The following is a 71,378-nucleotide window of genomic DNA, read 5'->3' as shown; positions in this document are numbered from 1 at the left end:
AGCCAGTGTACTCAGGATGAGAAGGCCCTTACCCTTCACTTCCACGGCTCAAAGATAGTAACGTGTCTCACACACACACACACACACACACCCACACACTTTCTGGCCAAGCTTTAGTTAACTCTGTACGTACTTTTTTTCAAATACCTTTGGATTGGCTGCTTTTAAAGTTCTTTAAGAGAACTTTTTTGGAACCATTGAAACCAAAAATCCAACTCTTATGCGCTCTGTAGGTACCCTTTAACTTACCTTTTTCAAATATCTTTGGATTAGCTGCTTTTAAAGTTCTTTAAGAGAACTTTATTGGAGCCATTGAAACCAAAAATCCAACTCTTACGCGTTCTATAGGCACATATAATTGGATTAGCTGCTTTTAAAGTTCTTTAAGAGAACTTCTGGAACTATCGAAACCAAAAATCCAACTCTTACACGTTCTATAGGCACATATAATTGGATTAGCTGCTTTTAAAGTTCTTTAAGAGAACTTCTGGAACTATCGAAACCAAAAATCCAACGGCTTTTTGATCTTTTAAAAGCCACGCGTAATGGCGTGTCTGTCAGAATGGCTGCTTTTATGCTAAACACAGAGGAACACGTATTTTCCTCTGTGCCTAACAAGGGGACCTTTTAAACCCTAAATTCTCAAGGTGCACAGTATTTTCGGAACCCTGGCCAAGGGTTCCCGGACTCTCACCTCTGTGACCGCACGCAAATCCCAAGTTCTTATCGACACGTTTGCAAACAATTATCCTCAAACCTTTCTCTCTGCCTTTAGTAGTACAAAAAGTCGGCCCTCCAGGAAGAAAAAGACACTAGGAGATAAATGGAATCTCCTTACCTTTTGTGCGGCCGCACGCTGTGTGTTTTTCTTCCGGAATGGCGTCCTGACCGGAAAACGGAAGGTGGTACGTCGTCCTTTGGGTCCGGGCGGAAACACCATTTTGTTACTGTTTCACCGTGCTGTGTCTACGGTGAAGCACCCTCGGTGGACCCAGCTCGTTTTACCCAGTCAGGCGACCCCCACTTACTTATTACCTTGAATGTAGGACGCATAAAACAGACAAGTATGCTTTTAGTTATATTTTATCTAGGTAAAGACAGAGAAATAGTTACAGTCACACCAGCGCTGATGGGCCCCTGATCGGCAGGAGGCCTCGAGTGCTCATCACGCAAACATTATAAAGGGATCTCGGGACACACCCATACAAGGGCGGTACACATCCAAACTGTGACATCAGCAGGGAAGCTGCGTCACCTCCAGGGTGGTATCTGATAGATATGTGCCAATCTTTTGGGTCAGTGCCATCTAAGTGTGCCATGCAGTTCTGGGATAAACAGCTCGTTCCACTTGACCTTGTTGATATCCTAACACCCTCCTGGGGACTCCCTCGTTTTGCTGGGGGACTTCAACGCTCACGTGGGCAATGACAGTGGGACCTGGAGGGGCGTGGTTGGGAGGAATGGCCCACCTGATCTGAACTCGAGTGGTGTTTTGTTGTTGGACTTCTGTGCTCGTCATGGATTGTCCATCACAAACACCATGTTCAAGCATAAGGGTGTCCATATGTGCTCTTGGCACCAGGACACCCTAGGTCGCAGTTCAATGATCGACTTTGTTGTCGTTTCATCTGACCTGCGGCCGCATGTCTTGGACACTCGGGTGAAGAGAGGGGCGGAGCTCTCCACCGACCACTACCTGGTGGTGAGTTGGCTCCGATGGCGGGGGAGGAAGCCGGTCCGACCGGGCAGGCCCAAACGTACTGTGAGGGTTTGCTGGGAACGTCTGGCGGAGTCCCCTGTGAGGCGGAGCTTTAACTCCCACCTCCGGGAGAACTTTAAACACGTCCCGAGGGAGGCGGGGGGACATTGAGTCTGAATGGACCATGTTCCACGCCTCTATTGCTGAGGCGGCTAGTCGGAGCTGTGGCCGCAAGGTTGTCGGTGCATGTCGTGGCGGCAACCCTCGAACCCGCTGGTGGACACCAGCGGTGAGGGAAGCCGTCAAGCTGAAGAAGGAGTCCTACCGGGCTTTTTTGGCCTGTGGGACTCCGGAAGCAGCTGATGTGTACCGGCAGTCGAAGCGGCGGGCGGCTCGGCTGGTCGCCGAGGCAAAAACTCGGGCGTGGGAAGAGTTCGGAGAGGCCATGGAGAAAGACTTCCGTACGGCTTCGAAGCGATTCTGGTCCACCATCCGGCGTCTCAGGAGGGGGAAGCAGTGCAGTACCAACACTGTTTACAGTGGGGGTGGTGTGCTGCTGACCTCGACTCGGGACGTCGTGCGTCGGTGGGCGGAATACTTCGAAGACCTCCTTAATCCCACCAACACGTCTTCCATGGAGGAAGCAGAGCCTGAGGACTCTGGGTCGGGTTCTCCCATCTCTGGTGCTGAGGTTGCCGAGGTTGTTAAAAAGCTCCTCGTTGGCAAGGCTCCGGGGGTGGATGAGATTCGCCCTGAGTACCTTAAGGCTCTGGATGTTGTGGGGCTGTGTTGGTTAACGCGGCTCTGCAACATTGCGTGGACATCGGGGGCAGTTCCCCTGGATTGGCAGACTGGGGTGGTGGTCCCCCTATTTAAAAAAGGGGGACCGGAGGGTGTGTTCCAACTACAGAGGAATCACACTCTTAAGCCTCCCTGGTAAGGTCTATTCAGGGGTTCTGGAAAGGAGGGTCCGTCGGATAGTCGAATCTCGGATTCAGGAAGAGCAGTGTGGTTTTCGTCCTGGCCGTGGAACACTGGACCAGCTCTACACCCTCAGCAGGATTCTTGAGGGGGCATGGGAGTTTGCCCAACCAGTCTACATGTGCTTTGTGGATCTGGAGAAGGCATTCGACCGTGTCCCCCGGGGGATCCTGTGGGGGGTACTCCGGGAGTATGGAGTACCGGACCCTTTAATAAGGGCTGTCAGGTCTCTGTACGACCAGTGTCAGAGTCTGGTCCGCATTGCCGGCAGTAAGTCGGACTCGTTTCCGGTGAGAGTTGGACTCCGCCAAGGCTGCCCTTTGTCACCGATTCTGTTCATAACTTTTATGGACAGAATTTCTAGGCGCAGCCAAGGTGTTGAGGGGATCCGCTTTGGTGGCCTTAGGATTGCGTCTCTGCTATTCGCGGATGACGTGGTCCTATTGGCTTCATCAGGGCGTGATCTACAGCTCTCACTGGAGCGGTTCGCAGCCGAGTGCGAAGCGGCCGGGATGAAAATCAGTGCCTCCAAATCCGAGACCATGGTCTTGAACCGGAAAAGGGTAGAGTGCTTTCTCCGGGTTGGGGAGGATGTCCTACCCCTAGTGGAGGAGTTCAAGTATCTTGGGGTCTTGTTCACGAATGAGGGGAAGATGGAGCGGGAGATCGACAGGCGGATTGGTGCAGCGTCTGCTGTGAAGCGGGCGCTGTACCGATCCGTTGTGGTGAAGAGAGAGCTGAGCCAAAAGGCGAAGCTCTCGATTTACCGGTCGATCTACGTTCCTACCCTCATCTATGGTCACGAGCTTTGGGTCGTGACCGAAAGAACGAGATCCCGGATACAAGCGGCTGAAATGAGTTTTCTCCGTAGTGTGTCTGGGCTCTCCCTTAGAGATAGGGTGAGGAGCTCAGTCATCCGGGGAGGACTCAGAGTAGAGCCGCTGCTCCTCCACGTCGAGAGGAGCCAGTTGAGGTGGCTCGGGCATCTGGTCAGGATGCCTCCTGGACGCCTCCCTGGAGAGGTGTTCCGGGCACGTCCCACCGGGAGGAGACCCAGGGGAAGACCCAGGACACGCTGGAGGGACTATGTCTCCCGGCTGGCCTGGGAACGCCTTGGGATTCCTCCTGAGGAGCTGGCCCAAGTGGCTGGGGAGAGGGACGTCTGGGCCTCCCTACTGAAGCTGCTACCCCCGCGACCCGACCCCGGATAAGCGGAAGACAACGGACGGACGGACGGACAGACCAGGTGTACCTACTATGAAGAAAAAGACAGAGAGCAAAAAGTTAAAAGCTGAAATGACAACAGTCATTTCAATGTAATACAATGCAAAACTGGAGAACAGTAGACTGAAGAACAGTAGAAATCAGTAGAGTGAGAAAATTAGACCCTGATGTCCTCCAGCAGCCTAGGCCTATCACAGCACAACTATAGAGATAGCTCAGGGTATGAGACACTCTAACTATGAGCTTTGTCAAAAAGGAAAGTTTTAACATTAGTCTTAAAAATAGATAGGGTGTCTGCCTCACGGACCAAAACTGGGAGTTGGTTCCACAGGAGAGGAGCCTGATAGCTAAAGGATTTGCCTCCCATTCTACTTTTAGAGACTCTAGGAACCACCAGCAGACCTGCAGTCTGAGAGCGAAGTGCTCTGTTAGGAACATACGGGGTAATCAGAGCTCTGATATATGATGGAGCTTGATTATTAAGGGCTTTATACGTTAGAAGGAGAATTTTAAATTCTATTTTTGATTTAACAGGAAGCCAATGAAGGGAAGCTAAAATTGGAGACATATGATCCCTCTTGTTGATTTTCATCAGAACTCTTGCCGCAGCATTTTGAATCAGCTGAAGACTTCGAACTGCATTTTGTGGACTTCCTGATAGTAAAGAATTACAATAGTCCAGCCTTGAAGTAACAAATGCATGGACTAGTTTTTCAGCATCACTCCTGGACAATATGAAAGGTTACTATTCATAAGATTGTATATAAGACACACTAAGTAACCTGATGTGAGATATACTGTCACGTTCACTGATGTTATGTACCTTATGTCATTTATGTTTTAATAAATTATATTAACCTAAAAATAGTCTAGTTTGTCTTCCTATCTTAAGAACAGTCTGATATAAAAAATGTAAACATTTTTTTATATATTAACACAAAATTGCACATTTTAGTTCCAATGAAATGCTTTGTATATAAACTATGAAAATGAAGAAAATTGAGTATGGAGTCTTAAATATATTTATTTACATTTACTAGGAAAAATACACAGTGTGACATGGATACTACAATCCCTGAAGAAATTACATATGCATTTCTAGGTAATGATACAACTCCATCTGAAAGGTTAAATGTGAGTTAAAATAGTTATAATGAAATGCTTTGTACATACACTATGAAAATGAAGAAAATTGAGTCTTAAATGTTTACATTTACAATGAAAAATACACAGTGTGACATGGATACTACAATCCCTGCATTTCTAATCAAATGACACAATTCCATCCGAAAGATTGGATAAAGAACATGCTACTTTTGCAATTTTGTCTAATAATGTCAAGTTATTCTGATCTCTAACTTGCACATAGTCTAGAGGTACAGGCCCACCCACCATATTGTATCGCTGCCTAATGCCCCCTATTACCCGCTCTACATGTATGCGTAAATGAGCTATTTTCCGAGTTTCTATGACCTCACACATAGACAGTTGTTTCTTTCCTTTCATGAAGGCAGGAATCTTTACTTCGGCCTGTAATAAGCCGACCGAATCTTTTATGTCAAAGCCTTATCATTGCATGATAATATTGTTAAAAGGGCTATGACAAGTGATGTTTGTGTCAGACTAAAAACGGAGAAATAATGACCATTCATGATTTGGTTTGACTTCATAGTAGTTGGAATCAAATTCTTCAAAAAGTCAACTGGTTAGAGTATACTTTGGCCGGCAAGAAATCAAAGCATAGATTTTCACTTTAATTTGTTGTATGTCTGGATTTAACTGCTGGCTCCATTCATCCGACTCAGAATTTAGTTAATGAATATGTAATAGCCACATTCTACCATAGGATGGCGTGTCCTGGAATACGAGTACTCTTGTGCCCTGCCAAATCTTCAGATCAGTGATGGAAAGTTTGGCTCAGTTCCCAAGTAGCTAGCTTGATCCCTAAAGCACTCTCAATTTTGCAGTATCTTTTGTAGCCTTAACTGTTATGTTAACTTTACAAAAAATAACTGCTAATCTTTTACCACTCAAATCAGTAGTTCTTGATGATACTTATATATTTTCGTTATTTATGCTTTATTTAAACTGCAGCCAAATGCTGTTTTATTCTATGTTTTTACATTCTGCGAAGCATTGCAATCACCGTGGTGTCTTCAGTTGCAGTAGCAAATTTTCCCTCCATTTTCAGTGAATAGTAAAAGCCTATTTTATAAACTTTTATGCTTTGCATGGCCTACATACTGGTAAAAATAAATTTTTGCCAAATTCTATTGAAACCTTGGAGATCGCTCTTTAGATTTACTTCAAAGCATCGGCTCTTAGAGCCAGCAATAGGTGAAGTCTAAACCGTTGTCGTGGGTGTAGTGTGCTTAGAGACATTAAATGCACTTTGCATTGCAGATGAAGACAGATCTTTGCTGTTTCAACCCTAACTTCAACTTTACTTGGCTTATTGTTATGTGTAAATGACAAGAAACAAATCAGACAAGCCTTGGAAGAAAAATTTGTATTTAAAACACATAATTTTGCAAGTTAATATGCCAAATAACGCATATAATATTCATCAGGCTCCTCTCCTGTGGAACTACATATCAGTTTTGGTCCATGAGGCACCCTGTCTACTTTTAAGACTAGGCTTAAAAATTCCTGTTAGACAAAGCCTTTAGTTGGTGATTGTTTAGGTTATTCTGAGCTATCTCAACAGATATGCTGCTATAGGCTTAGACTGCTGGAGGACAACAACGTCTATTTTTAGTGCTCTGCTGAGTTTTCCTATTGTTCTGCAATTTACTATTTGTGTTTATTTCTACATTTAACTTTTTGTTCTCCCTTTTGGTTTTTCTTCATAGTGGCACTCCTGGTCTAGCACTACATTTGCTGTGACATTATCCAGCAGATGACGATCATCTACTATTACCATCTAAAATAAGACGGATTCCTGTATAAACCTGTGCTTCTGTGCTTTATTGCATTTCTGCTGTATCTTCTCTAACCCCCAGTTGGTTAAAGCAGATGACACTTAAAGGTATTTTGTCTGAACCCAACACAAGTGGTTTTACTGAAATTCCTACGATTTTCTAGTGGGTGTATGGCACATACCTACGTATCACGTAGACTACACCACTTGAGGCAGCTCTTCTAAGCATGACATTATTAGTGCTGCATTGGCTGTGATGAGTATGTGTGTCCTTTACATCTCATTACAAACCTGAAAAAACTAGAGTCATTTAAGTGTGTAACAAATACCTGTTGCTTGAACGGCGCCGGTGCAATTCTCGAAAAGTCGATCTCTTGACGGCCAAAACTTTTCTGGCATTTTGTTTCCAGTACACAGACCCTTCAAATAAGAAATGCAGAGAAAACAGAGTTAGCTAAAGTAAAGAATAATGTAATGCCACTACTTACAACATTAATGCTATGGAATAAGTGGTATGAGTTTGGTGTCTGTGAAAAAGTTATATATTCTAATTACCAGTTGTCCCTTCAGACTCAACAATTTCATTCCCGAGGGTGTCAGTGAGGGTGTAGTCCTCCTCATCTGCCATGGCAACTTTTAATTTTGACAATATGATGGACATAGTTGCCTCTGACTCAGTGAAACGCACCATGACCACACGTGTTGAAACAAGCTTTCCCTCCTTCGCCTCAGACACATGGAGAGCCCTAAAATGCATTAACACGAATAAAAAGAAACCAGCAATATCAGCACAACGTTCAAGTCCATGTAAGACTTTCAATGCACAGCACTTTGTGTTGTGTCTGAAATATAAGAGGAAGAAATGCATTAATGTCCCACAGTTGGGGAATTCAGGCTTTAACATAAAGTTTCTCAGTTTGCTTAAAATCTAATTCTACAAGGATCATCTTCAAAGTTAAGAACTAAGGTAATTTAATTTGTATTAAACACAAACTGTTAACATCTGAACACACCTTTGAAATGACCTTTGTGTGGAAGCTGATCTCGCCACTGTGATCAAGTTTGCCGTGGGTGGCGTGCCACTACGAAAAGAAAATGGGCGAAATGTGCTAGGGGAGGTAGTGTGGTATGGTACTGTTTCCGTAGTCTCCCCTGCTTCGCCATGGACTTCATAGTGCTCATGGTTATGTAGGTCAATGGAGCTAAAACTTCCATTTTCAAGGGGAAAAAATGCAACATTTGCTGCATCTGTAAGGTACAGACTGGATGCGTTGAGCTATGGAGGAAGAATAAAAAATATGGATGTCAGTCCAGACTCATAAATACATATAAAAAAAATAAAAATATATTAATTTGTATCTATCCAAAGCGGTAGTCAAAGGTAATACACAGGGAATTTTTTAAATCTTGATCAATTCACAGTTTAAAATATTCTGCGAATGAGGAGAAACAAAGGTGAATACGAATTTAAAAATCCTGTCTGTAAAAATGTAAAGAATACAGGACCATAAAGTTTTATGTCTAAGTCTCCTGAAGTGTGAATTCTTATCTAAGACTAAGAGAAAAAAAATATTTTTAGAAAACAGTACTACATTTTTAAACACTCTTTACAGACTTCGGATATAGTCGGATTCATTTTGATGTGAAATTCAATACATTTAGAAATTGTAAAGGTATGACACAATGTGCAAATTGATGCAAAGGTGACAGCATGTTATGTTTTTTGTTTTTCTTTTTCTTTTTTAAACACAGGATGATATATAAGCTACTGTTGTGCTCCAGTGATCTCCTTCACCGAGAGAATTCCTAAGTAAACTTCTTAAAACCAAGATTCAATTATTGATCTCCACTCTGAATCCGGTAATATTTTTCAAAACAAAATGAACTTGGTGATCAGCTAACTCAAGTATCCAATACTGTGTCTGCTGTAAGACAACGCTGTGATGCACAGCAGTGATCATCTGAAAGCCCTTCGGTTTGATTGACAGCTTTGATCGTGGGGATGAAATAGCAGAAAATTGTACCAAGCAGAAACTGTGTGCAGGTAACATGTTTTCGTGCTGCTGGGCGATCATAAACAGCAAAGAACTGGTTGTAGGTGAGGCCGGCAGTTCCTTGGCCGCTAGGCAGGGGGCGCTCAAGGGGCACCGCTCGTGATCCCCAAATAGTAGAGTCAAAACAAGTTATTGATGTTTTATTAGCGAGTTTTGCTAAACAAGTAAAGCACTAAAAAGACTCTAAACATACAGCTGGAACAAGACTGATTAGGGAAGGCTTTCCTCCCTAGCAGTGAGCTCCACTGAGACTGAGAGAGTTTTAATATACATGTCGGGTCTGCCGGCCCAAACAGTAAAACTATAACTCGCTGAATATTGAAATAATTTTCAAAAATTAAAAACCGACCTGAAAGATGCGTGAGATTCTCTCAACGCGCATGTCATCAAGTCTCAGCGTGATTCTCTTGTTTCCTCTAAAAACTACAGCCGTCTCCATTTTTACCCCTTATGCTGCTAGTGAAAATGCCGGAGCTGTGGAAGGCTACAGAACTTTTCACAAGTGGCTTCTGATGGCAGTCTTGGCGCAAAACCTTTGGCGGTTTGCTGACGCGCAAACCGGATGCGGGTAAAACGCGCGAAAAACTATCCAGTACAAATTCCAGAAGACTATTTTTTTTTTTTTTTTTTGGAGAGTGGTAGAAAATATCAGCTTGTAGTTGGCACGATGACAGAGTCTAAGTTGTTACCCTACTTCGATATCATTCAAAGCATGATCCAACATGGGCATTCAGATACTGATGCTTCAAATTACCTCAGCTTAGAATGTGGATTGACCAAAGGGGTATCTGTTTCAAACATCAGGCAATTTTGTGGCCAAAATGGAATAACCAGGGATAAGGTGCACGACTTCAAGTTGGAATGCGAAATTGCCAAGGCAATTAATGAGGTAACAAAAAAACATTTTTATGAGTATGGCTGAACATCAATGAAAATGTGTCCAGTGATGATAATAATTTTTTTATTAAACCATTGCAATGCATTTCATGTGCTGTATTGCAGTAATGTACATATTTTCTGATCAGTCCAATTCCTGCCCCGATTAATCCTCTGGGAAGGGTGTACTAGGGTTAACTGACACTTTCATCATAAATGTTGATAGTTTTGCTTTACATTGTGATTACTATTGGTGAGATGCGTTTGTGTGATGCAGAGTTTGACCTTTCCTGTAAAGCTTAGGAGTCCCATGAACCTTACAAGTTTTTTAAGACACTTATTTACTGTCCCCCAAAACATTTCAATTACTGTAACTTATTTTACAAGCAAATTACTTAGTGGATGAATATTCTTTTTCAATTTTAGACAGGACCACAATATGGAAGGAGAATGATGACCGGTTACTTGTCTTCAAAAGGAATTATAGCATCTGAGCTACGAGTTGGTACTATTTTGAAACAAATTAACCAGCCATATCATGCAGCTCGCATTCAGGTAGGTTGTACCACTGCTACTCCAGCAGTCTGAACATAATCATGTGAGACTCTGAAAATTAACCAGCCAGCATTTTTATAACTGATCAGTGGCACCAAGCAAAGAGGGTTTAATCGGTATCCATGTTTGTTTAACTAAAACGCTACACAGTACAAATAATAAACATTAAATTACTGGAGGCCTTATGCTACATAAGCTCCATTTACGCTATTTTTAATCGTGCCGAGACCAGTCCGAGCTCGGTAACTGAGATAACTATCTAGTGTAAATGGAACTCAAACTGAACTGAACCACGCCAGACAAAACCAAACCACGCTAAAGTAGACCGGTTGGTGAGTAGGTCTGGGCACAGTTCTCTGATAACAAAGAGCGCATGAGCAGACTGCGTCATCTCCTTACTCAGCTTACTGTAAGCCCTGTGTAGACTATTGTTTTTCTACTTCCCAAAACCCGTCTCTGTCAAGGAAATTTAACAAATCTTGCCTCCCTCACCTGAGTCTTCGCAAACAACGAAATATAAAAATTATAAATAAACATAACTTCATGAATGTTACGGGCGCCGCCACTTTGATTGAATCTCCTTCAATCCTACAGAGCTGTAGTAGCGTAGATCGTCAGTAGGAGGCGAGGAACCGTGCTACTGTGATGTCTAAATGGTCGTAAGAACCGAGCTCGGCACGGTTAACTTATCTGTGCTCGGACCGTTCTCGGCACAGATCAGTTAAAAAATGGCAGTGTAACAAGGTGTAATAATTGTATTTAAGAAGGACACTGTTGTTCTTAAAATTGTTCTGTCCCCCACCCCACTGTGAAAATGCCATAACTTTGATTGTCTCAAGTTTTTACCAAATTACAGAGATCAAAGAACCTGAATCCAGTACCATATAGTGCCGAGTACATGGGTCACAAACTGCACTTGGATCAAAATGAAAAACTGGTGATGTTCGGCGTGACACCTGTCCTTTCTGTTGACGGGTTCTCCAGCAAAATTGTCAGCCATTACACTATGCCTGTGAAAAACAACCTGACAATATATGAAAAGGTCTACAGGTAACTTTGTGTTCTCTACTTCATAATGCATTTTTAAATCTCGACATTTTTCAACTACAACAATCTCTGAGGGGTATACACAATATAGATAACTGGACTATTATTGTTCTATAAGAGAATAGATAAGTCAGAAAAGTAAGGTTAAACCAATACATTCATATATACACATGTGTGTTAAATATTTGTGTTGCTACCCCTTGTCTTTCAGAGTATGAAATCTATAGTGTGTTGTCTTAATGACTTAAATACATAACACACAAAGACATATACAGTATATAGATCAATTGTATCTTCTACTTAATCAGGTTTATCTTAGACTGAGGGCTAAAGGTAACCCCCACTGTAGCTCATACTTAAGATGTCGATTAAACAGTTGCAGCAAGAGGGTTTGTTGTTGTCACCCTCATAGAAAAATAACTGAAAGTGTATTTTAACAACAATTATGGCACAAACTGACATTGACATACTGTTAAGAAAAAACTAGTGTTTGGACTGTTGTAATGATTTAGGGTTTTGTTTATTTCAGGTTTTTTTTAGGTTTATCTTTAGATTTCAGATAATTCTGCCCATTGTATTAGTAAAGTTATTCTGGTTTCTGTCATGTTAGTTCTTCTAGGTTTATTTTACCACCGGTGAGTCTTGTTTTGTGTTTCCTTTCTGTCTCACTGAGTGTTTTTGATCCATAGCCTGTTTCCAGAGTATATGCATGATCCCTGATAAGTTTGTTTGCTCGATGGTTTTGACTTTGGACATGTTTTTGACTCAGCTTCAAGTTTTTTGCTTGGGATGTGTTTTCACCTTCTAATATACCTGTTTTTGACCTTGGACTGTTTTGGGTTTTTCAAATTTTTAATTTGCCCTTTTCTTCCAGTCTACTTTTCATGCTCTGGTTTTCTGCTGTTTATTCTGAACATTTAATAAATAACCTCCATAACTTTTGTTTGTCTGGTTTGAATTCTGGGTCCACATTTTTGCAGTCCATTGCATCTTTATAATTACAGGGTTACGTCATTTCAGCTGTCCTCTATCCACTGTATAGACTACGGACATATCAGTAATTGTAATAGAAAAATAAAGTAATTAACAGGAGACTTACCACACTTGTGTTGATTTTTTCCAGGAGTGCTGTCCTTCAATATGGAATGTGGGACCAAATCCGAGTAGACCATGGAAAAGAGTTCTACTTGACCCTTTTCATGCAGGAGAAATTAGCAAGCTACAGGACTAACACAGAGAGACAGCCATATCTGCAAACCTCGTCAAAACAGGCGAGTTGCCCTTTTGTCCTTTAAGCAATGTGTAAGCTGATATAGACTACTTTAAAATTTTCAAATCCTTGTCTTTGAACACATGTTTACACCTTTAAACTGGCATAAATGGGGCTTACCATCCTTGGTTGTGATTGGAAACAGCCAGATTGCACTCTGTACATACAAAATGACAATAAAGTTGTCTAAGTCTAAGTCTAAGGACTGAAAACATCATCAAACATACCTCCTACCGCAGCAACCATATGTTTTAACTGCTATAATCAGGGACGTATACAGGTCACACCAAACCAGGAAATACAGACTTTCAGGAAAAAAAGGCTTTCTCGGGAAGGCTATCACTGTGACAAACAGACACAAAAATAGATGAAACAAAAATAAAATGCACATAAGCATATATTAAGTCATTATTCAATAAAAAATGTTGAGATTGACTAGTTCAAAAATTTATATGGAAAATTTACTGTAATATATATACTTATCAATTGCTACAGATATTGATTGCCATGTAATTACTATACCTTGAAAAATAGACGCTTGCTGCTACTAATCTAGATAATTGATCATGTTATTCCTTGTATTCCTTGATCGTAATCGTCATCTTGATCATTATATGTCTATCGTAAAGATGCTTGAATCACTAAAACGCTCACCCTTTAATGTTTTGAATGTTATATGCTAATCTTTAAATGCTTATCATTTTTTACTAGTCTGATTGTAATTCTGAGTCTTGAAAACAACCGATAAGTTTATATAGCACCAAGTTTATATAGACACAAGACATTTTTCTGGTCTGAGCGGGGAAGTAAGTAAATAAAATAGTTCGGCAGCTTTTTGTCTTTTGTATGCTAAATATATGTATGTCGGCCTTTTACTACATATTTGGTCTTCTTGATTAGCTTAAAGTTATGAATTTGTCTCGCAGAAGCATGGCTTCATGCTCAGGCACAACCACTTGTCTAAAGTAGTTTGGGCTCCATACCTTTTTGTAAGAATGCAAAAATAAATATAATATCTCTCTACAAAACTCTCTTGATATTTGTTTTTATTTCTGATTAGGAAATGGTAATAGCTGAAGAAAGTAATTGCAAGAATTAAAGTAAATATGACTTTTGTTTTCTATTTACAGAATCATATTGTTGAAAGGATGTGGCCTGATGTCAATAACAGGGTAAACTACCCCCTGAAAAGTGCTCTTATTGACCTTGTGGACCAGGAGGAACTTGACATGGAAGACAACTTGACAAAATACTGTGTGTCTACACTTACATGTCAGGTTGCAGATATTGGACTCAGCCGGATGGTGCAATCCTGGAATGCACACAGGATCCAAGGTTAGCATAATGGATTGAACACTTCCTTTCAAGCCTCCATGTATAAGTGTGAATTATATACGTAAATATTTAAATTCTTTCTGTCTGATAGGAGGGATTCATATTCCTAATGGTATTTCACAAAAACTTATCACTTGTTGATTTGTCTTTCTATTAAATTATTTTAGGCAAGGGTATTCCAAATCATCTTGCCCTTGGTGGATGCGCAAAGAAACTATCAGCAGATTTTTTTGCCAGAGGCCGGCGAAGCTGCACAAGATTACTACCAGGAAGTGGGGTCATCACTGACACAAGTCTCCCATTTCGGGAGAAATCCTTTCTCCACAATTCAGCAACAAACATCAGCTGAAAATGAATTTTCACAGCAATACCCAGACATTTCTGAACTATTTGACAACGCTGTGAACAACGAACCAATCTGTTTTAAAAACGGAATTAGGGACCTTATTAATATTGTGAGAAGGTATATGTAGGAAGCTCTGTGTGATCTGTTGGAGCTGAAGATTAAGCTCCTCTAAAACATTTATGTTCTACATCTTGCTTGCTTACTTGTTATACAAATGTATTTTTTGTTATCTATTATTATTTATGTTTTTGGAGGTTTGTTGTTTTTGTGTTGTTTTGCCTTGTTGTACAACTTGTGACAGCTTTGCAGTGTTAAAGGTAGTTGTTTGTCACCAGGTTCTGTTCTTATTTTACCTTTATGTCTAGCCTCTTTAAGACCATGCTAAATTTCAAATATGTGACAAAACAATTTTAATTTAAAATATGACATTCAACAGCTTAAGTATTTGTTGTGCACAGGAATGTAATTACTGTGCTCAACTAACTAACTAGTGTGCACAAGAAAGTACTTTTTTTCTCTCCAATGTTCTTTTAGGTGCTCAAAATCTCATTGTAATTTTTTTAAATAAATATGAGGAAAGAAAAGAAGTGGCCTTGTTATATCACACCAAACCTGTATGTATATATATATATATATATATATATATATATATATATATATATATATATATATATATATATATATATATGTAATCAGTACACACCACAAGTTTGAACACACCTGCTCATTTAAAGAGTTTTCTTTATTTTCATGATTATGAGGATTGTAGATTCACACTGGAGGCATCACAACTATGAATTAACACATGTGGAATTATATACTTAAGAATAAAGAAAAAAACATCTGAATATATGTGTTATACTCTAGGTTCTTCAAAGTAGCCACCTTTTGCTCTCATTACTGCTTTGCACACACTCTGCATTCTCTTGATGAGCTTCAAGATGTAGTCACCTGAAATGGTTTTCACTTCACAGGTGTCCCCTGTCAGGTTTAATAAGTGGATTTCTTGCCTTATAAATGGGTTGGGAGTGTGCAAAATAATCGGGGTGTGCAAAACAATCGTCATGACGATGCATCGCGATTCTAATATTCGCAATCCAATGCATCGATTCTTGACGCCAAGAATCGATTATTAATTTAAAAAATGAATAAATAAAATTGCATGAATGGTTGGCGAACATCAGCTAAAAACAAGTGGAATACAACTTCCAGTCCAGTAGATGTCGCTGCGGCTGTGTTGACGCCCGCTGCCTAGTGTCACAAGCATTTCCGGCCGCGGGATACTGCGACGAGTCGTTCATAAACAAAACATGGAGGAGACTGAGAACATTCGCCTGGCTCCATCACATTTCAAATCAGATATATGACATGACGCATGTAATTTGCAAACACTGTTACATCATAATGAAATACTGTGGGAACACAATAAACTTAAAGGCACACATGCAGAGGCGCCATCCAGAAAAACAAGAGCCGCGAGCGCCCCAAGCATTGATTAAACAAACGACGTTCGATCGCAAGCTAGCCCCAACATCTACACGCGCAAACATTTGAATGTTTTCATTTCATTGGTTTAAAGGACCACTGAAGCCATGTAAACGGCACTGATTATCCTTATTTTGTTATTTTAAGTTTTATAAATCCTAAGCACCTTTTGTCAGTGTGTTCACTCCAGTAATAGTAATATTTGTGTCCAGTTCACAGCAATACCTCCAAAAGTCATTTCAATAAATACAGCTATGTATGAATTCAGTTGCTTTCAGTTATGTATCAATTGAAGACACTATCCAGATCATACACAGCCTGTCAGCCACTGGTAATGGCTGTATTTTTTTCTAACAGTGTTCAGTGAAAATATCACAATGCATTACGATGCATCGCAATAATTCAAGTATCGTGATGCATCGTGATAGAATCGCATCGTAGCATGTGAATCGTGATTCGAATCGAATAGTGACTTCTTTGGCAATACCCACCACTAGTTCCAAACCATTTTAAACCAATTTCTAAACTCATTTATATCCAAAGTTATTCTCTCTTAGCTGCTGTCCCATTTGAACCTTAACATATATTCCATTTTCAAGTCTGGTTTTAGACCTATGCATAGCAAAGAATCGGCCAACTGGAGAAAAGTATTCACGCTTTTATTTCCTGCTTTGTTTCATTATTTCATTTCCTTATACTCAGGTACCAGTCAGTCCTCTTTGTCCCGTCTGGAATTGTTCCATAATTCTTACTGGAAACAGAAAGATAACCAATTTCACTTGGCCTCTCTTCAGTGGTTTCCATTGCAATAGCAAATTGAGTTTATAGTTGTTCTGTTTGTTTTCAAGGTACTTAATAGGTTTGCACCCTCATTATCTCTAACATTATGTACAGTATAGTGTTGTCTCTTTAAATACAGATACAGTTTGCAGCGTATTACTTTGTTTATGATGGATGTTGTCTACCCTAGATATCCAACGCAGCTACATTGGATGAACTACATGCATCAATTGACAGACATTCCAGCTTGTTGCAAACTGCCGGTTGCTTTCAGTACCCTGATGGTGTGGATGAGAAAGACAAGATCATAAAGGATTTCATGCAGTGGTACATCATTTACCGCAACCATTTCTTAATACAAAGGTAATGTTTCTGCCTAATGTAACCTAAGTTTAAAATGTTATTTACAATTCAAATGCATTAGAATTGAAATGATTAATGTTAGTACAAAGAAAGAGCTGGTGTTTCTCTAAGGGTTCAGAAAATAACCTCATAGAAAGCATATCATCTGGGTGTATGTCAAAGGGGTGAATATGCAATCTTATTTGATGTAAAATGGGATTGGTAATTAAAAGATTAAAATTGTTGGATTGTCAATTTTGACATTTTACACTGATTGGATTAACAACTTAGACTCGTGTGATTTGTGAGCTGCTTCAATATGCTGTCGTTGGCATCTTAGAGGTAATGATTGATCTAAATGTTTTTTTAGATTCAAAGATGGGCTTTCCACACTAGATGTCAATCATGCTTTGGAGCAGCATGCATCTGTATTTAGGGCGTTCATGTGCTCAAGTGTGGAACAGCTGACATCTACAACATTGGAGGAACTCTTTGAGGTTCAATTCAGTGAAAAAGGCAGCACAAGATGTCAGGAAGAAACCAGAGTAGTAGGATTCTGGAGAGACTATCTTCTGGAGACAGAAGGTTTATTTTTAATTACAACAATTGTTCTCATCTTCATATCCCTTTCAAGGCAGTTCTATTGAAATGATATTTTTTATTTTTTTAGATAAACCAACAGGACTCTTCCACCATGATATCTTGATGTTTGCCACAGGATTAAACACATTGCCTCCCTCTGGAATTCAGCCACGACCCAAACTGATTTTTCAGTCGACTTCTCGCTTCCCAGTCAGCAGAACCTGTGCAAACACAATCGAAATTCCGATTTCCAAGACTTACGACCAGTTTCAAAATGACATGGATTTTGGAATACAAAACGCTCCTGGTTTTGGACTCCAGTAATTATTCATTTGAAAAATGGAATCAGAAAACACTTATGTGAAAGTTGGACTCACATTCCATTACATATCAGCCATGTTCTTGAGTCTGATATAATTTTCCACACAGGACTCCCAAGTCAAGGGATGCAGCACACCACTCTGTCTCTGTAGATCTTCAAAGTGTGCCTGAAGATGGTCATCTCCACATTGACTGTAGGTTGACTCAAAAGCAAACTGGCCCAATTCCTCCTGTGTGACTGGGAACCCACAGTCAATTCCAAACCTGGAAGTAAAATATGCATGTCAGTTCTGGTTTAGCATTTATGTTTTCAGTTTTCCAGCAGACTGTACTTCTAGGCATGTGGGCAGCAAAAGTATTTTGTAGTTCATGAATAAGCAAAAAGTTCCGCAAAAGTTATGTGTACCTGTGGGAAGTGATAGGAGGATCAACAAGCTCTAATGCAGAGATCTTCAACAGGGGGTTGAAAAAATACATTACAGTAATTTGAATCCAACATATCAAAAGCAAAGATAAATTGGTCTATTTTTGAAAAAAAAAAAAAAAGTTAACATTTTGAAGATAGGCTTACTAAACGAAATTTCGTTCTGTATGCACTCTGTGTATACAAAATGACAATAAAGAAAGTCTAAGTCTATCTGAAAGTAACCACTATGGTAGCAATAAAGTTAAGCTTAAAGATTCCCTGTGCCTTCCACATGTAAATTTAACAAATGTATAAATAATATCCATTTATGTATACAATATATGCTAGAGGGGTCCCTACTCAGTCTCTTTTTCAGATAAGGGGTCCCTGGACTAAAAAACATTGAAGGTGACTGCTCTAATAGCATTATTGTACTTTAAATTCTGTTTTGCAAATTTTGGAACAAATCTTTGAAAATAAAGTAACTTTTTGTCAAACAAACAAGATTATTATTATTATTATTATTATTATTATTATTATTATTATTATTATTATTATTATTATTATATAATGACAGATTCATTTTTAGAATCTTTATTTTTAGGGAAAATTATTTGTACTAAAAGCTATTCAATGTGCAACTGAATGTACTTGCTTTTCAGACAGTAACTAGAAGAAAATGTGATTTAAAAAAGGAAGAATCTGTTTTGATTGAAGAAAAAACAACAACAACCTGTGAGGCAGGTTGTACATGACATCTGGTTTACCAGATGGACAGCGAGACTGGTTAACAGGTCTGATGGAATGCGTGTTCCACTTTCCCTGCATTCATCAAGGTCCCTCTGTAGCACACCTAGGAACACGAACCGGATAAGACATGTGTGCTCCCGACTGCCACTGAAGAGATGTCTCTCCCTCAAGTCATTCATGAGGTCAATCCAGAATTGAGACCTGAACACAGACAGAGATGTAGTTTTTTAAGGTGATGCAGATCCATGTTATGGATTTAAAATTTCACATTTCAATGATCATTATAAAACTCTAAACCTGAAGTGCCACAGAAATAGTTGGTAAATGGGGTCTCTTAGTTTTAAGTGGTGAGAAAAAAAGGAAAGTCTAAAGTTATTGTTACGACCCCAAAGGTCTAGGGGTCCAGGGGAGGTAACATAAAAGTGTCTAGAGAAAAGTAGTATAATAAAAAGGTGATTCATTACAAAGAGAATGGGTTTTAACAAACACAAAACAATACAACCCAGTTTAACACAAAATAAAGGTCACATAATCTTAACAGTGCTTAGGGTAAATTAAATTACTACATATTCAACCAAACTAGGAAGCACAACTAATTCAAAATGAGCCCAAAACAATCACAAACACCAAAGGAGGGGGAACAGCTTAACTAAAGCCACTTCCTACTAGCTGTCCCCAAAGAAGGAATGAGTGCTGGAGTCTTTTATACTACTGCAGGTGGGTCTCATCAGCAGTCAGATTGGCATGGTAGTCCTCTGGTCCAATGAGGTTGCAGCTTCTCTGCAGCCTCCTTACAGCCAATCAGGTAGATGTTACATCACAGTGGATTTGCATAACAAGCCTCCTGCACAGCCTCCATAGGCCAGGGGCCGTAACATGATGTATGCGTGAGAAGTGTTTAGGGTAACAACATGCATCACTTAAGATTTACAGAATTTTAAATTTTGTTTTTGTTGAGTCCAGTCACAAGCAATTAGTTTCAGAAGTAATCAGAAATATTTAAATTCAATGACTACATATTATGTTCATTACTAGTGCTGTAAAAACATTCAAAATGTAAAAGGACCACACCTTTGTTTTCGGAAGTATGACCACCAGCTTTCGATCCGTTGCTTTGCGGTTGAGGAGCCATACATATGACTGGCAGCCCCAGCAAAACCAACAATGTGTTTTGATCTTAAGGCACACTGGATTGCCACCATTGTTCCATTTTCTGTACCACAATCTGTGCAAAGCTGCATAGGTATGATACCACATTCTGAGACACCACATTCTGAGACACAATAGTTTTGTGCAATGACCCCAGGATCATTGTATCTTGCTCCACACACCAACCACAGTACTTTGCGGGAGTAGCCATCTATACAGCCACTAATGGCCAAACCATATTGTTTTAATTTCTCATAACCATCAACATGCCAGACATGGTTTGGTCCACGGGAGCTGTAAACTCTTCTCACAAATCTTTGTCTTGCACGAAGTTGAACTCCTGAGGGATCAAGCTCTCTCGTCAATGCCATGACATCATCCCTTCTCACTGTGAGAGAGTACTTCTGGCGCAATGTCTGCCACATGGATCGGTAGCAATAATGCGGGCCTTCACTCTTGAGCTCTTCTTGTATGGCAGCACGGACAGTATTAAGAGGAGAGAAATGTATTTTCCTGGACAATAAAAAACTTTTCAATTTACTCTTTAGAGAGCAAAGGCTCATTTTAACATTATGAATTGTTGCCAGGAAATCCAAAATTGCATCGTAGCTGTAGCCATCATAGAAATACTTTCTAATCAGATCCTCTTCTGTGGGGCTGTCTGACGCTGACCATGACAAACATAAAGGGAGGAAAAGATTAAAAAGTAACATTTTATACAAGGACAGTCTCCATAACATCATCTGGTCTACAGTGAAGATATTCAGATGCAGTCTGCCATCTCCTCGGGACTACAAATCAAAAAACGGGAGTGCAGGAAAATTAGGGCAGATCCCTACCACCCTGGACATCTGTTTTAAGCCCTTTCCTCTGGTAAAAGGTCGAGGTCTACCATCAACCAAAACCTCATGCTATAAGAACTATTTCTTTCCCATGGCAGTGAGACTCATAAACTCTCCTTTGCCCTTAATTGGCACAAAATCTTATTCAGATTTAATATTTAATTCTATGTACCAAGAACTACTACATTATTATGGAAGCTCTTAAAATGTTAAAAGAAATCAAATATAATCATGACCTCTTCATATTTTAAACAAAATATGTATGAGCTATTGTGTGTAGCTACTAATTAGTATTGAAAACAGTGTGGTGTGTTGAACCCTATTGTTTTGCGAACAAAAATACATATAATCAATCTACTTACTGCTGTCTTCAGCTTGGGACAAAAACTGTACATTTTTGCCACATGAGCCACAAAACACTTGAACAGTGCTCTGGTGTTGGCCACAGAAGGGACGAAACATGGAAGTCTGAAATATTGACATTGATATGGTGAATTAAGTTACTCAACTAAATACCAAACAAATATTACATATAGCGATCATGACTAAATAAAGAGAAAGGTTACATCAGAGGAATGTGAAATGTTGTTTAGTGTCTGCTGATCTTATATGTCTGTATATGAATGTTTACCCACTGTTTTGTTTAATTATTTCACCTCTCTCTTTCCTTGTCACCAGCTTCCCCTGAGCTTTATTTCTTCTTGAGCATATCTAATACTCCTTTCTCTTATGCAAAGTTACCTTGCTGATCAATACAGTATTCCATAATTTGTAGATATGATTCAGAGAAGAGGACACGTACGTTAATGCAATCAAAACACTCAGGTGCCCAGTTAAGTAGTTAGTTAAGTTAGCTATGAAAGATCAGGCACACAGTGTTGTCACTGGCAAACTATTGTAGAAGTCAGTCTCAACACAGAAGCAAACTACATAAACCTGTTGCTCTGTTAAAATACTGTAAAAGTGGAGGGCCAAATGTTAAAATGAATACTAACCTTGTTATGTCGTCTCTATCTCCACTTTTGGTCACTCCCGTTTCAAAACAAACCTCCCATGTGCTCTCTCTCTCTCTCTATCCTTCCGTGGGGTCGAAAATCAGCTGTTCCACTTAGTGCTCCCCCTAGAGGCCTAGAGCACTTCCGTTGTGGATTATTTATGCAGCACGTTTTGTATTTGGTTGTGTTGTGTGATTATGCAGCGCGTTTGCTGAATGCCGCACAGGTGTTGTCAAATTGATAAAGTTGGTTTCCTAATTTGCTCGTCTTTTGCCTATTTGCAAAATAGGCAAAAGACCAGCCACTGTATTGTTTCTCCTTTACTGCCAAATCTAAAACCGGGGTAAGACTGGCCTTCAGAGATAAGCAGGACCAGGGGTCCGTTCTTCGTACGTCGCTAACTCAGTTAGCAGGATTTCATTGTTGACGATTTGGCATGATCTTGGATCGTTTGGTTCTTCGAAAGACATCCTGCACTTGTTGTCATAGCAACATGTGCGCCAGCTTAAGCCTGCTCCAGAGCAGGCTTATTTCATGTAAACAAGATTAGATCACGGCTGTATAAGCGGAGGAGATGGGAAAGTCTGCCGTAGCCATGTCCATTTTTACGACTGCAACCTGTTGCGGAAGGTGCAAGAATAATTTTTCGAATAGTTTTTCGAATTAATCACGTATTGCGCAATAGACAGGATCCTTTAGCGCGGCGTGACAGTGTAATTGTATAGAGATTTCTCTTGGTGGCTGTTATAAACAGACACACACATCATTTAACAGTGGCTTTTAAAGAGGAAAAAGTGGTGTTGGAGCCATAAATATAAAATATTTAAGTGATTTGTATGATAGTTTGCTTTTTATTTTTATCATATTCAGTAAGAAGATTTGTTCGGGTCATTTTATTGTGAAGTTTAGTTTTACTTTGAAAGGCTTGCTTCCTGTCGAGCCGTATATTGTATTAGAAAAAACTATGGATGGATTAGACACGGAGCAATACAGTTTTACCGTGTAAACTGTGGATGACTTGGAAAAGGAAAATTTTCATTTTTTTTTATGAATAAAGATTTTTTTTTGTTAAAATTCCCAGTTTGCACGTGTCCTTTACTTCCCGTCTCTAAGGAATCACACTGAAATTTGGATCTCTTGACATAACAAGTGCCTTTTTAAAATAAAGTGTAATAATTAAAGGCTACCATTTTGTAGAATATTCTTGTATTTCACTTTTACTTGTCCCCATGTTCTAGTGGGTCCCGTGGAGGCTCTGATATAAAAGAACAAATAATATCAAATTATTAAAATGCAAAAATTCATGCTGTAGAATGTGATAGAAACATCTACCATGAACAGTATTTACGCATTAATTTGTCTGCTGCTTTTTGCCGGCCCTCTCTCCTGGCTTTAACAGATTTTGAAGTGTTTTAATTAATGACTCAAATTCGGCATAACCTTCCATTAAAAGCTCTTGTTCTGCTTGGGAGAAAAACTGTGGGCGATCTTTGCTGAACAGCCAATAGCAGCGTTGCTGATCATTGTTTCTACTATCGATACATTTCCCCTTTTAAACAAACGCATGAACGCGCAGTTGTCTCAGATAACTCAATCCAGCCATACTAATCGTAAACAACAGGTGTGTTCGAAGAACCCAATTAGCCGGATCATGATTAGCCGGATGAAATCATCTTGGATGTCTCATTTGATCTCGGATGTTTTAAGCAATGTACGAACAACGGACCCCAGGCCAGTATTAATATCTACACTGCATGAAGACACCTGTCCACCCCACACAATCAGTAAGACTCCAAACTTCTAACATGGCTAAGACCGAAGACACCAGAGACTAGATTGTAGTCCTCCATAAGGCTGGAAAAGTAAATGTACAAAATAAATATATAAAGTATAAATATATAAATAATTGTATTTGTTTAATTTATTTCTGCATTTATTTCTATGTGTATTTGTTCCTTTATACATTTTTATGTGGATTTATTTGTATCTATTTATTTTCATATATACTTTTTGTTTTTTCATTTTTTTGTCACTCATAAGAACAAAGCCTACCTACATAGGCTGTTTGATAACCTAGAAAACAAAGAAACCAACAACTAACTGTGGGTCAGAGAGGCCATTGGGAAATGAAAGACGTGTATAGATATGGCAAATCATTAAGTGTTTGAAATGTAACAATGTCTATAACTACAAAAGTTCTATATGAAAAAACATTATTTGTATCAGCCCAGGTAACGGAGATGTTGTGTTAATCCCACTTTTCTTATAAGCCTATGGTATGCTGACATACAGTAAATACATACTAACACACAGAGGTTGTATGTTTAAATTTATTCCTTTCAGGCTCCCATTTAAACAAACTTGTAACACATTGATAGAAAAAAAACTTTAAAAGTTAGGGTAACAAATAACAAATAATAACAATTGACTGATCCAATTTAGCAGAATTAACTTTTCTAACAGGGTTTACACAGCATGTACTGTTCCTATTCAGTACATGCTGAACTCAAACCCACCCCTGATTGCCTCTGTAAGAACATTTTCAAAATCATGGTAGGTGACAAAATGGCGCGTCGGAAATGTAAGTGCAACTGCACAGGGATTCACAGTTGGGTAACACTGCCTGTGTGGTCCGTAGCTCACAGTCGTCGTCAAAGTTAATAATAATTTTGAATGCCTCCTTTTCAGACTCTATCAGTGGTACATGTGCCTGCCCAGTTGCCCACTGTAGGAATGCTCTGACAGACTGTTGTTCCCTTCCCGTTGTACCAGGCTAATCTCCCTGCTCATTTCGAAGATTTTCCTCTTCTGGGTAGTCTTCTAACAAAAATATAAAAGCACAATCAATTTTGCATCTCTCTCTCTCTCTCTCTCTCTCTCTCACACACACACACACACACACACACACACACACACACCTAGTTACTTTCTTCAGGTGGCCTGGAACAAACAGTTGCTCGCAAAGGTCCTCATGGTATTTCAACACCTCATTCAGCCCATAGAGCCTTAGTCCCTCACAGAGCTGGCTTAATATAGGGACAAGTCTCAGCTTTGCATGCAAATTAATGGCTCTATAATGTAGCACCACCTAGAGATAAAGTTTAGTGCAGGGCCTCCCTGTGCGATGCTTGCAGCAAAAATCTCCCCACAAGTCCTTGCAGGTGAAGGATACAAATAAATTTTAAAAAGATCCATGTAAAATGTAAATTTTTGTAATTACTCTCGCAACATAAAAATTTAGCCTTCATAGTACATACTTGAAGTGGTCTTCTTTGTAGTCACAAAGGCTATACTTGGGGTTTTGCCCTTTTCCCCATCTCCATCAAATAAACGCATCTCAATTCCTCTGATCATTTCTGTAAGTGAGACAGCACAGCTTTTATTAAAACCAAGACTGGACATTAAATTTAGTAATTTTTAATTGACAGCTAGAACAGATTCTTTCAAATTCTTTAAAATGCTTGGAATTGAGACAAGTGTCCCAAGGTAACTTCAATAGGCTATATGCAAACCAGTACCCCCAGACGTCCTAAAGGACACCTTAAGCAAAGGCACCCAACATAGGGATACCTGCCCCCCCCCCCACCCCCCGTCCCAATGAGAGCAGAGAAGACCCACAGGATAACCCCCAACTGCCACAGTGCCAAATCCTCCGTGAGCTGCTCCAACAAGCCAATAGCCTCTGACGGCAGCCAGCTACTCCAGAGTGGGGCTGAGGGGGGGCGAGGGTTAGGTTAGGGTTAAATGTCTCGATGGACTTCCCCTAAATCAGTCGTTTTACCGAAAAACTTTGGTGTAGGAAGCCAAAGGCAAGGCACGGGCCGACGCTTGTCACTTCGTAAGCTCAACTCCATTGTCTGCCCAAGTAGGAGTAGGTAGAGAGTGAGAGTGAGTGAGTGAGAGAGAGATAGCACGAGAGAGAGTATATTAACTTTGGAATAATAATAGGTTTAATTTAATTAAATAATGGTATTCCAGTGAGATTTAACTTTGGAAAGATAGTTATATATAGTAACTACTAAAGTTATAGGGATAATTAAATTAGGAAAGGGTTATTTAAAAAAACTGGGTATTGTTGGTTCCAGACGTTTATTCCAGGGAGAAATAGCTTTGGAAAAGTCTTTCTATATTGGTAAACTTTAGTGTTTTAGAATGAATTCCTCTGTTCCAGGGAGAACTAACTTTAGAGAGGAATATTTTGTTAAAATTAGTGTCATTGAATTGATACCTCTGTTCCAGGGAGAATAACTTTGCAGAGGAAATTGGGGACCGTGTGTTTGTGGGTTAAAATTGGGGACCGTGTGTTTGTGGGTTAAAATTAGGCACCGTGTTTTTGTGGGTAGAAATTGGGGACTGTCAGTTTGTGGGTCTGAATTGGGTTAATTTTAGGGCTTGATTTGGGATTAGGTTAAGGTAAAGGCTAGACCTGGAATTAGGTTAAGTTAAGGGCTAGACCTGGAATTAGGTTAAGTTAAGGGCTAGACCTGGAAAACTGTTAAGATTAGGGTCTAAGATAGGATACTTTTTGGTGTTACCAGTGAGTTTAACTTTGGTATATATTGGTCTAGCTGTATCACTTACCTTTTTAGGAAGGTTGCATCACTGGCCATCCTAAGGGATGGTCTGAAGAAGGTTGTATTCTTAATATAAGGTGATACAGTTGCATCACCAAATGTGGTGGGACCCTCTATGCTATTATTCCAGTGAGAATTAACTTTGGAAAGGGTTTTTTGAGAGTGATAGGATACTTATTGGCATTACCAGTGAGTTTAACTTTGGTAATATTGGTCTAGCTGTATCCCAAAAAGGTATAAAGTGACACAGTTGCATCACTTACCATCCTAAGGGGTGGTCTGAAGAAGGTGGTCTTAATACAAGGTGATACAGTGGCATCCCAAATTGTGGTGGAACCCTCTATGCTTTCATTCCAGTGAGAATTAACTTTGGAAAGGGTTTTGTTTTGGTAAATATTGATCAATTGACCTTTATCTAAGTGGCTAAAAACCTCTGTACCAGGGAGAATAACTTTGGAGAGAAGTTTTATTTACCTAAATGTTAGTTTTGCTGGAGAAATGCTATCTTTCCAGGGAGAGGGAACTTTGGAAAAGATTGCCATTTGGTAGATATAAGTGTTGTAGAATAAATCCCTCTAGGGGATGGTTTGTAATTTAATATACAGTGCCCTGTTTAGTTGCATTTTCGGGAGCGATAGGATACCAGTGAGTTTAACTTTGGTATATTTTGGTCCAGCTGGCTCCCTGGAGCCTTTGCTCCAGGGAGAATTAACTTTGGAGAGGCTTACATTATGGTGTATAATAGTATAATAGTGTTATTGAATATATACCTCTGTTCCAGGGAGAAATAACTTGGGAGAGGGTTTAGATTTTGGTTTATAGCAGTGTTATTGAATAAATACCTCTGTTCCAGGGAGAATTAAGTTGGAGGAGGTTTTATTTTGATTTTAAAATCTTTTAACTACCCGTTTTATTTTGATACTCTTGTTGAACTTACCTTTATTATGTTGGGGATTAACTTTTTTTTTTGTTGAAGGTTTTATTTTATAATAAAGAAGAGTTATGGATTGGATCTAAGTCCTGGCTTTTGAATGGTTTTTGCATTCAGACAGCTTCCGAGCCTGCGTAGACTGAAACAGGATAGATTGGGAGACTGTATCCGGTTAACAGAAGTAGTGGATGTTACTGCATCCAGATTACTTCTGAGCCCATATAGGCTAAAACTGGATAGATTTTGGGGTTTAGTTAAGGGTTTCTGTTAAAATTTGGATGGGAATGTAGGTAACTGTGTCCAGAGGACAGAGGTAGTTGGTGTGTTTACACTCAGACAACCCCGAGCCTTTCTAGGCTGAGTCTGGTCAGAGTTAACCAAGTCTTTTGTTAACCGATAGTATTTGTAATTTGGTTTTTATGTGAAGGGTTTAAACTTATTTTGTGGGCGGGAAAATAAAGGATTTTTGTTGAGGGAATTTAATATTGGTAAATCAATTTTAGGTTTGACCGGGTTTATGATTAAGTATATTTGGAAATTCTTTATAGAGGTTTTTTTTGGTATAATCTTAGTTTTTTTTTTAGAAGGACTTGAGAGTTTTTGTTAAAGAATTGTAATGGAATTGTTATATGTTTTAAGAATTGTTTTAGGTTTAATAATTAAGTGTATTTGTTTTGTTAGAGACATTTTTGGTATTAAAGACTAGGGGTTTTTTTGAGAGGAAAATTAAAGAAATCTATTAAGGTATTGTTCTATTAGTAATTTAGGATACATCATCGGTAGTGGACCCCGGGGTCACAGGGTGTTTCGGCCATCATCACTAGATACCCTACCCGAGGAAGGCCCAGCTAGGATTTGATCAGGTCCCAGTGTGTGTCATTTTACCAAATTGGTTTTGTGAGTCTTATGGTTTCTATATAGTATTGGGTTAGGATTTGCTTGGATGTTTATTTGAGATTAGATACCATTTCAGGAGGATCAAAGGTTTCCCAGTAGGGTGATCCAATTAGTATGGTTTGTAGTGATAAGGTTTTAAATTTTTACCTGTTGATTATAGGTTTTTGACTGAAGTTAATTGGGTTTTATCTTTTGAATGGTTTAAATTTGTCCGAGAGGATCAATGTATTCCCAGTAGGGTGATCCGGTAGTTTGGTTTTTAATGCTCAAGCTTTACATTTTTTGATGTAAAGCTTGTTTGATTGAGTTAATGGATTGTATTAGTTTGGTTCCATAGTGGGGGTAGGTTATCTTTTGAGGGGATCAATGTATTCCCAGTAGGGTGATCCAATATTGTAGTTTTTACTCTGTAAAATTTGGGTTTTTAGGTATTAATTATAGATATTTGCAAGATGCATTTAGAGGACCAATTGGTTCCCGGTAGGGTGGTCCAGTGGTATGTTATTAAGTATTAAGGTATTTAGGCATTATTTTTTACAATAAGTTATTTTGTATTGTAAAGTAAGTTAAAGGCTAGAATGGGTGAAGTCGCATTGCATCCTCGGCCTATTCCAAAAGTGGATTAGGGGATGTAGAATTTAGAGGGGTGACAATTTGGGAGGAGTTCAATTGTTTTGAGTGGAAGCCAGTGATTACCCGTGTGTAATGTAGAAGTGGGCTGTGCATGGGTGAGGCTAACCCTCATAGAAAACTGGGCGACGTTTAATGTCCTGATGCCCTGGACTACCACACCCTGCGTGCTGTTCCTAGAGTCGGAACCCAGGGGGGGCCGCATACGTACCGCCTTGCTCAAACAGGTTGGTTGTTGACACCGTAAGGTTGCTCCAACCTGTCCAGGCAAGGTTGAAGAAGGGATTCGTCTGTGGTAAAGCTAACCTGTGAAAGTCTACTCTATGGGAGGCCAGAACCGGCTAGGCCGACCTCATCTCACTCCGCTCCACAGGTAGGGCGACCAGGAGGATTGAGGAACCCCCCCCCCCCCCAGGGTAGGTAGAAACCCACCCTGGGTCATTACGTTTCTCCGTGCTCCAGTATCACCCCCAAGTGTAAACGGAAATGAGACCAGCCAGCCCCAGCGTCCCGTCCTCCGAGAGAGAGTTTTTTGGGGAAAGAGCGACTCCAGTGTCCCATACACCGCACGACCCCAGGAGTGCCATTAAAAAAATAGTCTTTTGTTCCATACACCGCTCAACTAAAAGACTATTTGGACATTAATAAAGGTGGGCGTGAGCTTACCTTAAGAATGTTCTCAGCGCATCGGCGTAGGAAGCGGGGGGGACGGGGGGGACATGTCCCCCCCAATATTGAAGCCAGGTGGATATGTCCCCCCCAAAAAACTGTACCGCAAAATATTGGATTTTGAAATTTTTTTAACTAGCGTGCTTTTATTTTGAAGGCGCAGCATCGCGTTACGTCACTGTACTCCCCCTCCCCTCTCTGAACTGCTGAGTGAGCACTCAGAAGGGAGGGAAACAGCGACACAGAAGTCAGAAACTTGTGAATGAGGTAATGGTCTGTCGGGAATGCTGCTATGACTATTGCTTATTTATAACGTCTTGTTGTCAGTTCACTTTCATATATAGAAACTGAATCTTTTTGGTTTAGTCATCTTAGTCTTGGGATGATCTCTCATCCAATATTTAACTGCTAATTTCCTCTAGACGTTTGCTACGCTAGCCAAAATGTCTTTTTTTTTTTTTTTTTTTATATATATCTCATTTCAGTACAATGCCACCACCAACTAAAAGGCTGAAACAGCAGCAGGACTTACTCAGCTTTTTTAAAAAGAGTAACGTCAGTGTGAGTAACAGTCACACAACACAAGGGCAACACCTGAGTTGCCCTTGTGTTGAAATTAGCCCGGTCTGGGCGTGCGTTTTACGAGGATTTTTTATTTTTTGCGTGGTTTTGCTTAGCCGAAATGGACAGATATTATACCTGCCGCGCTCCTGATCGTTTGTTAAAACCACAGGGAGAGTTAATTTTAATTCTTAGCAGCGGCTAACCAACTAATTAACTTCTGCACCTTTATTTCCTCAAATAAACTGCTGGCTCCTCTTTTTAGACTATAAATAGATTAACACAACATTGACAACTCTGTAGTTTTCTCTGTTCTGTACTGCAAACTGGAATTAACGGCGCCATTTCTACCAAAGGTCTGGACAGACTGGCGACCTGTCTAGGGTGTACCCCGCACCAGCACCTCCCGACCCCACTAAGGGACAAGGGTGTACAGAAAATGGAAGGATAGATGGATTTCTACCAAAGGTTTAGAATGCGTTTTTGAACCAGATGCTTCAAAGCGCCCTGTCCATAGTTCTTCAACACACTGTCAGCTCCCTGTCAGAAAGACTTTAGTTCAGAGTCCATGAGATAATACTCTGAAAGGATTTAATCGATTGATTTTATTTGCCTCTGCGATTAACTCTGCGCGTAAAGTCTGTAATGTGACAAATAAAATGTTTTGTTTGATTTAAAATTGGCCATATTAGGCTCAAGAGCTGTACCTCATTTCTGAAACCATCTCATATGTTTAGGAGCAACAATGCAGGGACAGCACAAAGGAGACAGGAAAAGGAGAGGATAGTGCAACCGGGCTAGAGGCAGGAAGTCAGAGTGAGGGAGAGACAGGAGTGGAGCAACAGGTAAGACAGAGTAACTCATACCAGTAGATACTTCATGAGAGTCCACAAAAAAAGTTGAAAATTTTAATCTTTTGCTTGTAGTAAGTGTAGTTCAGGGGCATTGAGTGACATTGTAACTTTTCCTTCTAGGGAGTTCAGACTAGGGACACACAGCTGAGAGACTCTGAAGTCAGTGGACAGAGAACAGAGCCAAATCAGCCACATCCAAAATTCATAGACCCTCAAGCTCTAGCCAACAGAACTTTACATTTCCAAGGAAAGTGGTACAAGGAATTTCCCTGGCTACATTATGATGCAGTGAAAAAGGGCATTTTGTGTTTTTATTGCATGGCAATTTACCAGGACAAACTCACACCATTTGGTGCAAAATCCGAACCCGCCTTTATCACTTCTGGATTTAAAAATTGGAAAAAAGCATTCGAAAAATTTAAAGCACATGAAAATAGTCACACACATCATCATGCTGTTTCTGTGACTGCACAAGAAAGTCATCCTATAAATGCCCAATTATCCAGTGCTTTGGCAACTCAGCAAGGTGACAATAGGCACTGTCTGGAGAAAATTGTGAGCTCCATAAAATATTTGGCACGGCAGGGACAAGCTTTGAGAGGGCATGACGATGATGACAGCAATTTGTATCAACTGTTGAAAAATCTGGCAGAAGATGATGCCCTTTTGGCTAAGTGGTTGCTGAGGTCTCAGAAAGAATACCTAAGTCCACAGATACAGAATGAAATCTTGTGTTCTATGAGCAATAGTATTGTCAGTGAAATAGCAGATACAATCAGAAACCTACCAATTTTTGAGTTTGCAATTATTATGGATGGAACACAGGACATTTCTGGGAAAGAACAAGAAAGCATTTGTCTGCGATACATTGACAGTGACATGAAGCCCCATGAAGAGTTTATTGGCTTGTACTCAGTTTCTGAAACAACAGGAAAAAGCCTTGCTGCTGTTGTTAAAGATGTGCTGCTCAGATTAAACTTACCAATGCATGGTTTACGAGGTCAAACTTATGATGGAGCAGCCAATATGTCTGGGAAGCATGCAGGTGCACAGGCACTGATAAAGCAAGAGCAGCCACTAGCACTTTTTGTTCATTGTGGAGCACACTGCACTAATTTAATTGCACAGAAAGCTTGCTTAGCCTCAGTTCTGATCAGAGACGCATTGGATTGGGTGAACCAGCTTGGAGTTCTTTTCTCTCAGTCAGGGAAGTTTAAGGCAATCCATGCAGCAACAGCACATACAGAGAATCCATCGTGCACTGCAATAAAACCCCTCTGCCCCACAAGATGGGCAGTACGGAGCAAAGCAATCAGAGATGTTTTGTCACAGTATGGGTCAGTGCTGGCTAGCTTGCAGGAGATGGCTTCTGGTGCCTCAAACACAGCATCCACTGCTAATGGACTGCTGGGGCAGTTTAGGAAAGGTAAAACAGTTTTGGGTCTCATCCTTGCCTCACCTGTGATTGATAAGCTTGAATGCCTGAGCATCTCTTTCCAGAAGAGAACTCAAACCATTGCTGGAATGAGGACTGCTGTGAAAGTTGTTCAGACTTCACTTAAGGCTAAAAGAAATCAAGAAAGTTTCAACACTCTTTTTGAAAAGGCGATGGCTGAGGTTCAGTCTTTGGGTGTTAAACCCATCACAGTTACACAGAGAAGGCCACCCCCAAAACGCTTCACTGAAGGAGCTAAGACACATCAACCTGAATGTGCCAAGGACCACTACAGAGGTGAATTCTTTAAAGTATTGGATGTTGTAGATGCACAGCTCACTGGGCTATTTAACCAGGATGACTTGCTGACTTTGCAAAAGTTGGAAGAGACACTTCTCAGTGGAACGATTGATGCTGCAGTCATTGGGAAATACCCAGAGTTGAATAGAGAGTTACTTTCAGTGCAACTTTCTATGTTTAGACTGAACTACTCATTTAGCAACAGCGCAGAAGCTGCAGGGATCATTGGTGGACTGCCTGGAGAGGTCCGTAGACTTTTTGGGCAAGTGGAAACTCTGGTCAGGTTGCTTTTGGTAGTCCCCGTTTCATCCTCTGAGGCAGAGAGAAGTTTCAGTGCGCTTCGTAGACTCAAAACGTGGCTCCGGTCTACAATGACTCAAAACAGGCTTAATCATGTTGCTGTCTGTCATGTACATAAAGAAACTTGATTTACTGGACAAGAAGTCAATTTGCAAGCAATTTGTGGCTGCAAATGAAAGGCGGAAAAAACATTTTGGCTCTTTTGCCTAAGCCAGTGTTTGCCATCCTTTTATGTGTCCGGCACATTTTTGGCGAATTATAAATGCATGGCTGTAAAGTGCAATTGTTCAGAAGCACAGAGGTGTTGATCTCTATCTAGGGTTATGTGGCCTATAAACAAAAAAAACAAAATAAAATCAACAATGCTTCGTAAACTGAATATCTCTGTGCTAACTGCTTTTCCAACAGTTAAAGCACACTGTAATCAGTGAGTTAAAAAGCTTGTCTATTAAATGTGTATTTATTGTTGGTAAATATGTCTTCATTTTTGATTTGGTTTAATTAGTCATACAGTTCGACAAACTGAATAAGCATATTTTGATTGATTTTCTTTTCTTCTTTTACTTAATGTTAAAAATGTGAATAATTTGTTCACTACATTGTCTGTGAGGGCTCTTTCATCTCAGAATTTTGTTTAATGAAAGAGATGGTTCTATGGTCAGTCAACCTATATAAATTCATTTTTGACCATTATAGCAAGTTTGACAAAATAAAACATATCAAACTTTGCACTGTGTGGCCTACTGAATTGTTTTTAATCCAACTGAAATATTTGATTTTCTAGTGCGTATGCGAACACTAAATATGCCAAGGGCTGAAGCCCTTGAAAGACATCTCCCTTTGCTTAATAAAAGACTCCAGTCATTTTGTTTGGTGATATGCTCACATCTTATGAACAAATGCATTATGTAAATTTTAAATGCATTATTTTTGCAAGACACATTTATAAAGGAATAAAGTAAAAGATTAAATAGCCTTTTTTTAAGTAGCGTACTTAAGATATATTTCTGTTGAATATTTACGAATCTCAGATTTCCGACATGTGTCCCCCCCAATTGTAAACTTATTCCTATGCCCTTGTCTCAGCGTATTGATATTTTGTTACTTTAGGTCTGAGTTTGGTGTTTAGAGGCAGCTGTTTGTATTACGGTTTTGCCCTTTGACTAAATGGGGGAATCCTATTGGTCGGTGAGTCCCGTGGGATTCTGGGAAGTGTTGTTTAAGTAGGGGGGGTGGGGGCTGAGGGGGGGGTAGGGTTAGGGTTAGGGTTAGCAGCGCCAAAATAATTTATTCAACAATGTTTGATCAAAAAGCACAGCAGTTTGTTATTTGGGGGGTGTTTCCGGAGTTATAGGAAAGCTTTGAGTCATTTTATTAATGACACCATGATGAGATCAAGACTTGTGAAAGTAAGGTCACAAGACTCCCGCTGTTAATATGTTAAATGTTAATTGCTTCAGCTTTAGCTTCTATCACATTTTTCCAGTAGTGAAGCGGAAACAGTATTCTGCTGAAGCTAGAGGTTCCATGCTGTGCTTATTGATAATAAGCTTGTTGCACAACATTCCTTGCTTAGCAGGCATTTTGTTACAGCTAATTATACTCCTGGCATAATGTATTCATTTTGACAGTCCTATGGAGAACACATACCTGTAAAGGACTCTTTACGAAGCGCTCCTTGGTCGATACCATGTTCTCCGATAAAGGAGATAGAGATGACATTTTTCAGAGAGGCTTACTTTTGTCTAGCCCATTGTTTGAGTCCCCTTTGGAACAGATCCTTACGTGTCACATTAATGTTGAAGGTCTGTGTAGTGTCAATTTTGTCTTGTAAAGATTGCACTGGTGGACGTACACAAAAAATGCTGCTATTGAGTTTGTCTTAAGTTTGCTAGATACTCACTACACACGAGAATACAGAGATTTTCAGGGTTGTGCAAAATAAAATAAGAAAATGCTCATTTCGGCAGTGATTCTGTCTATTTGTACCCTACTTGTACACTTGTTAAATTTGATTGTGAGGACTAGCCTTGTGTTAAATAGGGTCTAGATATAGCGGGTTGAATCTCAGCTACAAACATAGCTGAGATTCATAGCAGGCAAAAACAGGCAGGCAAAAACAGGCAGGCAAAAACAAGCTGATGCTTCGTCCAATTAGTTTGAAGTTTTCTGGTGAAAGCCCATGCTCTCCCCAAAGGTTTTCTAATGCAGCCATCCCAGATGGATAATGTGCGCACTGAATGAGTGTTACACGTTATCAATCAGGCTTTTGCCAGGCTAAGCAAATAAGACACATGAAAATCACAGTTGCACCACTAAATGATTAAAAGTAATTTTAATATACCCTTCTCCACAGACACTTGCATGTGTACAGATGTCATCGTCCGTAAAGAGTTCAATGCATAATGGGCAAGAAACCTATGATTGGAAATAACTGCAATAAATAACAATTCAAAAACAAAAAGATGTTGATTTTGTGGCAAGGTCTGATGTAACAGTATTCAGAGTATAAGTTATGAAAGGAATGAAATGAGTATATTTATGCATAAAAACTTTTAGCTAAATTAAGAATAACAAAATACCAAAGCAATGAAATGCTCTACTTGACTCACCTTTCTCTTCAAATCATTGAATGGCATGACTCTAGGGGATACCTGTATACATTTAAATTGAATAGTTGGTTATTCTCAATCATAGAAAAACATTAAAAAGAATTATATATGGTAATGGTGAAAAGGCAAAAAAAAATTAAAACGAGATATGTTGTTTGTGATATAACAAAGAATGTTCATCACATATCAACAGGTCCAAGTCTATCGCTGTGGAGATGTTGAGGTAAAAAAAAAGCCTGTACACTTACTCCCAACTTCATTTATTACAACAGATGAAATGTAGTTGGGAGTAGATGCGCCCCCCCCCCTCACTTTCCACATAAAAGAAGATTAATTTAATTCTTATCAAATCTACAACAGAACTCTGTATGATTTTAAGTACAGATTAAAGGGAGCTTGGAAGGAGTTAAAATATTTAACACTACACCACTATGTCACAGCGATTTGCTCACCTGTTGTGCAATTATACACTGGTTAAAGTTATTTAATGTTTGTTAAATAACCCTCTGTCTGTTAAGTATTGTCTGGTTATGATCAGGTCTTAAGCTGATATCAAGACAATGATTGAAAGGGATGAATTCGAGCACTAGCGATCTTATAAACAGTAAAACCTGCACACACATAGAATAAAGGCGTGACAACTTCTTTTAAAGTCTAAGAATTTAATAACAGAAAAAAAATTAACATCCAGAGAACATCACTATGTAATGCTGTTTATCTGAATTAACACAATATTTCGATTAACAAATCCTCTCTACTAGGCTAGTGAAACTTAACTAAACTACTAAGAAAAATGAAGGTTAAAAGAAGCTAAGGAACTATTTACATGAAAAACAAACAAATGACAAAACAAAAGTGGTTGGTCACAATCAGATTAATTCAGTGAATCCTTGTTCACTGAAGATCTGATTAAAAAAAAGAAAAAGAAAAAAAAGAGAAACATGGAATGGAGTTAAAAAACATCTGCCATGTATTTCAATCCATTCACAATGCAAAGCCCAAAACAATATTTGTTGAAATAATATTCTGAGGACCGGTTTGTCCTGTAAAATCATTTAATCAGAATCGCTCACTTACGCTTTATGCTTTAAAACATACTCCTTTTGAAATGTCCGAGACCGGATGTTAGCAAGGCTAGTAGCATGTTGGCTAGCGGACGTTCGGCGCTGACAAATGAACACTTTTGCTTTATTTTTAGTCATAATGAGTGGCTGGATAATGTAAACATTAATGTCCCATCAATGTATGAAACCCTTGTGGAGGTAACCTGGTTATAACCAAAGAAAGACACACTCAAATGATATTAGCAATACCATGAAATGAAGGCTAGCGTGAGCTATTTCGTTAGCCCTTTGTTCTAAAGCACCATGTGTACAAACCGCTTACAAAACATTTCCCAATAAACCTTTTACTTCACCCTCAGGCCGCTGCCCAAACCTGTCCTTTTCTCGTGTCAGTTCTGTTCAGTTTGGCCATTCACGGAAGGGGCGTTAAAGGAGGAAGTTGTTGGTTTCTTCTTGGCAGGCTAGCGTTTAGCCCTGCAGCATGATGTGGCTAATCACAGGGTGGGGAGGGAATGGAGGCCTGGTCTGAGCACATTCTCTGAACCGGTGGCAGTCCGATATGAGCACATTTCCTCAGAATTCCACAGCTTTCCGCTCCATCTGGGCTCGCTCCCCTGTATAGGCTGAGAAGAAATACACAGAGCTGTTTCGCATGCAGGATCTTTGCTCCTGCTACCGGTGATGATGTTAAGACAGCAAACTTAGCTCTGTGTTTGCGCGGACATGTTGTTTGTCCGGATTCAGTCAGGTCCTCTGCTGAAGCAGGCAGTCGGGTCTAGCAGACCCTGGATCAAGCGTGGCTGGTCCAGGCCATCTTTCAGATGTCCCAGCAAATGAGGCCTTATGGCCACATGGTTCAGGCCTTCTCCCTTGTCCTGGAGAGGTGGTCTGTGCAGCTGCTGAAGAGGTCTGCAGAAGAGTGCTGAAGAGAGCAGAGAGTTCTTTGTCTGTGGGAGGAAGGTTTTTATGTGTAAGGAGGGCTCTCAGCAGGACCCCTGGTGGGAAGAAGGGTCGTCCAAGCCTTGAGTGTCTCATGTTGCGGCCAGAGTGGAATTCCTTTGTGACCCCCCTCCATACTACATGTTCAGAATTCAATCTGAGATCAGTTATTCACCATGGCGTACTTATGGCATAACACACCTCACTCTCTATCGATGCCGGAACTTCAGCAAATGCCTGTAAAAGACATTTTTTTACATTCACATTAATTGGCAACACTACAATGTTCATATAAAGTATTGCATATTGTTTCTCAGTAAGCAAGATTAGCCTTGATAGATTACCTCAGCATTGTCACTATGTACACTCATGACATCATCACCATGTTCAGTCTACAAAAGTAAAACACAGAATTAGGAAATTACAAGAAAAATGTTTTTTTGGAGTGGATGCAGCCGTAATGATAATTTTTAAAAAGTGGGAACAGTGTTGAAGTAAAACAGTCCACGGCGTTTCTTATTCCACTGGAAACACATACCTCACCACTGATCTTTGAAACACATGTTTTTACATGGATGCTAAGGAACTGCAGTGGCACATACTCCTTGCATGTGAGACGCCGAGCTTTGGGCATGGCCTGAAACTCAGGGGCTGTGAAGGGCAAGGGTGAAGTATCCAGTGTGTGCTGGATGGGCATGATGTACAGACAACCCTTGCCTGCCCAAGTCCTCACAAGACTAGCTCCTGTATATCCCTCCTCTTCAGGTGACAACAAATTAAGCTTGTGTTGACCAGATCCTTCTATATGGGTTAAAATTAAAGTTAGTTCTAGATAAATATAGTGCAAGAATAAACCAATATACCTAAAACAAAAAAAGAAAACACTTAAATTTAAGTTAGTAATCCAAAAGCAAACCAATACATTATATTTGGATAACATAATCAAACATTTATAAACTTAAGATTTTTACCGATGGCCTTGTAAAGCATCCAGGCCCCCTCCAATGTAGCCATCTTCAGATATGCCACACAAAGAACATCTGTAATCTGTATATAACAGTTAATGAAAAATATCAAATGGGTATAAAATCAAAGCGCAGACAAAGTTTATTTCTGAACCCAATAAGCAACGTCATCACATAAACATGATCTTAATCTAATACAAGCACATGAACACCTGATAGTGCATTTGAATGCACATAACAATTGATCACAACAATTAGAAAGCCACAATCATCCTAAATTTTTCATACCCTTCCTCTCCCTCCAAATAAGAAAAAATAAAAATATAAATAAAAATCTACAACTCAAATATGCAGAAATTGACAAGTATTAATGCAAATTTTATAAGAACTTTGTTTATTTCTCTAAAAATTCAGTTTTAGAAATGTACCTAAAATGTAACTAAAATGCATTAGCGAACAGTCATGACACCATGCGAACACATTTTTTTCAACAGCCCTTTCATTGCTGAAATCTGGTGTTTTCGTTACCTCAGACTTCCACAACTGTTTGCAGGTGTATGAAGGTAGATTTGTGTCTTTATTATTCAATCAAAAAAAAGGTTGCTTCAATCAAAAAATATATTTTCAATTAAAAAAAAATTCACTTCAATTAAAAAAAAACTTTTCAATCAAAGAAAAAAAGTATTTGAATCCAAAAATATATTTGAGACTCAAAAAAATACATTTGAACACTGATTTTCTTTGATTGAAAATGTTTTCTTTGATAGAAGTCAGTTTTTTTTTGTTTGAAGCAATGTTTTTAATTGAAGTAGCATTGTTTTTTGATTGGACCATATAATGGGTAGGACATTTGTGTCTTTATCATTCAATCAAAAAATAAGTTGCTTCAAACAAACAAACAAGGGAATCAATAAAAAAAAGTCACTTCAATGAAAAGATAAACATTTTCAATCATAGAAAATAGTTTTGAATGCAAATAAAATATTTGAGACTCCAAAAATTGCATTTGAACACTTTTTTTTTAATTGAAAATGTTTTCTTTGATTGAAGTAATCTTTTTTTGCGTTTGGGGTATACATGGGTAGGACATTTGTGTCTTAATCATTCAATTCCAAAAAAGTTGTTTCAATCAAAAAAAAAATTAAATGCAAAAAAAAAGATTTACCCGTCAATAAAAAAGTATTGAAGAGAATGTGTTTTTTTGTTGTTGTTTTTTTTTTTTTGAAGAAAAAAAAAATTTGAAGTTCAAATTTTTTTGATTAAATAACTTTTTTTTTGAAGAGAAAAAAGTTTTAAAGTTCAATTTTTTTTGATTGAATCTTTTTTTTTTTTAAGTGAAAAAAGTTTTGAAGTTCAGATTTTTTCGTTTGAATCACTTTTTTTTTTGAAGCTCAAAAAGTTTTGAAGTTCAAATTTTTTCGATTGAATCATTTTGGAACAAACGTACCGTGGTGGGCGGGTGCTTCTCTATTGGTCAGACATGTTTGATTGACAAGTGTCTACACCAACGACGTCTTTCTGACAAAGAAGTCATGTTCGGCACTCCCCAGACAGCGTTTTACCAGCAAGCCAGGGAGCAGCGGTGAAGTTCTCGGTAAGTAGATAAAACAGGTTGAAAATAATTGGTGTCATGTTATTAGCCTATTCTGTTGATATTTGCAATAAATTGTACGCTTACTAACTTAGTTCACGTTGACGAATGTTTGTGATGGTGTGAGGTTAGATATCTTCAGACAGGCAAGCAAAGTGGGCGAACGGCTAGTTGATAACGTTCGCCGATGCCCCCACACACACAGCAGCAGCAGCAGCTTGCTATGTGCTAATGCTGTGTTATGTTCTACTAAGTAACGTCGTTGGTGCTCAAAGAACAGACAAATGCCCACAGCGCTGTCTGTTTAGTAGATGCTTTTAATTTGAGAGCGGGACATAGGCTGCTATGCTGTTGTTACGTCAAGCTGCATGCTCTCACTACTGACCCGCAACCATAGACATTATAAACGTAGACGCGTCGTTGGGCGGGTTCTGCCTATGCTGCGATGCGTCAGAGCGTCCGCCATGTTAAATGTGACAAATCTGCAGTCAGACTCATCTGTCTCGTTCCGCCTACTTCTACATTTCGAACACTTAGTTTTAAGTATATAGTGTAGATGACACAAAAAGTCAGTGCACTGAAAGTACCCGGATGACCCCCTAAAAACGGTCACTAAATGCAGTGTGTAACGATGGACCCTACTCTCACTAAACGGACGCCATCTTGACTACAAAGCGGAAAGGGGGGGGGGGGGGGGCTAAGGACGTCGGGAAGATATTCCCATTTTGAAAATAATGGCGGACAATTCAGCCGAGACAGCCGGAGCTGCGACACCGCAATCATATAAATGTAAGTAATGGTGGTAATACGGTTGGTTAAAGAACGTGTGTGTTTGTAGACAAACGTCGGCATATATTTTTGGCGGTCTGAAAAATTCGCGGTCACGTGTGTTGTGTTCGTCACGTCATCCCGTCATTTCCGGTAAGCGTTTTAACATATTGTTCCTTTTGGAACAATACTAACGGTCGAAAGTGGGCACTACGGCAGTAAGTGGTCAGTGCACATTAGCAGTGCACTGACGGAAGTATTCGGAATGAGACAGACAGATTTAATCTCAGAATATACTTTGTAATATTTTTATTTTTGTAATATTACAAGTTTATTTTCGTATCCCTTTATCTTCATTTTCTCCTGACTTCATTCTCGTGAAGAATAAAAATGTTTAAAATAATCTAACCTGGCCCTATTACTCCAGGAGTGAAATAATTGTGCAAACTGACTATTCTGGAAATGTTCCCTCTTAATTCCCATAATATGACGTTTTTCTCATAACATTACCACTTTTTTTCTTACTTTATTGTCCTAGGTCTTTTTTTCCCCCTCATATTAGTTACTTTACCTCTTTAATACTTCCCCAAAAAGTTTGTTCCTAAAGTTTTACTTGTGACACGGTTTTATGATATAATGAAGACCACAATGTTTAGATTTAACAAATTGATCCTTATATTCACAACACATACACATATATACACACAAATGTGTGTATATATATATATATATATATATATATATATATATATATATATATATATATATATATATATATAATCACACAGCTATTTATTTGGCTTATTTATAATACTTGAAAATCTATATATGCACATCTATGTCTAAATACAATAGTCTGTACTGCATGCAAACTAAAATCCTTGAAGAAGAATGGTCTTGCACAGCTTTTTCCTATTGTTGCCACTCTGCAGCTTTAGTGTGTCCAGTTTTGCAACATGGTACAGCCTTAGTTTATAGAAGGCAGATACAAGTAGTGAAATCAGCCAGAATACATTTCCATGCAGCACAGGAATGAGGCATCTTCTCTGATCCACGTTTACTACAACAGAACTTAACTTTTTTCTGCCACATACGTTGACGTGTGAACCTGCGCCCAACGACGCGTCTACGTATATGATGTCTATGCTCGCAACAGCTGCGCTCTCACTACAGGGGAACTACGGCAACCGTGGAAGCTTAAACAAGTCAATCTACTCTTTTTGAGCTAGTGTGTGCAGTGTGCACTCATTAGATAAACTGATATCAGTTTATGGAAATGGTCGGAAGTTGTATTTCTCTATTTTATTGTAGTGCAAATTGATAATGTACTCTACTGTTCTATGATGTCCTGACAGGTTCTAAGTTTTTGTCTGATGTTGCTGTTTTCCTCCCTCCCATTTAGAAATACTGTTAAACATCATCTCTTGTGCTTGTCTTCATGGCCAGGCGATTATCACATTCTCAGGTTACACTCCCCTTGCTATTGACTGGATTCACACTCTTTAATCTTTTGTTTTTTAAATAAATAAATAATTATTATTATTTGTATTCTCTACCTGATTCATCTAAAGTGATTGATGGTGTTATATTTGGTAACAGTGATTAACTTAGGATCTAATCTCTCATTCCAGTATGACCAGCAGGCAGCCACTGCTGCTGCGCAGACTTTTCTGTCGGTGCTCAATCGCACAATAGAAAATCCCAGGCAGGAGAGTCAGGGCGTGTCTCCTCCTCTAACTGTCCAAAATGAGATGTCCAGGTAGTGTAGCTAGCCAGCAGTATTGCATTTATTTTTGATGTCAGCCATGTGGGTGGTAGGGTATTTGTGACATATTCCACATAGATAGCCATCTAATGCATATTTAATTTTTTTAATGTGACCCCATTTAGTAAAATACAAACGTATTTTACAAACAAGGCTTTCACATTTTTTAACTTTTTGTAGATCATTCCCTGGATTTTTCAAAAGAAAAGCTGTGGAAAAACATGGAAACAAGAAACAAAAAGCATGGAAAGGATTTGACATGGCCTTTTTCTTACTGAGTGATAAAGCAGAAACAACACCGACCACACAAGATGAACTGGAGCTACTACAGGCAGGGCTGGGAAAGAGGACTCTCACGATCAGTAAAGACTTTAGCCATGAAGAGGTGAGGAGAAGCATCTTTCTTTATTTCCTGCTACCTCCTTAATCATTGCCTTCTCCAAGATCTATTTTTACAGATATACATTCCTTAAATGTTGTCAATGGTAAATGGACTGAACTTATATAGCGCTTTGTCTCTATTGGTGTAGTTGTCCACTTTACTGGAGAGCACCTACCCGAAAATGACAAGTCTTGAAGGAGGATGGCTTCTATATAAAGCAGCTGGTATGTTAAACAATACATTAGATTAAAGGTAGAATCTGTAGTTTTTCCCTGTTTCTGTTTGTAAACAGTTTAGTGCTACATGGTGGATTGGTGGTTAGCACTGTGGCCTCACAGCATGAAGGTCGCTGGTTTGAGCCTCGGCTGGGAAGGGGGTTTGAACAGTGGCCTATCGGTGTGGAGTTTGCATTTTCTCTCTGTGAATGCCCGGGTTCTCTCCAGGTACTCCAGCTTCTTCCTACCATCAAAAGCGTTAAACAGGTTCCCTTTAAAAAGACACTGTGTGTCTCAATGGGACTTACTTGTATACATAAAGGTTAAATAAATACTATTTAAACTGAGTGCCCCTCCCCTTTGGCTAATGTGACCCTGGTTTTCAAGCAAGCACTATCCACACCTCTTTTTGCTGCCTAGTTTTTTTTCTTTATCTACGCAAAGTAGGGTAAGCCTACCTCCTTTTATTCGCTGCGTCAGCCTTTTTTTTTGGGGGGGGGGGGGTTATAGTGAATCTGGTGTCTTCTCCAATCAATCAATTTATGCCCAAAGAGTGCTACACCTTTTGCTCTGTCATTGGCAAATACACAGATCTCCACGCAAAAACGTCCCAAACACACCAAAACAAAAAGAGACGAATTACAGTCAGGGAGTTGCAAACAATTTCAATTCAATTCAATTTTATTTATATAGCGCCAAATCATGAAACATGTCATCTCAAGGCACTTTACAAAGTCAAGTTCAATCATATTATACAGATTGGGTCAGATTATACAGATTGGTCAAAAATGTCCTATATAAGGAAACCAGTTGATTGCATCAAAGTCCCGACAAGCAGCATTCACTCCTGGGGAAGCGTAGAGCCACAGGAAGAGTCATCTGCATTGTACATGGCTTTGCTGCAATCCCTCATACTGAGCAAGCATAAAGCGACAGTGGGAAGAAAAACCACCCATTAACGGGAAGGAAAAACCTCCGGCAGAACCGGGCTCAGTATGAACGGTCATCTGCCTCGACCGACTGGGGTTACAGAAGACAGAACAGAGACACAACAAGAGAGACAAACAAGCACAGAAGCACACATTGATCTAGTAATCTGTTCTACATTAGATGGAAGTAGCGGGTGAGCCGTCTTCTCTGGATGATGTCACAGTTAACAGAACGCCAGACCAGGTGTACCTACTATGAAGAAAAAGAGAGAGAGCAAAAGTTAAAAGCTGAAATGACGACAGTCATTTAAATGTAATACAATGCAAAACTGGAGAACAGTAGACTGAAGAACAGTAGAAATCAGTAGAGTGAGAAAATTAGACCCTGATCTCCTCCAGCAGCCTAGGCCTATCACAGCACAACTATAGAGATAGCTCAGGGTATGAGCCACTCTAACTATAAGCTTTGTCAAAAAGGAAAGTTTTAACATTAGTCTTAAAAATAGATAGGGTGTCTGACTCACGGACCAAAACTGGGAGTTGGTTCCACAGGAGAGGAGCCTGATAGCTAAAGGATCTGCCTCCCATTCTACTTTTAGAGACTCTAGGAACCACCAGCAGACCTGCAGTCTGAGAGCGAAGTGCTCTGTTAGGAACATACGGGGTAATCAGAGCTCTGATATATGATGGAGCTTGATTATTAAGGGCTTTATACGTTAGAAGGAGAATTTTAAATTCTATTCTTGATTTAACAGGAAGCCAATGAAGGGAAGCTAAAATTGGAGAAATATGATCCCTCTTGTTGATTTTCATCAGAACTCTTGCCGCAGCATTTTGAATCAGCTGAAGACTTCGAACTGCATTTTGTGGACTTCCTGATAGTAAAGAATTACAATAGTCCAGCCTTGAAGTAACAAATGCATGGACTAGTTTTTCAGCATCACTCCTGGACAGAATGTTTCTAATTTTGGCGATATTCCGGAGGTGAAAAAAGGAAACTCTGGAAACCTGTTTAATATGGGATTTAAATGACATGTCTTGGTCGAAAACAACACCAAGATTTTTAACTTTATTACCAGAGGCCAAGTTAAGGCCATCCAGATTAAGGGATTGATTAAGAACTTTATTTTTTGAAGACTCTGGCCCAAAGATTACAACTTCTGTCTTGTCAGAATTTAAATGCAGGAAATTTAAAGTCATCCAGCTTTTGATGTCATCAAGACATGACTGCAGTCGAAGTAACTGATTGGATTCATCAGGATTTATGGATAAATATAGCTGAGTGTCATCAGCATAACAGTGGAAATTAATCCCATGCTGTCTGATAATTTTGCCAATCGGAAGCATATATATAGTAAATAGAATTGGTCCAAGGACTGAACCCTGTGGTACTCCACACGTGACCCTAGAGTTTGAGGAAGATTTATTATTAACATGAACAAACTGGAATCTGTCCGACAGATAAGATTTAAACCAGCCTAATGCTTTTCCCTTAATCCCTACAGTATGTTCAAGTCTTTGTAGGAGAATATTGTGATCAACTGTATCAAATGCAGCACTGAGATCTAACAGGACAAGTATAGACACAAGTCCATTATCTGAGGCCATGAGAATATCATTGGTGACCTTCACCAGAGCTGTTTCAGTGCTATGATGAGCTCTGAAGCCTGACTGAAACTCCTCAAGTAGGTCATTACTTTGTAAATGTTCACAAAGTTGATTAGCAACTACTTTCTCAAGAATTTTAGATAAGAAAAGAAGATTAGATATAGGTCTGTAATTTACTAACTCATCTTGATCAAGAGATGGTTTCTTAAGTAAAGGTTTAATAACAGCTACTTTAAAAGCCTGTGGTACATATCCATTTACCAAGGATAGATTAATCATGTCTAAAATAGGACCACTGATCAGAGGGAATACCTCCTTAAACAACTTGGTTGGGATTGGGTCTAACATACAGGTAGAAGGTTTAGATGAAGCTAAAATTTTAGATAGCTCAGAAAGCTCTACTGCTTTTAAACAGTTCAGACACTGCGCAGGTTCTAAGGATTCCTCCAATGCTGCCTCACTTACTGAGGATGAGGTAATCATGTAACAAAGTTACTACCACATGAGAGCAGAAGCCCAAAGGTACGGATTGATACAGTTTTTACTTGCACAAGTCAAGCGCTTATTTTCAGGGTGAAAACTCCAGATTCTACTTTTTAACATAATGCTATTTGGATAGATTTATTTATTTATTTATTTATTTTTGTCCACAATTTCATAATCACAAGGCCCGTTTACACTACGCTTTTTTTTTTAACCGAGCTGAGACCAGTCCGAGCTCGGTAACCGAGATAACTCTTGTGTTTATATGGTCAACAGACTCAACCGCACGGTGCTAAACATAACCGGACCGCGCTAACTGCAGACCAGTTCCTGGGGAGGTCTCGGACTGTTTTTTTTATTTTTTTATCCCGGTTATCTGATAACGAAGAGCTCATGAGCAGACCGCGTCATCCCCTTACAGCCAGCTGACTGTCAGCGGGTTTTCCGGCGTGTCTGGCTGCACGTCCCGATTCACACTCCATTCAGGCAAATTTCAGACATTCATAATAATACTAGCTTCCTTACCGTGCCACACGATTTCCAGAGATGATTCTGCTTAGCGGTGTGATGAACCTCAGCGTCTGTTGCTGTTTCCTGCGTCTAATAAATCCTTATTAGACGTTTGTTTGTCTTATCCACATCCCAAAAGCCGACTCTGTCTAACCATAACATCCTGAATGTTACGGGCGCCGCCATTTTGATTTGCTCGGTCCCGCCTTCAATCCCAGAGAGCAGCAGTACCGCAGATCGCCACAAGGAGGCGAGGAGCAACCAAGGAACCGGGATAGTGTGGTGTGTAAATGGTCGTCTTGGCTTGGTTAACTGTTCCAAGCTCAGACTGGTCTCAGCTCGGCTCGGTTAAAAAAGTGTAGTGTAAACGGGCCTATTAAGGTGATAATACTTTGCCTCATGTCAACATTTTTCACATACAAGTATGCCATGAATTGGTCAGTTTACTCTGGCTGGCTCAGCACACTGGTGTTGATATACCTTGTATGCAGGCACTACTTTTAATTCCCATAAAATTTGAATTTGCAGGTGGGCATGGAAGGAGGAGAATGACCGCTGTCGCCTTAGAGTCAGAGGGATACACTGGCTCTGTTCTCAGAAGTGCTTCCTCAGGAGGGAAATTTATGTTATATATTGCTCCTCTCCAAGAGAAGATTGAAATGACACCACTGCCAATGGATGCACCAGAGTTTAGTCTCATGCCAAAGGCGACATGCACACAGTGCAAAATGGTCATGCCTTTGCAAATGCTAGCCCTGCATGTGCAAGGTGATTGTGAAGGGACGTCTCGGACGACTCTTTGTGATTCAGAGGTGAGATGCCGGTCTTGTCACATTTTTCTACTTAATGCAAGTTAAAGATGGATGTTGCCACCATACCTCCAAACTGACTTTTTTCAAAACTTTTCCTGAATATTCCTGAAATATTGTGTCAACCCAGAAGTGAATCAAAACTATCCCAAAATCCATATGGTGTTTATTTTTTCTCCAATTGTTATCATCTGTATCTGTTTTCGGCATACAATAAATCATGATGAGAAAATTAATTTAGTCATAATAAATTTTAAACATTTATTTTAAAGATGAATTTAAATATTAGAAATACATATATCAAAGCTGATTGCCTGATAAGCATCCACAAACATATGAGTAACAATACCCATATCTATAAGAAAAACTGGCTTAAAAAAGTTTATGTTGCAAATTGGCAACTCTTGGTTTGTATTGAATAATAAATGACTGACAACTGCCAATCAGGTTATCTGACACATTGTATGGCTGCATTTTCAGCAAGAAGACGAGGAGCTTGATTCCATTCCTGTGACTTCAGATATAGTGCCATCTTCAAACAAGGTGTGGTTCTATGTAGGACAGAATAATATTTAATGCTAAAATAATACATTGTTTTATATTTTTATTACTCCTGATTTTGAGTAAAACCATAAATGAGCATTTACCATTTATGATGAGGGGGTTTGCTATCAAAACGTGAACTTACTCTGTCTGTACATTTTCCTATTTAGCAAAATAAGATAATATGCCCGATATGTAACAAATACTACCCAATCCATAACATTGAGTTCCACGCTAGTATCTGTGGAGAAAGGTAAGTCAAGTCACATAATAACATCAAACATTTTGGTTGGCTGTGATTAAATGGAATTCATTGGAACTTTCATTAGTTATAGTCCTGTAAGGATCCCAGATGATGGACCTGAAAGTCCCCATGATCTGCAAGAGCCAACACAACATCCAATAGATGACATCTCATGGTACAAAAAAACAGATCTTGAATGTTTGATTTATCTGTCAAAATATATTTACATTTTTAAGATGCATTAATTTATTTTAACAGTGAAGAAGATGTTCTGCGTTGGGTTGATTCAAAAGTTGAGAGGAGTAAGACCTTCGACATTTGTGTCTCGAGGGACAACATGCTAGAAAGAGGTCTAAAGCTTTGGCAGCGGCAGAAGACTGGAGGCCCAGCAAACGAATTAAAAATTACCTTTATCGGGGAAGCTGGAATCGACACCGGGGCATTAAGAAAGGAGTTCCTGTCTGGTAAGTAGTAAGCCGCAAGTCACAGGGGTGTAATACTTGGAAATCAACAATGAAAACCCAGTGACTGAGGCTGTTCTCTGGTTTATGTCCACAGAGATGGTTGCTGGGATAGAGGTGCGACTCTTTGAAGGAGGGGAGAAGGGGAAGATCCCAAAATACTCAATCACTGACCTGGACAAAAACTATTTCAAGTTTGTCACTTTTATTTATATTCTCATATTAACGTTATTACTTATTTACATGTGTTTACACAATGGTGTATAGTATAATGGTGTGTCCAACTACTCACGGGTAGCAGAATAGACTACATTAAAAACATACTGCTACATATCTTACATCAACACACTTTGACACTGTGACTTTGGGTACATTGTAATTACCTATTACAGCTAGAAGCCTATCTTCTGATTCTGTAACATGAGGCACCTTGGTGTAAAAGTGCACCTTCTGTACATTATGCTGGTATGCCAAAGGGACTTGAGTACATGCAAATTAATTTAGATTTTGACTTTGTACATCCTACATACATGCTTCCATGGCTGGATGGCGTCATCATTTGTTTTAATCTAGCTTAATAATACAATGTTGCTATGTCATTTAGCAGATGCTTTCATCTAAAGTGATATAAAATGAAAGTTTCTACAACACAAGCAAAAACTTTTGTAGTACATCCTATTCTTGGTAACTTGATTTCTCAGGACAAACAGCTTGACAGAATTTCATTAAATGTGGCCAGATGGTCCTGTTGGACTCTGAACTAAGATTTTTGAATTTAAAGGTCATGGTCTATGTAATCTCATAAGGCGGTTTTAGTCTGAGCCAGGCCAGTCAAACTTTTTTACAGTAGCAGGCCACACACTATCAGGTAGGAGGGTGCACTTATGTCGGTGCATATGATGTTATCATCATCATGTTTTAAAAAGGTAAGGTAATCTCCATTTGCATAAAATAAATTTAATTTGAATTACTAACACAACATAAAACAGATCAGATTAGGTGAGGTCTATTCATCTTAATATTATTATTCACAGTTCTGTTCCAAAAACGATCGTAACATTTCTTCACGAACCAAGTCGAATTTTTATGATAAAAATACAGGGTTGGAATTTGAAATTGAATTTACATGTTGAATTTATTTCAGTCAAATCGCTCTTTCGAAATCTCTTATCTCAGTTTAATTTCACTTGCACTCATCACACACATGATATCATATTATCGGCGAGGATTCTAGAGACGAACACAAAATGCATCCCCTGAAAAACTTTGACAATTTGCTGCTATTATATTATATGTAATATTGTAGATTTTTCTGAATAAAAAGCTAACAGATGTACATAATCAAAAAATATCAGAAATACAATTATAGAGCATTCAGTATTGTAAGAAAGCCCACGCTGTTTCTGGATAAATACATTATTGTATGAGTTAAGTTCTATTCCGTTTTATGCCTTTTTCCTTGTAAGTTTGAAATGTCCCATGCTCCTGAACGCACCATAGCTTTCTGACGCTTGCAAAGGCATCACACTGGTCTATGAACGCGGTGCTGTGCACGTTTTATCTTCCGCTTAAGACAAAGCTTTGCAGTTTCAAAACTCACGTCGGCTCTCACGGTTTTATTGCACTTTTCAGCATAACACCGGTCTGTGTTTTGATCGGAAAAGTAGCATCTCGGTTGGAACAAGGAACCCAATCACTCGTTTATGTTGCTCTCAGTGGAGACAGATGCTAAGGTGATTTTTGGGATGTATAATCGGGGAAATGTAGGCGGCAGCAGGAGCTGCTATAGACGGCGATTTGCCGCCGTTGACCGGCTACTTTTGACTGCCCTGAGTCTGAGCAATGTGATCTTTGGGATGGCTTGATCATTTAATCACAATTAGCCTAAATATCTGTTTTCATATTTAAAATATATTCCCTCAGTCTTCACTACATGGGGTAAACAGAGGATGTTGGCCTAGATGGCAAACTGTTGCTTTAGGAATATTATTCTCACATGGCAGCATTTTCAACCAAAACCTTTCTCTTGGAAACATCTTGATGGGAATGGCCCGAATGAGAAAGTAGGTCAATTCATAATTTGGGAATAACTTTACATTTTTATTTCCCCCTCTTATATACAGAGTTGCTGGGGAAATATTTGCAGTGAGTCTAGGCCAAGGTGGGCCGCCTCCACGCTTTCTTCAAGAGTGGTGTTACCAGTTTTTGGTGACTGGGACACTGAAGGACATCACGAAAGAAAACGTGTATGATGCAGAGTTGTCCACATTAATCGAAAAGGTTTGTTTGAGTCTCAAGCACATATCCTTCTATTATGAAAGTGTTGTGTGAAAATTTTTTTTTTTTAAATTATGTTTGTAAAAAATGCTTTTAGATTGAAAATGCAACTGATGTGACGCAGTACACAGAGGAAATCCTCAACTGTGGATACACAGGCCCCATCACATTGGAGCATCAAGACAGTATTGTAAGGTATATGCATTGTTTTTTCCATAGCTCACCAAATGTATCATAGATTTTGGATCATGGATTTTTACCAATGTGTAGCGAACAAACCTGGGTCTACAGATGAAGAGTTAAGGTCACTGGGCCTCATTCACAAATCTGTGCTTAAACATTGCGTACAAACGTTTGATGCCAAACACTGGGAGTCAGCAATGTTTTCCAAAAAATTCTGCTGTAAAATAGGCACTAAAGTCAATGTCCAATGTCTATCTTGTTTTTGTTAGAGCTGTTTTGCTACATGCCACCACGAAGCGTATACCAATGCTTCAACAACTGCGAGAAGGCCTTGAACTCTACCAACTGCTGTCAGTTATGCAAAAGAAACCCAAGGAATGTCGTAATCTTTTCGTGATTGGGGATGATGACAAGGTAAAATACACAGATAGGTGCTCATAAAGCAAAGATGTATGCCACATGAATGCTTTTCAAAGTATGTCTTGCTCACGAGCCTAAGGCAAGGGAACTTTATTTAAATAGCAAAGTTTAAACACAAAGTGATTTGAATTGCTTTATGCAGTAAAATAAAAATCTGCATATAGCACCCATATTTATAGAATAGAAACATCCATCCATCCATTTTCTGATCCGCTTGATCTCTCAAGGAGTCACGGGGTTTGCTGGTGCCTATCTCCAGCGTTCACTGGGCGAGAGGCGGGGTACACCCTGGACATGTCTGTCGCACGGCAGAATAGAAACATGAAAGTCACACCCCTTGCTTTGAGCTGGCTTTCTGTGTTGCTTTGTGTTTAAATAAAGTAATTTCAGTCCCCCTTCTTTGGCAATTAATGGAGTGGGATTTTGTTTACATTTTTATTGGTTCCGACCTATAATAACGCTACTGTGGAGTTTAAAGTGGTTCATTATTTCATCACCCCACTATTTTACTCGATATCGATAAGTGACAGCTAACGACGTGTGACATTTTAGAATTAGATTCAAATTTAAATATCACATCTCATACTGGTTTCTGTGCTAAATATATTTTGTTTTGGATATGATTTTGTCTGTCTTTACTTATAAGATGCAATCCAAATGAACCAGCCCAATGTACTTTATCGTTTCAAGGTTGATTCACATTACATCATCTCCAGCCTGGCTCCAGTGATGAGTGATACTGGATCGCTAAAACACAAGACAGAGGCACAGATACTGGACTTCTTTCAAGATTTCCTTCTCGACCTGGAGGGTATGTATTGGCATTATATTTTTACACGTAAATAGCAGAGGTACTGTGTCTGCAGCCGCTGGTTTGAAAGGATAGTTTGAATTTTTTGACATAAAGCTGTATGACTTCCTCACCAGCAGCATTAGTGCATCAACAGTGACCTGGCCCCAACTTTTTCCTGTTAGCTGAGATTTGTCTAATTTTCATTGTTAAAAAATAGCTCCCACCTAGTGTCCAGGATGGAGGTCTCCAGGCAGTTTTTTCCCGGCCTCTCCCTCGGAATGTGACGTCTCTGTCTTGGGCTTGGTCTCGTACTGGTGGGGTCTCAAAAACGTTTTGGTTAAGGCCGGTCAAGATTCTGCTTATTTTTTTAAATACTAACTCCCTTTGATCTGTGCCACAAATGTACGTAAAAAACAAAAGCGCAAACAAACTGGATGAACGCGATCCCTCACATTCATAGCGACTGTGATCTATTCACCACTATGGCTGCACAATTAATCGTATTTTAATTGTGGTCATGATGCAGTGCCTGCATCACATGCTCTCAACCAGTAGTTTTCCGACCATAATGGGGCAAACGCAGCATGGCATCTGCTGAGCCGAATTAACAAAAGTGCACACTCTCCAGTCTACCCTACAGTAGTAACAAGTTTAGAGAGAGCAAATCATGTTTTAATACAGTGCAGTCGTTCTGTCCCATGTGCAGAAAAACACCAAAGCATGATGCTTCCACCCCCATGCTTCACAGGAGGGTCGGTGTTTTTGAGATGGTACTCAGCTTTCTTCTTCCTCCAAACACGACGAGAGAAATAAAGACCAAAAAGTTCTATTTTGGTCTCATTTGACCACACAACTTTTTCCCATGACTCCTTTGCATCATTCAAATGGTCATGGTCAAACTTAAAATGGTCCTGGACATGTGCTAATTTAAGCAGGGATAACCTTCCGTGCCATGCATGATTTTAAACTATGACGTTTTAGTTTATTACCCACAGTAACCCAGTGATGCTGGCTCTCTTCAGGTCATTGACCAGCTACTCCCCTGTAGTTCTGGGCAGACTAACAAGACAGAATTTTTGCCAATTGGCAGGTGTTCAAATACTTATTTAATATAAATAATTAAAAAAATCATATATTATGATTTCTAAATCTTCTCTTTTGAAGATGACTGTCACAGTGGACATGCACCTAAGATGAAAATGTCTGTCTGTCTGTATGTATGTATGTACCCATAAAGAAATGAAATCATACAACTTCATGTCAAAAAACTGAGCTAACCCTTTAAGGTCAGATGCAAAAAGACACAGCAACCTACAGGGAGTGTCACTATCATATAGGTATGTGCTTCTTCTATCAGTGGAGCTCCCCTCGCTTTTGGTAATTTCTCTGATGGATAACATTGATGCAACTCAGTTATTTTTTTAAAGAAAAACGTGATTTCAAAGTGAATTTTGTGAAGTTTTTCACAATTTTCTTGCATTTGACTATGTATATCTAAAGATGGTGACGCCAGTCAGACTGAGGAAGAAGACAATGGATCACCTCTCTCTGTTCCTCGAGTGATGCAGTGGCTGACGGGGCAGGCTCACCGACACCTCCTGGTTTCAGAAAGGGAGACTTTTAAAATCAAAGTTCTTTTTGATCACACTTGTCTTGAACGCATGCCAAAGCACACAGTGTGCTACCCTGTTGTGAGTGCATGCAGCACCACAATAACATTTCCCACAGTCCATCTGAAAGACAGCGAAGCGTTTAACTCCAACCTTGAATTTGCAATTCGACATGGTTCCAGGTTTGATAGGGTTTAACTTTTGTTTTACTAAAGCTGATGTGTTTAGTCAGTTAATTTTAGTTTGACCCTGATCTTCTTAAACTATTAGTAATCAACACTGCAAAATGTGTCATGTTGTCTGCTGGGTGTTCTGTTATTTTCTTGCAACCATGTATTTTTTTTTCATAATATTTGCTAACATGGTCTTGCATATAGAAAGGTTCTGAGATATACTGTTCAATTAATGGTATACCACCATTGACAACCCTCCTTCTCTGTGAAACAAACAGAACAATTTGACAGTATCATTTCAATTCACAACATGCTCAAAAGCTGTTTTGTCTCATGAGTGTTATACACTGTTCTCAAAATTATACAAAGCAAAATTGAAAAACATTTCCTTTTTTGGCATTTCTGCTTGTTTCCCAGAGAAGAATGGGTATGGCATTTTCCATTAAGTGTTGACCGCTACAGAAAGTGTCATAGGTTTTACAAATTGTGTTGTAGTTACAGTGGTTTGTTACTATAATGATTATTGTTAATTCTCATTATTAGAATTTGATCCTATGATAATGTATTTTATTGTCATATGAAAATCTGTTCTAAACATTAGTATACATACAGTATTATTCACTCAAGGTTTTAACACTCAAGCAGGTCCCAAACTTAATTGATTAGAATATTCAAATTTTCCTATATGGCAGCCGGGCGATTCAGGTTCTACTGTTAAGTCATTATTATGTATTTTGCCTCAACAGTGAAATAATTTTGAATTAAAGAGTAAATTCTCTTCAGTATATGAGGGTCTGATGCTTCTGATTCTGATTTTTTTATTTTATGTTTAGAGATGTGTGAATATATAAAATACAATGAACATGTTGATCTCACAGTGGAGAAATTCACTTCTGCATCTTAACCCATCCCCTTGGGGAGCAGTGGGCTGCCACTGTGCGACACCTGGGGAACAATCTGGGTTTAAGGGTCTTGTTTAGGGAGCCACAGTGCAGGCAGTGGGGATCGAACCGGGTAATTGCATTCTTCTCAGAGCTCAAGCACGCTGCTCCAACCACTAGACCAACACTCCCCCTATATGATATTCAAAGTTTTACTCAGCAAACACTTTGTAAATCAAATTTTCCATTCGTGCATGCGACCACTTAGAAAAAGTGTCCGTTTTGCCCTCAGATCATTCATTTTAAATGAAGATGTACTTGAAAACACATTCAGAGCGGATTTCCAGCGAATCAACAACACACAGACGAGTGAACTCTCTTCTATTATTAGTCTTTGGCAAATTTTGTCATAACATGCCGCGCTACAATTGGATATTGGTGTTTCATTCATAATATATTAATTATGCTTGTTTGTTGTACAACTATACAAAAACATCTTTACTTTGAAGCTTACCATACCTAATGTATTCAAAAAACTGATCATGTCCTCACTTTTCTTATCCGCAAACTCAGCAGTAAGACTTTGTAATCCAATTTGGACGCAATTCCATGTATAACTGACAGCAGGTCTGTTCTGCGACATTGTTCTGCCAATTATTTTTATTCTGAACTTTGAAAAGCTTTGCGGAGACGGACAGTAATGTTAATATCCTATGATAATGTATTTTACCTGCAAAATGCTATTACTACTTACAGAAAAAAAATCTTTAAATGTTCAGCGTAACCTAATGTTTGTGCTGTCACCTTTTATTCACCCCCCGTCCCCCTTGCTATATTATTACATATTTAAATGGTAATTAATTTTAAAATACTTTGTCATTGCAGGTTTTTCTGAAAAACAACCCGGTCCCAGAGATTTTTTAAATGCTCTAATTAGCATTTAATAATAATTTTTTTTTTGTCACATGGACAGCTAGCAGCAACGGCAGCTTGGAGAGTTCCACAACACACATTCCACACAGTTCCTCTATTATCTTTCATATTTATAACAAATGCATCTTGGCTTAGAGGAACATCACAATATGGAAATGAAAGATCAACACTAGTTATCATTTTAGGATTTAAAGATCCTTGCACTTATTCATTGTAGATCGAAAATTACCATTTAAAAATAATATGAGCAACCAATATCTTCACATTTCAAAAGTTCACTTATAAAAAAGCAATGCACACAAGCGATAAAATTTCATATATAATTGTATTTTCAAATTTACTATACAGGGTATGCCATGTTACAACATTGTATTTTACTGCCTTTATTTTAAGACCTCACTCAGTGAGTAAAGGAAGTGTAGAAATCCATTAACAGGAAGGCAGGGACCAGACAATGGTGGAGTTATGGACAGAGCAAGCCCCAGGGGGTGATCAGTAAAGTGACGTAGTTATCCATCAGGAAGCCTCAGGCATGTTTTCGCTGTCAAGCAGAAAAAATGTTAAAATTTGGACAGAAAATATTTAACTGCCTGTAGTTTAACGTTTTAAGGTGTATATAAGTAACCATGTGTTAGTTACCTTCATTCAAAGCTGAGTGGTGTCTGAGTAGTGTCTGTCCATTTACACATGGGCTGTGGGCATCAACATACAAAGGTTGTTTTTTTTTTTAGAATGCTTTGAGAAAAATGTTTCAAATGTATTTCAAGGACTTTGTAAAAAGTAAGAGTGGGGCAGATAAGCTCACATATAAGGCACTTTGCATTTTATGACTGAAGCATGAAACTATCTACAGCATGTCTGTACACCATAACGTTTCCTACTAGATGTGGAACCACTTCTGACTTGGCTTGAAGCTTTTTAGAAGCTGTGCACATTTCAGGTAGTAATTTTTTCACTTTTTTGCAGGCATCTAGCCAATTAACCAAGCAGAATTGTTGCAGAACCCACTATCTATTATAACATTGCTTTAATATGTGAAAACACTTGTAAAAGACATGGCATTTCAGTTAATTTGGGAATGCATCCATAGAACGGATCGACACACAAGCGCACGCACCATCCTCCCGATGCACTAACACTCGCATCCCCGCCAGCTGTCGACAGTTACACGGGAAACAAATCCTGGTGAGAACCCTGCTAGTGGCTAGTTTGTTGCCCAAATAAGAGACTTTAGGGTATAAAACAAGCACTTATATTTATAAGTGACTTAATAAAAAAAACAAGCCAGCGATCGTTTATAAAAAGCAAACTTCATAACACTGTTAATAATGCCAATGGACTTACATTGGGCTACCATAAAGCTTTTTGTTTTACTACGAGAACAAGAACAGCCGTGAGATTGCCACCGGGTCAGGGACATGGAAAGTTGCAAGGTTTTCTGGCCAGAAACACTAAGGTTTTTGCAATTGGGATAGCGCAAGACGTTACAGCAAGCCGTTCAGTGAATTATTCTAAAAAATTACTTTTAATTATTTTAATAGTTCAGATGGATTACAAAATAAAACCCTATTATGACATGTTAAAAATTTCAAGACCTTTGAAAGACAGAGTTAAGATATTTTAATATCAATCAAGGCCTTAGATTTATATTGAACAATTCAATGCCTTTTAAGAGTTTCTATGGATCTGCAGGAACCCTGTGAGACCGATGCACAGAGTGAACCCTCTTGTCATCCAGCATCTTTGGAGGTGAGAGACGAGTAAAACAAATACACGCAAGAACACAGAAATATATTGAGGCCAGAAAAATTGTTACGTTAATTTTAACTTATGCAATAAATCGATTTATCGGTTTTTATTCCAGGCCTAAGCATAACATTGAAATAATTTGGAATGTATTTTTTTTTTTTCAAAACATGTTTGCTATAATCATGAAGCACCTAATAGTGTGGAGTGTCACTCACTCATTGCAAAATGAAGAGCACGCAGGTATATGTCCCGACCAAAGGATAAGGAGTCAGAGTTAGGATTCACTTCATGTTGCAGCAGAGCAAGATTCTCTGCAGAGAGGGGGGATGGAGTATCAGGAACAACAACCCCATGGTCAGTGTCTTCAGATACCTCCTCCTGATGTTCAATGTGCTGAAGCTGCACAAGCCAACAAATTAATGATAAAGTTCTTGAGGAAAAAACTGTCATGCCAATCAATTATTTCATGCCTACCTCTGCATAGTTTGGCTCAGGCACAGGTGCTTGAAGCATTCCAATGTTCCACATCTGTTGAGGTGTAAGGTTTGCCTCTGTGCTGATCGGATGATTGTTCCAACTGTCTATGAAATGTTGTAGATCTGACCGCAGACGAGGTATGAACACATATTGCACACAGAAAAGGTGGATCTCATTAGACAGGTCAATGAAGCCCTCTTCCTCTAAGCTGTGTAGTGCATTGTAGTAGTTTGACGTTACACAACTCCAAACATCTCTCCATAAGCGTTCCACTCTGAAAAGAGGCCAACAGCCAATGGTTAGAAAAAGAGACAATGGTGTTGTATTTTCATAAACAAATGGAATTCATGGTTTTTAAGTGATGCATCTACTTTTAAGCCGGTGTGTTTTTCTGTTAGTTCACACCAGGTCTACCTTGATTAGCAAATTAATCGTGATTATGTTGACTATCAGTAGTTAGCAATTATTTTAATAATTGACTGCTTGTTTATTGTTTTAAAGCCTTGTTTTTTCCACCAAAAGATTGCCTCAGTACATTCTGCTGCCTTTCTGTCTGGTCAGCTTTATTGAATTGTATGCTGACATTTATATAAAAGCACACACGTATGAGAATAAGCATTTTTCATCCGATTCAATGAGTAAGTGTCTAAACTTTTGAGTGGTGCTGTGAATATGCTTCAATTTACATCTGATCTCATTAATCAACTACTCACCAGAATAACTGATGACTAGTCGATTATCAAAATAATCACAAGTGGCAGCCCTAGTTCATAACCGGGAAATTTCAATCAGGAGTGGAGAGTATAGGAGAGAGCAAAGGTGCCAGGTGTGTACACTGTCCAATACAAGCTAGGACTGCCAACTATAACCAGCATGCCATGGAGCATGTTGGAAAGCAGCCATCTTGACAGAGGATAAACCAACATCCGGTCAGACTGATATAATTGACCAACAAAACACAAACATAATATAATTAATGCTTCTTGTCAGTCTTATTAAAATAATAGTTTACCTTCAGCTCTGTCAAAGCGGCTACTATAAAAAATGGTCTTTTGTTGCACAAAAGCAGAGTAATGCTTACTCCACCAGTATGAGTAGGATTATCAAAAAAGCCGATGTTGACAAGTTCATTTTGTTACCTCTGGTTATGGACACTTTTGCCTGCTATAAAGCTTCCACGGCCTGTTCCTCGGACAGTAAACATACACCTGGCAATGTCGACATTTTCCACCCCTTGATCAGCTCTCACTCTGCAAGAAAAGCAAATGCTTTTCCCCCCATATATGACATAACTTCATAATCAGCAGCACCTAATTATTTTATTTCTCCTGCAATTAAATATATACCTGGAGGGCCATCCATTTCTCTGAACACTCTCCATGAAGAATCCAAAAGCAGTTGATGCTTTGTTGTTAGCTGCTGTGTCCAGATACAAAATCTATGAAAGAGGTAGATGCGTACCATGTATGTTGTGAACTTATTAATGAGGGTAAATAGCTTGTGAATGAATAGAAAACATTTACCTTCCTGGAAAATCCATCTACTCCTCCAAAGATGACAATGTTATACCTTTAAAAAAATGGATTTAAAAAAATATATTCATTGTTTATTACAGGCTTATATAGAACTCCCACATCATACAACACAGTGCATTGATCAACAAGCAACATCATATAAATGTAAAATAAGTTCTGCCAGACAAGACATTAATTTACCTTATTAATTTATGATTTGTATCAATGTGGACGAGAGACAGGGGAGCAGGAACAGAGTACTGTCGTCGAGCAATGCAATGAAGCTGAATCATCCTGGAAATGATACCTGCACCATCTACACGTTGCAAAGACAGCCTCACTCTTTTCCATTGAAGACGAAGGCCCATTGCTCGGAGATTTCCTTTGACCATTCTGTAGCCCGCATGCGGCATCCTTCCCTTAATGGCTCTGACTTTCTGGTCTAATTCTTCATCAGAAATTAAAGAATAGCATGCCCTCACTGAAATGTTGTGGTCCTTCATTCTTCTGTAAAGAGTTGACCTTGAAATGCCATGCATTTCTGCTAAACGAACTAGGGGTAAAGAGGTATCCAGCAATGTCTGTAGTGTGTCACGACTCATTTGAAGTTCTGGCCGTCCTACATTCCCACTCCAACAAACGGTGGCTAGATCACTAAATAGAGGAGGAACTGTATTCTGTGACAGATGTGAACTGAGCACTGAAATCAACTCTTGCAGACCATCCACCAACTCTGCAGGAATATCCAAGTATTGTGTGCCAGCTTGAATAAACTGCAACTCTTGGGTGGAGACAAATAGGAGGTACTCAAAATCAATAGGTACTCTATTGATGACAGAAATCAATCTATCTTTTAACCTCAGTAGCAGCTGTTGTGCCATTGGATGCCTGCAAATTAAAATTAGCAGAAAAAGAGAAGAACTATTTTAACACAGCTTTTTAAAATTCATTCTATCAAAAGAATCCTGATAGAATGAAAATCAGTTAACTTACATGACGTGTGTGTCAGCCAAGGTAATCGTGAAAACAAAATGAAGACTATGCTCTAGAGGAAAGAAGAGAACACAGAATAAGGCAAGACTTGTGATTGGTTGACAGGACAATACTATATTATATTAGAAATCTAAATAAACGAAATACAAACAGCAGGGTTAGTTGTTGTCAGAAGGACTTTCAACTAAAGGAGCATTTTCCTGAAGCTACAGATCTATCTCTGTGAGCCTTGCAGCGGCCAAGTACAGGGGTAGTGAACTGGTGATCAAATGAGAGTTCCAATTATTTGTAATTTTGGTTTATAGTCATTCTTGCACCTAGCACCCTAAATCCAATTGATGTACGCAGTTGTGGTCGTGATTATTTTCAGGAATTGAATAATCTGTTCCATATTTAGTATTTAGCTGTCTATTGCTGAAAATGACAACAAATACACAATCATACACCATGTTAAACAGTCTGTTATTTCTTTCTTTATGTGTGTGCATTAATTCTATCAATCTATCTATCTATCCATCCATAAATACGTATCCATAAACTGATATCAGTTTATCTAATGAGTACACACTGCACACACTAGCTCAAAAAGAGTAGATCGACTTGTTTAAGCTTCCACGGTTGCCGTAGTTCCCCTGTAGTGAGAGCGCAGCTGTTGTGGGTCAGTAGTGAGAGCATGCAGCTTGACGTAACAACAGCATAGCAGCCTATGTCCCGCTCTCAAATTAAAAGCATCTACTAAACAGACAGCGCTGTGGGCATTTGTCTGTTCTTTGAGCACCAACGACGTTACTTAGTAGAACATAACACAGCATTAGCACATAGCAAGCTGCTGCTGCTGCTGTGTGTGTGGGGGCATCGGCGAACGTTATCAACTAGCCGTTCGCCCACTTTGCTTGCCTGTCTGAAGATATCTAACCTCACACCATCACAAACATTCGTCAACGTGAACTAAGTTAGTAAGCGTACAATTTATTGCAAATATCAACAGAATAGGCTAATAACATGACACCAATTATTTTCAACCTGTTTTATCTACTTACCGAGAACTTCACCGCTGCTCCCTGGCTTGCTGGTAAAACGCTGTCTGGGGAGTGCCGAACATGACTTCTTTGTCAGAAAGACGTCGTTGGTGTAGACACTTGTCAATCAAACATGTCTGACCAATAGAGAAGCACCCGCCCACCACGGTACGTTTGTTCCAAAATGATTCAATCGAAAAAATTTGAACTTCAAAACTTTTTGAGCTTCAAAACAAAAAGTGATTCAAACGAAAAAATCTGAACTTCAAAACTTTTTTCACTTCAAAAAAAAAATGATTCAATCAAAAAAAATTGAACTTTAAAACTTTTTTCTCTTCAAAAAAAAAGTTATTTAATCAAAAAAATTTGAACTTCAAATTTTTTTTTTCAAAAAAAAAAAAAAAAACAACGAAAAAAAACATTCTCTTCAATACTTTTTCATTGACGGGTAATTTTTTTTTTTGCATTTAATTTTTTTTTTTAATAGAAAATATTTTTTTTGATTGAAACAACTTTTTTGGAATTGAATGATTAAGACACAAATGTCCTACCCATGTATACCCCAAACGCAAAAAAAGATTACTTCAATCAAAGAAAACATTTTCAATTAAAAAAAAGTGTTCAAATGCAATTTCTGGAGTCTCAAATATTTTATTTGCATTCAAAACTATTTTCTATGATTGAAAATGTTTATCTTTTCATTGAAGTGACTTTTTTTTATTGATTCCCTTGTTTGTTTGTTTGAAGCAACTTATTTTTTGTTTGAATGATAAAGACACAAATGTCCTACCCATTATATGGTCCAATCAAAAAACAATGCTACTTCAATTAAAAACATTGCTTCAAACAAAAAAAAAATGACTTCTATCAAAGAAAACATTTTCAATCAAAGAAAATCAGTGTTCAAATGTATTTTTTTGAGTCTCAAATATATTTTTGGATTCAAATACTTTTTTTCTTTGATTGAAAAGTTTTTTTTTAATTGAAGTGAATTTTTTTTTAATTGAAAATATATTTTTTGATTGAAGCAACCTTTTTTATGATTGAATAATAAAGACACAAATCTACCTTCATACAGGTGCAGTATTTTGGTCCACTGCTCATAAGCAAAGTACTGTAATTTGTCATAGACAGTTTTGGCTTTCTTTAATTCTTTTAAATCATTATTATAAAGTAAAGCCTTATTTAAAAAAAAAATAATTTTTAGCCTATTTTGATAAAAAAAATTTTTTGTCACAAGTAAGCATTGAAAGCACCAGGTGCTGTCTCACTCAGGAAAACAAAAGCCTGGGGCTTCTGATTTTTTTCTTGTTGGCATGTCGCTTGATTTAAAAAACAAATTAAAAAAATGCTTGGACGTGTTTGGACGGCAGCCGCGGCTCACATTGTCACCCCAAGGCAGATAGTTTTTCTTACTTCACTCCAAAAGCCTGACTAAGCTGAGCAAAGTACTGGGTTGCAGGAGGGACCGAAGCCCCGTGAAAGGAAAGCATGGGTTATGTTAATTAGTTGGTTAAAAACTATATGCAAAAGCAAATATGATTTGAGAAGCCTGGGACATTGGAGCGGCATTGGAAAGGGGTTATTGTGAATTTTTTTTTCAATATAATGAATAAGTTTGAGGACAAGTGTAGACTTGACTTTATCTGAATTTTGAAGTAAATGTATGGTGGCCCTGAGGTGCAAAGCGCTACAACTTTAAGGAAAGCACCCCAACATTAATGAAAGCGCTACAACAATAAGGAAAGCACTACAACATTTAGGAAAGCGCTACAACAATAAGGAAAGCACTCCAATATTAACAAAAATATTACAACATTAACGAAAGCACTCCAACAATAACGAAAGCGCTGCAACATTTAGGAAAGCGCTACAACATTAACAAACCGGAAGAGGTACGTCCCAGTGGGAGACCTAAGAAATCGCTGATTGGACTACAGCTCGTTTTTACTTTTGAACTGAAAGTTATTCTGGCTTTACTGTGTTTTTTAAAACCATGAATGTTCTCGGTGATCCAAACCTTAAGATGCAGTCTAAAACGCCACTTAGTCTGTTTATAAGTTTCGCTTTTATTAATTATGCCTTTTTTTTACTACGTGCGCTGTGTTTCTGTACCTCAACGCTCTGGTCTGCTCCTCTCCCCTCCCTCCCCTCGGACCCAGGGGCTTTTATCAGCGGCAGCCTTATCACTACGTTTAATGTCTCTCCACTCCTACCAAAATGTCCTAATTAAAATCAATAGGAGAGTCCGTAGCTGTGTTTCATGCTATTTTCTTTTTAACGACACAGAACCAGTGGCACTTCGGTGGGCGTGCTGCCTTGGCTTGAATTCAGGTGCGCAAAATTACGTTACATATAATTTAGGTGTGCACTTTTAAGGGTCATTTCAACAAGCTTGTAACATCAGGAGCTTCAGTTCAGACCCAATATTCATTCTCTTCCCTCTAAAGGAGCCCTATACAGTCTTTATTTATGCTTTTCCCCCACTGTTATCCCTCGCGCGCTGCGCACCAGGGTGAAATAGAGCAGCTGCGGATCATGCGTAAAGACGCAGCGTGAACGACGCAGCCCTGTATGCTTTAAGGGTTACAGCTTAGGGGAAAATGTTGGACCTTTTAGGCTTGATCAAACTCCGCCTCATTCACAGATGTGACCAACATGGATAGATTAATGATAAGCTGTAGTTTCATTATCAACTACGATAACATACAATCTGCTTCTGGGGGGGTGGGCGTCTTTACGCATGATCCGCAGCTGCTCTATTTTACCCTGGTGCGCTGCGCGCCGAGGGGAGGGAGGGGAGAGGAGCAGACCAGAGCGTTGAGGTACAGAAACACAGCGCACGTAGTTAAAAAAAAAAGCATAATTAATAAAAGCGAAACTTATAAACAGACTAAGTGGCGTTTTAGACTGCATCTTACGGTTTGGATCACCGAGAACATTCATGGTTTTAAGAAACACAGTAAAGTCAGAATAACTTTCGGTTCAAAAGTAAAAACGAGCTGTAGTCCAATCAGCGATTTCTTAGGTCTCCCACTGGGACGTACCTCTTCCGGTTTGTTAATGTTGCAGCGCTTTCCTAAATGTTGCAGCGCTTTCCTAAATGTTGTAGCGCTTTCGTTATTGTTGGAGTGCTTTCGTTAATGTTGAAGTGCTTTTGTTAATTTTGAAGTGATTTTGTCAATGTTGTAATATTTTTGTTAATGTTGGAGTGCTTTCCTTAAAGTTGGAGTGCTTTTCTTATTGTTGTAGCGCTTTCATTAATGTTGGAGTGCTTTCCTTAAAGTTGTAGCGCTTTGCACCTCAGGGCCACCGTATAAATGTGATGAGGGAGATGGACAAAACTTTATAATGATAATTTCTGGATTTTATCACAGTAATGACAACCGATGATAAAAAAGGAAATACGAATTTAGCATAACGATACATTCATACTGACGGCTGAGGTGAGCTATATACAAATATTTACCTATATGTTAGGTAAATATTTGTATATAGTGACCTGAGTGTGGCCGCAGGTGTGTGGCATCTACGTGCAGTACATAATGTCTATCGTTTCAGTACAGTAGACATCATTGAAGGTGTCAGGATTTGTTCTGATGAACCCGAACACCACCACACACAGAGCTGCGTCTTAAGGAGTTTATTGAAGGCTTTGAGTAATGGAGATGGAGACCAGAGACTGTACCAGACAGGAGCAGACGAGTGATGGAGGAGCTGGCTGACGGTAGAGACACGGTGAAGCTGGAGCAGGCAGTTGGCTGAGCAAGGCGTCAGATGTAGGGCTCTCAGGCTAGAAGGCGTGAGACTCAGGCAGGCAACAAGGAGTGAATGCAGATGACCCAGCGACGAGGAGCAGACTGGAGAGGGCTTATATAGGAGAGCTGGCAGGTGTATTGAGTCCGGACTTGATTATTGCAGCAGGTGAAACTGATCCAGCATGGAGTGAAGCAGGGCAGAGTGGATGGTGGAAGGATCTAGAACTGTCCATGGTGCAGAAGGGAGACCTGCACCCTGACAGTACCCCCCCCTCAAGGCCGAATTCCAGGCGGCCTAAACAAAACACTAGTTCAAAACAAGAACACCCATCCCGGGTGGGCGGAGGGAGGACAGGGGGGGTCAGACTCCAACAAAAGATGCCGGGAGAACAGAAACCTTCTTGAAGCGCGCTGGAACTCAGAAGACTTGGCAGGGCTGGAACTCAGAAGACTTGGCAGGGCTGGAACTCAGAAGACTTGGCAGGGCTGGAACTCAGAAGACTTGGCAGCGCTGGAACTCAGAAGACTTGGCAGCGCTGGAACTCAGAAGACTTGGCAGCGCTGGAACTCAGAAGACTTGGCAGCGCTGGAACTCAGAAGACTTGGCAGCGCTGGAACTCAGAAGACTTGGCAGCGCTGGAACTCAGAAGACTTGGCAGCGCTGGAACTCAGAAGACTTGGCAGCGCTGGAACTCGGAAGACTTGGCAGCGCTGGAACTCGGAAGACTTGGCAGCGCTGGAACTCGGAACTTGAGAGCGTGGAACTGGTGAGCGGCGGCTTGGGAGTGACGGAGGACGTCCTGGGCGCGGCAGGCGGCGGAGCAGCAGAATCCTCGGCAGGCTCTGTGGAGGACGACCTGGGCGTGGCAGGCGGCGGAGCAGCAGAGTCCTCGGCAGGCTCCGTGGAGGACGGCCTGGGCGCAGCAGGCGGCGGAGCAGGGTCAGCCGGCGGCAGGGCAGTAGAGTCTTAGGCGGCGGGCGTCGCGGTGGGCGACCCCGGCGAGGCTGACGGCGGAGCAGCAGGGTTACCGGTGGCGGTCGTCGCGGAGGGCGACCCCGTCGTGGCTGGAGCAGCCGGCAGCGGGGCAGCAGGATCTCAGGGGGCCGGCAGTGGAGTCTCGCCTTGGTTCTCCTGGCGTCGAGCTCCACTGAAGGAGCCTTTACTGGAGGCGGCTCCCCCCGGACCGCCTCTCTGGACTGGAGAGCCGGCACTGGAGGCGGGTCCCCCTGGACCGCCTCGCAGGACACTGGAGGTTTGACCGGAGGCGGGTCCCCCTGGACCGCCTCGCAGGACACTGGAGGTTTGACCGGAGGCGGGTCCCCCTGGACCGCCTCGCAGGACACTGGAGGTTTGACCGGAGGCGGGTCCCCCTGGACCGCCTCGCAGGACACTGGAGGTTTGACCGGAGGCGGGTCCCCCTGGACCGCCTCGCAGGACACTGGAGGTTTGACCGGAGGCGGGTCCCCCTGGACCGCCTCGCAGGACACTGGAGGTTTGACCGGAGGCGGGTCCCCCTGGACCGCCTCGCTGGACTCGGGAACGTAGACTGGAGGCGGGTCCCCCTGGACCGCCTCGCAGGACACTGGAGGTTTGACTGGAGGCGGGTCCCCCTGGACCGCCTCGCTGGACTGGAGAGCCGGCACTGGAGGCGGGTCCCCCTGGACCGCCTCGCTGGACTGCAGGGCTTTGGCTGGAGGCGGGTCCCCCTGGACCCCCTCGCTGGACTGCAGGGCCTTGGCTGGAGGCGGGTCCCCCTGGACCCCCTCGCTGGACTGCAGGGCTTTGGCTGGAGGCGGGTCCCCTTGGACCCCCTCGCTGGACTGCAGGGCTTTGGCTGGAGGCGGGTCCCCCTGGACCGCCTCGCAGGACACTGGAGGTTTGACCGGAGGCGGGTCCCCCTGGACCGCCTCGCTGGACTCGGGAACGTAGACTGGAGGCGGGTCCCCCTGGACCGCCTCGCAGGACACTGGAGGTTTGACCGGAGGCGGGTCCCCCTGGACCGCCTCGCAGGACACTGGAGGTTTGACCGGAGGCGGGTCCCCCTGGACCGCCTCGCTGGACTCGGGAACGTAGACTGGAGGCGGGTCCCCCTGGACCGCCTCGCAGGACACTGGAGGTTTGACCGGAGGCGGGTCCCCCTGGACCGCCTCGCTGGACTGGAGAGCCGGCACTGGAGGCGGGTCCCCCTGGACCGCCTCGCTGGACTGCAGGGCTTTGGCTGGAGGCGGGTCCCCCTGGACCCCCTCGCTGGACTGCAGGGCCTTGGCTGGAGGCGGGTCCCCCTGGACCCCCTCGCTGGACTGCAGGGCTTTGGCTGGAGGCGGGTCCCCTTGGACCCCCTCGCTGGACTGCAGGGCTTTGGCTGGAGGCGGGTCCCCCTGGACCCCCTCGCTGGACTGCAGGGCTTTGGCTGGAGGCGGGTCCCCCTGGACCCCCTCGCTGGACTGCAGGGCTTCGGCTGGAGGTGGCTCAGCAGGACCTTCAGAGGCTGGCGGCGGCTCAGCAGGAACCGTTGTTGTGACTGGCTGAGCAGAGACCATAGAGACGGCCGGCAGTGCTGGAACATGCACACCCACGCAGGCTTGGGCCGTGGCGTGTGCCGCAGGAACCCCCGGGACAACTGGCTGTGCAGGTTGAGGGTCCTCGGCGGCCGGCGGAACGTGCGCACCCACGCAGGCTTTGGCCGTGGCGTGCGTAGTGGGAACCTCAGCAATGGCCGGCAGAGCGGAGATTTCGGCAGCTAGTGGCGCAGGACCCTTTAAGACGGCCGGTGGAGCAGGTTGAGGGCTTTCGTTGGCCGGCGGCGCAGGACCCTTTAAGACGGCCGGCGGCGCAGGACCCTTTAAGACGGCCGGCGGGGCTTTTCTCTCGTCGGCCGGCGGGGCTTTTCTCTCGTCGGCCGGCGGGGCTTTTCTCTCGTCGGCCGGCGGGGCTTTTCTCTCGTCGGCCGGCTGCGCTGAGCTTTCTTCAGCCGGCTGCGCTGAGCTTTCTTCAGCCGGCTGCGCTGAGCTTTCTTCAGCCGGCTGCGCTGAGCTTTCTTCAGCCGGCTGCGCTGGGAGCTTGGAGACGGCCGGCAGAGAGGACTTGCGCACACCCACGCAGGCTTGGACCGTGGCGTGTGCAGTAGGAACCTCTGCGATGGCTGGCAAGGCGGTGTGCACCCCGGCCTCGTACACTGTGCGGGTCTTGTCAGGGGCAGACCAACATGGGAGAAGGTCGTCCCTGTCCCCATAGAAAAAATCCCACAGCTGATCTTCATGAAGGCGGGGTGCTCTAGCCAGACTCTCCTGAGCGGCAGCACCTGCGCCCAGCCCACTCACCGGGGAAAGGGAGGTGACGTCGGCTGCAGTTGGTGCGGCTTCAGCGGGAATGTCAGGCTTGGCCTCGGGAGATTTTCTGTGCCGCCGAGTCCGGCGTCTGCGCTGGGAGGAGCCGGGCGGCGATGAAGAGACTGCTGCTGACGGTGAGGCATCGGGAGTTGCAGCAGAGACAGCAGCAGCAAAAGTTGCAGGAGCGGCGGGAGCTGCAGCAAAGACGAGAGCTGAAGCTGAATCTGTAGCGGGGGCTGCGGATGAAGCAGCGGCAGCAAAGGCAGCAGGCGAGGTGGACAGACTGGTTGGCGGAGGTCTGGGTGGTGGTGATTTGCAGAGGAGCTGGGCAAGCGCTGCTTTGATGTTCCAGTCTAGCTCCTCAAACAGCCCAGACACTCCGAGGAGCGTCAGAAGTCCCATCTGGTTCTCCAAGCAGCCCCGCACACGTTTAACCTCCTCTATCCGTTTCTTGGGAGGGCTGAGCAGTGGAAAGGCCCTCAAACTTTCCTGGAGCTGAATCCAAAAACGCTCCACCGCGTCTCGTAAGGCGAGCTCACCATGAGAGCTCTGTGTGGGCGTCGGGTTCAACTTTGGCTGGGTCATGCTGTCAGGATTTGTTCTGATGAACCCGAACACCACCACACACAGAGCTGCGTCTTAAGGAGTTTATTGAAGGCTTTGAGTAATGGAGATGGAGACCAGAGACTGTACCAGACAGGAGCAGACGAGTGATGGAGGAGCTGGCTGACGGTAGAGACACGGTGAAGCTGGAGCAGGCAGTTGGCTGAGCAAGGCGTCAGATGTAGGGCTCTCAGGCTAGAAGGCGTGAGACTCAGGCAGGCAACAAGGAGTGAATGCAGATGACCCAGCGACGAGGAGCAGACTGGAGAGGGCTTATATAGGAGAGCTGGCAGGTGTATTGAGTCCGGACTTGATTATTGCAGCAGGTGAAACTGATCCAGCATGGAGTGAAGCAGGGCAGAGTGGATGGTGGAAGGATCTAGAACTGTCCATGGTGCAGAAGGGAGACCTGCACCCTGACAGAAGGGAATTCATCATTTTGTGATATGAAAAATTATTACTGTGGGGAATTATTTTAGAAAGTATTTACCACAAAATAACATTGCCCATCCTTAATACCCATTTCAAAAATTACAATTTCTTAATGCAGTCATCTGTCACTGTCATAATTTTGCCAAATCACATACCTCCTTATGACTGGCATCCGCTGCAATGTCAACTGTCCTTTGTCCTAGCCCAGCTTGTAGGAGGGTCATCTCCTCTGATGGTTTTGGAGTTCTCTCACAGGCGGTTTTAAGCAGGAAAAATGACACAGCAGTTATTTTGGGGGCAAACCTTTTCTTAGATAGTAGAGCCCTGAAACTCTGCTTCTCTTTAAATAACCCAGGGAAAGACCTAGAAAAACAAATATAGTGGAAAACACACACACCCTAAGATTAATTCAAACTGAAGATTTTTTTTATTCTCAGAAGTCAAAGGAGATAAATAATTACAACTTCAACATTTCTGTTCGCATAGGAGGAGCTGAAGCGCGCGGAGAGCGATTTTCTCCTCTCGAAGCGGCAGTTTGTCCCGCGGGTGGTAGATAAACCATGCGCAGAAGTAGTTTAACAGACATGTGAATATGTTTATTTTGCCGCGGCAATTATGACATAAATGTGACACGATAAGGAAGGCAGAAAATGCAACAGAACCTAGAACTGGACAGCTCAATACAAGCATGATGCAAGCATGGTTAGGGAGTTCGTCTTGCAATTGGCGGGTTGCCGGTTCGATCCCCCGCACTGACTGTCTCTGTCGTTGTGTCCTTGGGCAAGACACTTCACCCGCATTGCCTACTGGCGGTGGTCAGAGGGCCCGGTGGCACCGGTGCATGGCAGCCTCGCCTCTGTCAGCCTGCCCCAGGGCAGCTGTAGCTACTAACATAGCTCACCACCGTCAGGGTGTGAATGTGTGCGTGAATGGGTGAATGACTGAACTGTAGTGTAAAGCGCTTTGGAGGTCATCAAGACTATTGATTGTTAACAGGCAGTTAACAACGCAGTAGTACAAAGAGCACTATGCGTATCAGATCCTTACACTCTTGCCAATACTTTAAGACCAGATTCAACATATTACACAGTTGTCGACATCATCAATGCGTTCTTTTCTGTGCCAGTGGGCAAATCAGCAAAAACAAACTTCAACTATGCAAAACAGTGTGGGAAATATTTAGGTCATAACCTGAGTGCACAAGGCAGAACCGTCCTAGAGGAAAGGAAGACAGC

The 71,378-nt window shown here is 40.7% G+C and overlaps 3 protein-coding genes and 1 long non-coding RNA gene across 10 annotated transcripts; 2 read left to right on the top strand and 2 right to left on the bottom strand.

The window, feature by feature from the left end:
* Positions 1 to 17,476: 17,476 nt before the first annotated feature.
* On the bottom strand, positions 17,477 to 19,325 carry LOC118558829. Of its 2 annotated transcripts, XR_004928500.1 has the most exons (4): positions 19,271 to 19,325; positions 18,957 to 19,174; positions 17,874 to 18,081; positions 17,477 to 17,717 (listed from the first exon to the last, which is right to left on the bottom strand). It is a non-coding gene; the product is annotated as an uncharacterized LOC118558829 (long non-coding RNA). The 2 variants fall into 2 exon arrangements; XR_004928499.1 differs by having other exon boundaries at positions 18,957 to 19,295.
* Positions 19,326 to 29,686: 10,361 nt separating this feature from the next.
* Positions 29,687 to 33,239, top strand: LOC118558826 (zinc finger MYM-type protein 1-like). Of its 2 annotated transcripts, XM_036129396.1 has the most exons (5): positions 29,702 to 29,735; positions 29,818 to 29,927; positions 30,146 to 30,221; positions 30,959 to 31,066; positions 31,196 to 33,239. In XM_036129396.1, the coding sequence occupies exons 2-5, from the start codon at positions 29,923 to 29,925 to the stop codon at positions 33,236 to 33,238; spliced, it is 2,232 nt and encodes a 743-aa protein (XP_035985289.1). In that variant the 5' UTR covers positions 29,702 to 29,735; positions 29,818 to 29,922; the 3' UTR covers position 33,239. The 2 variants fall into 2 exon arrangements, with proteins under 2 accessions (XP_035985290.1, XP_035985289.1); XM_036129397.1 differs by lacking the exon at positions 30,146 to 30,221 and having other exon boundaries at positions 29,687 to 29,927; positions 30,959 to 33,239.
* A 6,962-nt stretch (positions 33,240 to 40,201) lies between these two features.
* On the top strand, positions 40,202 to 54,738 carry LOC105919651. Of its 5 annotated transcripts, XM_036129390.1 has the most exons (16): positions 40,242 to 40,284; positions 42,452 to 42,514; positions 42,681 to 42,808; positions 42,995 to 43,199; positions 43,345 to 43,420; positions 47,470 to 47,753; positions 48,231 to 48,293; positions 48,464 to 48,546; positions 48,623 to 48,712; positions 48,796 to 49,001; positions 49,096 to 49,192; positions 51,122 to 51,278; positions 51,373 to 51,470; positions 51,728 to 51,872; positions 52,569 to 52,689; positions 54,172 to 54,738. In XM_036129390.1, exons 2-16 carry the CDS (start codon positions 42,488 to 42,490, stop codon positions 54,477 to 54,479), a joined length of 2,088 nt encoding a protein of 695 aa, XP_035985283.1. In that variant the 5' UTR covers positions 40,242 to 40,284; positions 42,452 to 42,487; the 3' UTR covers positions 54,480 to 54,738. The 5 variants fall into 5 exon arrangements, with proteins under 5 accessions (XP_035985285.1, XP_035985283.1, XP_035985282.1 ...); XM_036129389.1 differs by lacking the exon at positions 40,242 to 40,284 and having other exon boundaries at positions 42,128 to 42,514; XM_036129392.1 differs by lacking the exons at positions 42,452 to 42,514; positions 42,681 to 42,808 and having other exon boundaries at positions 40,202 to 40,284.
* A 1,838-nt stretch (positions 54,739 to 56,576) lies between these two features.
* On the bottom strand, positions 56,577 to 62,104 carry zgc:174680 (uncharacterized protein LOC100136843 homolog). Its single transcript, XM_036129393.1, has 10 exons — positions 62,042 to 62,104; positions 61,002 to 61,053; positions 60,210 to 60,896; positions 60,018 to 60,063; positions 59,841 to 59,932; positions 59,634 to 59,744; positions 58,492 to 58,768; positions 58,233 to 58,416; positions 56,908 to 56,960; positions 56,577 to 56,809 (listed from the first exon to the last, which is right to left on the bottom strand). Coding segments are annotated over exons 2-9 (1,410 nt in total). The 5' UTR covers positions 61,004 to 61,053; positions 62,042 to 62,104; the 3' UTR covers positions 56,577 to 56,809; positions 56,908 to 56,949.
* Positions 62,105 to 71,378: the final 9,274 nt, after the last annotated feature.

This window comes from Fundulus heteroclitus, unplaced genomic scaffold (genome assembly GCF_011125445.2).
Source record: "Fundulus heteroclitus isolate FHET01 unplaced genomic scaffold, MU-UCD_Fhet_4.1 scaffold_162, whole genome shotgun sequence".
Taxonomy (NCBI): domain Eukaryota; kingdom Metazoa; phylum Chordata; class Actinopteri; order Cyprinodontiformes; family Fundulidae; genus Fundulus; species Fundulus heteroclitus.
Note: the sequence above shows the minus strand (reverse complement) of the source record. Positions and strands in the feature narration are given on the sequence as shown.

What these genes read in the sequence shown, in the direction of transcription:
- LOC118558826 (XM_036129396.1), top strand. An exon ending in TTAAAAAGAGTAACGTCAGT is followed by an intron (nt 30,222 to 30,958) that starts GTGAGTAACAGT and finishes TCATATGTTTAG; the next exon opens with GAGCAACAATGCAGGGACAG. An exon ending in AGACAGGAGTGGAGCAACAG is followed by an intron (nt 31,067 to 31,195) that starts GTAAGACAGAGT and finishes TTTTCCTTCTAG; the next exon opens with GGAGTTCAGACTAGGGACAC.
- LOC105919651 (XM_036129388.1), top strand. Translation starts at nt 42,627, where the DNA reads ATGGTGTTATATTTGGTAACAGTGATTAACTTAGGATCTAATCTCTCA. An exon ending in TGTCCACATTAATCGAAAAG is followed by an intron (nt 51,279 to 51,372) that starts GTTTGTTTGAGT and finishes AAATGCTTTTAG; the next exon opens with ATTGAAAATGCAACTGATGT. An exon ending in TTTCCTTCTCGACCTGGAGG is followed by an intron (nt 52,690 to 54,171) that starts GTATGTATTGGC and finishes GTATATCTAAAG; the next exon opens with ATGGTGACGCCAGTCAGACT.
- zgc:174680 (XM_036129393.1), bottom strand. An exon ending in AAAAGTGTCCATAACCAGAG is followed by an intron (nt 58,769 to 59,633) that starts GTAACAAAATGA and finishes GCCTCTTTTCAG; the next exon opens with AGTGGAACGCTTATGGAGAG. An exon ending in CTGAGCCAAACTATGCAGAG is followed by an intron (nt 58,417 to 58,491) that starts GTAGGCATGAAA and finishes TGGCTTGTGCAG; the next exon opens with CTTCAGCACATTGAACATCA.